Genomic DNA, 72,089 nt, shown 5'->3' with positions numbered 1-72,089 from the left:
CAGAAAATTCGATAGAAAAAATAAAATGAAGAGCATGTACATGGTTTATCTCCTCTAAAATAGGAAGCATTACTAACATCCATCAAACAAGTTAGCCTTTCACATGTTCTTCGAAGTGTAGTAAGCTTTCTTGTGGCACCAAATGCTAAACCACTACATATATGTTTCATGTAAAGATTATGAATTGGTCTTATATCTTCTATTTCCATTAGTTCCATCCAAGTAATTTATCATCATGAAATATGTTAAGACGGTCGAGTCAAAAACCACAAAAAAAGGGAAAACATTTGCTAAAGACTTAGCAAGACCTTCGAGCAGCCATTAAGCATGTATTGAATTAAGCAACCAGAAGGTAAAAGATGAACTGGACTGTGAGAGTTAGAAAAAGGTTCTTGGGAAAGTTATAGGAAACGTCAACTATAGCCCATGCATGTTGCTCAATTTGCTCACAAAAATGAAGAAAATAGAATTCGCGGGTTGGTACTAATGGGAACAACACCTGTAACTCTTCATATATCTACAACAAGAACAAATTCATTTTCAAGATGTTTGTACCATAAATTATATATAGATTATACATAAGCTGAGAAAAATGAATGAATTGAATATATGTATATATGTAAGCAGTTGTAACATGCCACTCTGACTGCCCACCAATCTGGCTGACACAACTTCCAGTGTTGTTGCCCTCGAAACAATATTAGGAAAAAATTCCCCCACTTGTTCTGCAAAGCAGAAATAATTTACATCCCCATACCAAAATATTATATAGCATTTTGGTGTTTAATTAGGTGTTAACCAAATATAGTAATAGAAAAAATACAAAAACTAACTGCATCCATGAACATATCAGATAATTCTAGATCATCACAACACTAGAATCTTTTGATGATTCACTGCGAACATTAGGACTTTTAGCAACTCCGGGAAAAATGCTCTCATAAGCTTCAGGATTTAAAACTTCGCGCCTTTCAGCTAATGATCTTATCCAGAAAGGTGAATCACTTTTTAGAAGCTTGATGAGTTCATCCATAGCATTACGAGAAACATCCACCATGGATGAACAGGATCAGTGCTCCTTTGAAGCATTGCACGTACTTCCAAATCGTTCATCCCAGAGATCATCACTTGTTGTCCATTAACTGTGTTGATGCTAGAACAAAAAGTCTTAACCATCCTCTGGGATAGTTTCATCAAACTTCTTTTGCCATGAGTGGATGTAATTACTGGAAATCAGGTGTTAAATCAATTTCAAATACTTGTGTCACAACGGCACCACTAAATATAGAAAAAGGGTTTATCTAGTGTGTGCCCATGGGTGTTGGCATTTTATTTTAATCTGAACTTGTTTGAAAGTTTGAATTTTAAATACCAGTCGTTTGAGTCTGGATGCCTTACTAGCGTAGTTATAGCTGCATGAATAAGCCAGCTATTAGGTTAGAGCATTTTTAGGCATGGAGAAATAAGTGGAGTAGTAGATACTGATCAGGAGTCTTAGTTTTAGTAGTTACTAGTTTATCGCTACCACTCTGTTGGTAAGTCTATTATGTACCTTGTACTGCATTTTCTAATATTATCAGACTTTTCACGTATTTGTTATCTTCATTCTTTTCATATACATATATATAGTTGCAGGTATTCAGTTTATTTTCATCATCTGGTATCAGAGCTTACCCTGTGAATGCCCAAATACATGCCTAAATCTACCACCATGGAAACAAACAATGTGAAGGAGAATTCTGTTGGACTCATCTACCCGATGTTGCCAAAAGCAACCTACACTGCTTGAGCTCTAAAAATGAAAGTCTATATGCAAGCTCATGGCATTTGGGAAGCAATTGAACTAAAGGATCCAAAGACCACAACAGTTGAAGAAAGGATGGATAAAATGGCTTTGGTTGTAGTGTATCAAGGGATCCCTGAAGATATGTTGTTGTTTATTGCAGAAAAAAAACACGGCAGAGGAGGCTTGGGATGCGATAAAAATAGTGTGTTTGGGGGCTGACAGAGTAAAGAAGGGAAGGGTCCAGACACTAAGGCTAATTTCGAGATGTTGAGCATGAAAGACACTAAAAAACTGGACGAATTCTTAACAAGGCTTAACGAGATTATGACAAACATACGTGCTCTTGGAGAGAAAGTCGAGGAGGCATACGTGGTAAAGAAATTGCTTCCAGCAGTTCCGTTTAAATTCATTCAAATTGTCTCAACACTTGAATAATTTGGAAATTTAGATGAGATGTTGGTTGAGGAAGCAATAGGATCCTTGAAGGCACACGAAGAAAGGCTTCGCGGGCAGAATGAAAGTAGTGGAGGACAACAGCTCTTACTCATGGAGGAAGAGTGGATGAAAAAGGAGAATGGCGAGGGACAACTTTTGCTCACAAGAGAGGAGTGGATGAAATGAAGAACAAGGGGAACAGATGTATATCAGGGCTCAAAATTATGGGGAAAAGTGAGAGCAAGAGGTGGACGAGACAGGAGTAAGGTTAAATGTTGGAACCGTAACATTTATGGACATTACTCAGCAGAGTGACGTAAACCCAGACGTGAAAAAGACACAAAACCTGAGATAAATATCACACAAACTCATGACGAGAAGCCAGCCTTGTTGTTGACAGAATGTGAGGACGAACCAATTGATAACTTGTTTATGAATAAAGAACTCAACCTGCAGAAAATGGTGGAATAAAAGATTGTCAAAGGAGATCTCAACATGTGGTATTTAGATAACGGAGTGTCAAATCATATAACGGGGCAACGATTAATGTTTTCGGATTTGACCGAAAATGTAGCAGGAGAGGTAAGGTTGGGAGATGGTTCGTTGGTAAACATTAAAGGAAAAGGCTCTATTATGCCTAAATGTAAAAATGGGGAGGAGAGAATGCTAAGGGGAGTTTATTACATACCAAGTAATTGTAATAATATCATAAGTCTGGGTCAACATTCAGAGGAGGGTAATAAGGTGTTGTTGAGTAGAAACTTTCTATGGGTTCACGACGTGTATGGAAGGTTGAGAGATCTGCAAATCGTTTATACAAGCTGGTCATTGAGGTGAGTAAACCATCATGTGTGATTTCTAAGGTAGAGGAATCATCGTGGCTTTGGCATACACGCCTTGGCCATGTGAATTTTCAGGCCATGCATCTTATGGTAAAGGACGGTATGGAAAATGGAGTTCCAGAGTTAGCTCAGCCAAAGGAACCTTGCAGAGGGTGTCTAATGTCGAAGAAGTCACGCAAAACTTTTCCTCATCATTCAAATTTTAGTGCCACAAAAGTTCTGGTACTCATCCATGGAGATTTATGTGGTCCAATCACTCCACCCACAAAAGGAGGTAACTAATATTTTTTTCTTCTTGTTGATGATTAGAGTCGAATGATGTGGTCTTACATGCTGAAAAATAAAGATGAAACTTATGAGGTGTTTAAGAAATTCAAGGCTATGGTTGAAAATGGAAAGGATGAAAAAATAAAGGTGTTTCGATCGGACAGGGGAGGTGAGTTTTTGTCAAGTGCATTCCTTAATTATTATGAAAATGTTAGTATCATAAGACACTTCACTACACCTTACTCTCCCCAACAGAATGGGGTGGTTGAAAGACATAATAGAACGGTCTTAGCTATGACATGGAGCTTACTGAAAGAAATGAAATTACCAGCCACATTTTGGAGGAAGCTGTGCGCCATTCAATCTACATTCTTAATCGCGTACCTACTAGAGCATTGTCAGGGAAAACACCTTATATGGAAGGAGAAAAAGCCATACTTGGGGCATGTAAAATTATTTGGGTGTGTTGCCCACATAAAAATTTCTAGTGCTCTAACTAGGAAATTGGACGATAGAAGCAGGGTTGTCATTCACCTTGGAAATGAACCATGCACCAAAGCATATCGGATTTACGACCTAGAGACGGGAAAAGTGCATATCAGCAGGAATGTTATTTTTGAAGAGACAAAGCACTGGACTTAAAATGAAAACAACAAAATTTGTTTTCTTCATTTCTCATAGTTTTTAATGTGACAGGTATATGTGCAGCATAGTTTGGAATAGAAGAACAAAGTGATGTGGGAGATGCTCAATCGAGTACTGGAACACCATCACAGTCTGTAACACAGTCACATCCATCAGATGAAGAGAACAATAGCACATCAATCCCAGATGTGTTCAGTAACGAGAGAAATGCAAACTCTGGTGGTTCCAGTAGTGATAGCACACAATCTGGTGGAGCATCCAGGGGTGACAGCACAGAATCAGGTACTTTCAGTGACAGTAGTGTACCGAGAAAACTCAGGCCACTTGCTCAAATCTATTATGAGACCGAGGAAATTGAGCTTGGAGATGAATTATTATTCCTTCGCCTCAATGCACCTGTAAACTATAAACAGGCTGCACAAGATCAAGAGTGGAGAAAAGCAATAACAAGTGAGATGGAATCAATTGAGAAGAACAACATATAGGTTATAACCATACCGCCACCTGGACACAAACCGATAGATTTGAAGTGGGTTTTCAAGCTTAAACGAGACAAAAATGGAGAAGTGATATGTTATTCCCTAACAATACAACAAGAATTACAGAAGGGGGTTGAATGTAATTCTGGCTTCTTTTTCAAGATTTAAAAACAGTTCTTAACTCGGCAAATATATATGTGTTTTGATTTGCAAAGTGTTGAATGAAAGGATTAAATAAATCAAACACAAAGTAATAAAAATACAAGTCTTTAAAACTTTCTGGTGGATTCGAATGTATCCACCAGAGATATATATATATATATATATATATATATATATATATATATATATATATATATATCGATTTGAGAACTTTGTGAAGCTCAAATTGGCTCACAGCTGCTTTACAAGTTGAACAAACAAACTACAGAGAAATTCTTGACAAATATAGTTTTTTTCTATTTTTCTCGTAAAATGTGTTTTCTTAGTTATTTGTTCTACTAGCTACACCTGGTTTATATATTACCAAGTTTACATGGTAAGAAGACAGGATAATAAAACAAAACATATCAAGTTTAACTCCATGATGCTTTATTACTCTATTCCAGCATCTTTGAAAATCTTCATAACTTGCATGGAAATGGTAATGCTTCTTTGTACTCAATTTCCTGCTAAACAGGCTGCCACATTCTTTTTACAAAATACCCAACGCATGTGACTGTGTTGTCACTGTCAACAGATATTTGAATTGATCATCCATCGGGTTAATGCTTATTATCCATCGGGTAGCCTTATTGATCATCCGTCGGGTAGCTTTGTTGATCATCCATCAGGTAGCTATTTGACACTTGACTCCATTTCACTTATGCAGAATTACAAGACATCTCATATTTACAATTAATCAACCTATTCTGCATATCTACTAGTAGTCAACATGACTCATAAGCTCCTACAGAATCTACACAAAGTTGTTTGCAGAAATGTGCTACAATACTTATTATTACATACTCACTCGATGGATGTCAAATCATCATCCATTGGGACTATATTGAAACATCCGTCGGGACTATATTTGATCATCCGTCGAGTGCTATAAAATTCACTAAGTTAAATCTACTAAGGTGTTTTGTATAATATATCATCAAGTTCACAATATATTCCTAACAATCTCCCTCAATTTATGTCTACTGGAATTGTAGCCGTAAATTAAGAGAAACTTGATGATAACAATCTCTAAGAATACAGATTCAAAATTGTAGATAAAACTGATAAGTGCTATAATATTTACTGAATATTAAACAATGCAAAGTATACAAAGAATAGCTCACAATCATTATCAAGGTGCTCCTCTAGTCTGAGCAGATAAGACTATTTCTTTGATTATCTAGGTTTCTTCCCAAGCCTCATGTTGTTCTCTTCTATCCGGTTTTGGAGTTGTCTATGGAATTCAAGTTCATCAGCTTCTGAGAGACCTAGCATTCCTTGCATTTCCAATAGAGTCTCATTGCTAGAGATACTCAATTGGTCCTCCAATCTGAAAAATTTTATAACTCCCTTTTCATCCCTGAATTCTATCAACCAATAAGGCCTCAAGTACTCTATTTCCTGTGAAGGGAATTGACAGAGTTTTTGGAAGTGCATCTTTGGCTCTATTACTCCTCAGCTCATCAATCTTCTTTAGAACTAATCTTCTAGCAGTCATATTGTACCCAAAGTTCTTTTTGAACGATGAGTAGATCTTTATTATAACAGATTGGCTTTTTAGAAGGATCCTGTAAAGTGGCCATATGATCTATTTTCCTCCCTTGTATTTGAATACCACCCTTTCAGAGAGTTGTCTATGAGCATCAATTCCTCTCACTTCTTCCAACTCATCTAAGTAGAGGTTTATGTCAGAGAACTCCTTGATGTCAATGATATATAACATATCTCCCTTGTTGACTGTAGATTGAGGTTTGATTAGGGTCTTGGATCTAAGAGTCACTGGTTTCACTTTCTTTTTTGCTCTAATCTTTGTCTTCTTTGGCTTGAAGATAGGAAAGTTCAGCTCAGGAATTGGCAAACTATCCCAGTCCACTGCCTCATCCTTTGGAATTATGGGCTCACTATGAATATTCCTAGTTGGATCCACCACTTTGAATTCTTCAAATAACACTGAGGGTTTTGATGTTTGAGTTGAAGTTGTGGACTTTTTAAGAGTATAGACTTCCATTTCTTCATCATCAAAGTCCAATTTTCTCTTGGAATGGAGCTTGTATCTAAATCTTCTTTTCTGCTATGGTTCTTCTTGCACTTTCTGATCCTTAGGTTCAATAATTACAGTTGGTTGTGCAGGAATTTCTGTTGTGATTTTTACAGCTTGAAGCTTGGCCAAGATAGCAGCTTGCTTCTTCTTTTGTTTAAGCTTTTTAGCATCCAGAGCAACTTGCTTCTTTTCTTGCCTGTTTCTTTCTTTCTCTTCCTTCTTAGCTTCCACAAACATGGGGTGTCCAGCCACCACACAAATTTCCTTTCCATTTCTGTAAATCTTGGCTAATCTTCTTTTGAGTGCTGAATCAGTTGGATCTTTGTAAAAGGAAATTGACCTAGCCAACAGCTTCTTCTCATCTGGCCTACGTGTCTTATACACAATATCCATAGGATTTTTGTCTGAGAACTTTGAGTAATTCCTTTTAGGCTTCATGATTAGATCTGCTTTTAGAGATTTGATGTAAGATGTTTGGCCTTTTCCAGATAATTCATACTCATTTCATTCACAGAAATGTTCTTGACTTGAGAGTGATGAATGAATGTTTTGTCTGGCTTCTGAATTAGCCCAAACTTTTGTTGAATTTTTGCATCTATTTTCCTCCATTTTTCTTTTAACTCTTTATCAGCTGCTACTACATCAATCTTTAGCAGTTTGTCATCTGTGTTTAGTTTTGCTGCTGCCAGATTTATTATGTCAATGTTGTTCATGACTGGTGGCTTTGTGAAAGCAATTGTTGGCACAATCACTTTGTTGACTTGTATGTTTAGGTGTTTCTCCCCCTCACTTGAGCCTTTCTTCCCCTTTTTTTTAGCATCAAGTTGTTGAGTGGGAGGGAGTTGAGCATCCACCAATTGTTGGAGTAGTGCAGTCTGAGTTTCTTGATTAGATAATCTTGATGTAAAAAGAGAGAGATCATGAGTCCATGGCCTCAACTTTTCTATTGAGATTAGCCTACTTCTTTAGCTTTTGAGCTATTTCGATCATGATGGTTCCGGGAATTCTAGCATCCAACCTTGCTATGAAATTCTGTTTTACTTCAGAAATTTTTTGCCTGATTTCATCCACACTCTGACAGTATTGGAGGGCTTGAATTTTGTGCAGTTGGAGTGCTTCAAGGTGAGCTGTGAGTAGCTTCTTTATACTGGTATTAGTAGATTCTTGAATGGCTGTTTGGGTGTCATGGATCAGCTTGAATAGTGTTGATTGGAGATGTGAGTAGGAACATTCTTTTGTTAGCATCCAGGAAGGATTATCTGCATCTCCCCCTATGCTCATGTTGTCTTCCTCACAATCCCCACCAGCATCCCTAAATGAGTCTTCAGCCAGTTCAAACTCACTACCATTGGTGGAAGGCTTAGCAGTGATTGCATCCTTTGCTCTTTGAAGAGATTGTGTAATGTGCACCAAATTTAGCATCCTTTCAGCCTCCTCATTGCCCTGCACAGCTAGAGTTTGGTAAGCTGTAACAGGATGAGTAAATGTCTCAGCATCCATGGAAATAGAATCTATGACAGCTTGATATTCTTGCTGAAATAGCCTTTCCCTTTCTGCATCATTGTCACTCATTGACTCACTTGCAATGGATTCCATCCTTATCACTCATGTACCTGCTTTTCTCTCACGATCTCTCTCTTTTTACATCAAGGGCTCCCCTTGGCTTCCCACCCTCACACCCTCACATTCATTATCTAAGGTGGGACTCCTCTCACTCACTTTTGCCAGTCCTGAAGAAATGGAGTGCATGGATTCACTCTTATTCTCTCCTTTTTCCTGGGAGCAACCCAGCCTCTCACTCAATTCACTCCCTTCCCTCAGCCCTAAGAGTGATTGTACTACTACTAAGTCTTCTGCACTTGTGAGAATTGAAGAAATATTAAGTTGTGCAGAGATACCGACGAATGAGGAATATCCATCAAGATAGTAGTTTGGTTATCCAACGGATGACTGCTGTTAGGCTTATCCTTCGGGATACAGTCACTACTCGATGGATGATGAATATCCATTGGGATAGAAGAAATTAATGAGTTTGGAGTGGAGACTATTGTAGACTCTGTGCATATTGATGAAAATTTTGGCACAGATGTCTCAACAGACTCAAACAGAAATGGCAAATGAGCCAACAAATCATCTAAACGATGATGCTCACTTGCTTGGATTTTTGGCCTCTCCACAAGAGTTAAAGATGGAGAATTTGGAAGTGATGTATTTATCATGTCAACATCCACTGAGTGCGTGGGAGAATTTGGTGTATCAGGTGCTTCAATTATTAGAGATTTTGGTTGTGACTCCACATTTATTGGAGCCACATCAATCTGACTTTGAGATGGTGTAGTGACTGGGTCTTTAGCACCAGTTTACACTATGTGTGTGCCCTGTACATCCCCAAGAGTTTTTGATTTTTTCTTTCTAGCATAAGTTTTTGGTGAGCTAGTGTCCCTACCCCTCTTGGCCTGTGCTCTTGGTTGAGAGCTTATTTCAATAGTAACATCCTTTTGGGAGGATGAAACTAGTAATGAGCTAACTTCCTTATTAACAACCACGGTTTGTTGGGAAACTGTGGTGTGGCTAGGCTTGGGTACACTCTTCTTACCAGCCTCATTCTTAGGGTTTCTTTGATTTTCACCCTGTCCCTCACCTTTCTCACGCACCTTCACACTCCCCTCTTTTTGTTTAGTGGATTTTGTAACTGGTTTTTTTTGAAAGAAACCAGAGGGGGATTTCTTAGATTTGGATTTTGAAATTGTTGGTTTGGTAGCTTGGGTAGGCATCTATTGGGTCATTGACACAGATGACATACCTACATTAGAAGGCAAAGAAATGTGTGAGGTTGGAAGAGTTGAGATAGTGTTGCTTACCTCACTTACCTGAGGTCCCTCCATGATTGGAAAATAGAATAAGGGCACCTCCTTATGGTGATTTGTACTATTAAGATCTGCAATAATTCTTCTTTTTTGAACCCAACAATTCAGCTTATTGGTTGGGTTCTCAATCACAATGTTCTCAATGAGATGGTTAGCAAGCATTATAAAGAATCTAGCATAATAGACACTTTTACCTCTCTCATTGAGTTCTCCTAACTTAAAGTCTAACTCAAACAAGACCAAGTCATTGAAATTAAAGTAATTATCAGTAACTAGCATGTAAACTATGTTAAGCATAGAAATGTTAACAGAATCAATGTTACTAACCTTACCAGAGAATACCTTAGTTACCACATCACACAAAAAGCTCCATTCATTTCTAAGACCTAACCTCCTAATTTCACTTAACTTTGAGGTAGTAAGTGCATAGCCCATGGAATTTAGCATGTTAACTATGTCAGTGTCTGTGTGTGGAGCAGTAGCAGTATTATCAGGAATTCTAATACATGCTTTGACAATGTCACTATTTATGCAAAACTGCTTACCTTTTAGAGTGAATGTAATGGTCTTGTTAGTAGAGTTGTACACTGCAGTTGTCCATATCTCCTCTACAACCTCACAGTAGATAGTGGGAGATTCCAGCATAGCATAACTGAGTTTGCAGTTCTTCACAAAATCCATCATCTTGTGGAACTCACCAGACTGTTGAATCTCCTTGTTCACAAGAGCTGTGAAGTTGTTCTTTCCATAGATATATCCAGTTTGAGACATGATTTTGACTACTGGTGCCATTGTTAGAGATTGGGAAATTTGCAGAGAAAGTATTTGCTTTTGAGGAAGAAAGAAGTTAGAGCAATTGAATCTTGAGAATGATAAAAGAGAAGAATAAAAATAAATTTTGCTTTTATACCATCTCAGAAACAAACTATCAAAAATAATAAAGTGAAATAAAGTAACCAATAAAAATTTTCCAAAATAGCCGTTTAAAAAAAATAAACTGTAAAAATTCCTTCAATTATCCCTCGTGTTATGCTTATAAACTGTAAGTATACCCGATGGATAATGTTCAGAGTTTTAACGGCTATGATTGAGACAATTCGACAGATGAGGATAAATCAGTTATCCGTCGAGTTGTAAAATACTCCAAAAAAATAATTGATTTTTATTAACAATTAATATTCCAACGGATGATCAAACTCGATGAATAATGAGCATCCGTCGGGATGTAAATTTTGACTTGGCCAAAATTTCATCTAAAACAGAAAAATCAATTAAATTTTTGGCTGCATTAAAACTTGCAAAAATATCTGAAATGATTCAGAAATAATTAAGCATACCTAACTCACTTACCAACCTTGAAAAGGTGGATTCATCAAGTGGCTTAGTAAAGATATCTACAAGCTATTTTTCACTTGGAACAAAATGCAGTTCCACAATACCATTCATCACATGTTCCCTTATGAAGTGGTACTTGATGTCTATGTGCTTTGTTCTTGAATGCTGCATTGGATTTTCAGTGATGGCAATTGCACTTATGTTACCACAGAAAATGGGAATTTTATCCACTTGTAGACCATAGTCCAACAATTGGTTTTTCATCCACAAAATCTGTGCACAGTAACTACCAGCAACATTATATTCAGCTTCAGCTGTAGAAGTAGAAACTGAATTTTGTTTTTTACTGAACCAGGACACAAGCTTGTTCCCTAGAAATTGACAGGTTCCTGTTGTACTTTTTCTGTCTATTCTACAACCTGCATAATCTGCATCTGAATAACCAGTTAGATCAAAACCAGAATCTCTAGTGTACCAAGTGCCAAGTTTTGGTGTTCCCTTGAGATATCTGAAAATTCTCTTAATAGCTACTAGGTGAGATTTTCTAGGATCATCCTGAAATCTAGCACAAAGACAAGTAGCAAACATTATATATGGCCTACTAGCTGTTAAGTACAGAAGTGAGCCAACCATGCCCCTATAACTTGAAATATCCACAGACTTTTCAGTAGTGTTTAATTCAAGCTTAGTTGCAGTGGCCATGGGAGTTTTTATAGACGTGCAATCTATTAGATCAAACTTCTTTAAAATATCATGAATGTATTTAGTTTGACTAATGAATATTCCATCACTAACTTGCTTAACTTGCAAACCAAGAAAGTAAGTTAATTCTCCCATCATGCTCATTTCATACTTACTTTGCATCAATTTAGCAAACTTTTTGCAAAGTTTTTCATCTGTAGAGCCAAATATAATATCATCTACATAAATTTGAACAAGTATACTAGAGCCATTAACATTTTTAAAGAATAAAGTTTTATCAACAATACCTCTTGTGAAGTGATTTTCCAAAATAAAGTGTCATACCAGGCTCTAGGTGTTTGCTTTAGTCCATAAAGTGCTTTCAAAAGATAGTACACATGATTTGGAAAACTTGGATCTTCAAAACCAGGAGGCTGACTTACATAGACTTCCTCTTCAAAATATCCATTTAGAAATGCACTTTTAACATCCATTTGATAGACTTTGAAATTGGCATGAGCTGCATATGCTAAGAAAATTCTGATGGCTTCAAGTCTTGCAACATGAGCAAAAGTTTCATCAAAATCTATATTCCTTCTTGTTGACAATAACCCTTAGCAACCAATCTAGCTTTGTTCCTGACTACTATGTCATTTTCATCCATCTTGTTTCTGAATACCCATTTGGTGTCAATTGGATTCTTTCCTTTAGGCTTGGGTACCAGCTTCCATACTTTATTCCTTTCAAATTGGTTTAGCTCCTCCTGCATAGCTAAAATCTAATCAGGATCCAACAAAGCTTCTTCTACCTTCTTTGATTCTTCCTTAGATAGGAAGCTGCTATATAGACATTCTTCTTGAGTTGCTCTCCTTGTTTGAACTCTAGAAGATGTATCACCAATGATGAGCTCAAAGGGGTGATCCTTAGTCCATTTTCTTTGTTGAGGTAGATTAGCTCTAGATGAAGAGGCCTCATTGTTGTCTTGATGTGTGACTGAGTATTGATTATTAGAAACTCCCCCTGAGTTTGTGAATCTTTGATTTGAGAAAGGGAAACTTTCTGTAGGTGACTTATTCTCACTTTTAGCTTCTCTTAATGACCCGACGGATGATGCACTATGTGTCCCGACGGATGAAGCTGATTTTCTCCCGACGGATGAAGCATTTTGCAACTCGACAGATGTTGAATCATGTGCTTCATTAGTTGTAGATTTTTCTGCATTATCCCCATTCATTATTTCTTGATCACTTTCATCATCACTGTCATCACTAACCACCTCCACATTATCAAACTTGAGGCTTTCATGGAAATCTCCATCTTACAGTCCTTCAATCTTTTTGTCATCAAACACAACATGTATTGATTCCATAACAATGTTGGTTCTTAGATTGTAGACTCTATATGCCTTTCTCATAGCATATCCAACAAAAATTATTTCATCTGCTTTAGCATCAAACTTCCCATGTTGATCAGTTTGATTCCTCGTGATAAAACATTTGCAGCCAAAGACATGAAGAAAATTTAGAGTTGGTTTCTTGTTCTTTAACAATTGGTAGGGTGTCATATACTTTTCTTGATTAATCAAAGAAATATTCTGAGTGTAGCAGGCAGTATTCACAGCTTCAACCCAAAAATATGTTGGTAACTTTGATTCTTCAAGCATTGTCCTTGCAGCTTCAATAAGAGATATGTTCTTTCTTTCCACTACTCCATTTTGTTGTGGAGTTCTTGCTACAGAAAACTCATGCATTATCCCATTCTCTTCATAAAATGATCTCATCACAGAATTCTTGAACTCAGTTCCATTGTCACTCCTGATTCTCCTTACTTTAAAATCAGGATGATTGTTCACTTGCCTTATGTGATTGATGATGATTCCACTAGCCTCATCTTTAGACTTTAGGAAATATGTTCAAGAAAACTTTGATAAATCATCCACAATTACTAGGAAAAATCTTTTACTTGAGATGAACAACACATTGACTGGTCCAAATAAATCCATGTGTAGCAATTGCAAAGGTTCTTCAATTATTGAATCAAGCTTCTTTCTGAATGATGCTTTGATCTATTTTTCTTTTTGGTAGGCATCACACAATCCATCCTTTGAAAACTCCACTTGAGGAATGCTTCTAACCAGTTCTTTCTTGACAAGCTTATTCATGGTCTTGAAGTTTAGATAGGACAGCTTCTTATGCCATAGCCAACTTTCATCTTAACTTGCTTTACTGAGAAGACAAGTGACCGATTCTGCATTAGATGAGTTGAAGTCAGCTAGATACACATTTCCTTTTCTCATACCAGTGAGAACCACTTTGTTGCTTCTTTTGTTTGTCACAACACAGGCTTCTGAATTGCCCTTATCACAAAGCTGGCTGATACTCAACAAATTGTGCTTGAGACCATCCACTAGGGCAACCTCTTCAATGATGACATTGTCTTTTGAAATCAAGCCATATCCCACAGTATAACCCTTGCTAGCATCTCCAAAAGTAATACTTGGGCCAGCTCTTTCCTTGAACTCTGTGAGCAGGGTAGAATCTCCACTCATGTGCCTTGAACAACCACTATCCAGGTACCAAAGATTCTTTCTGTTTCCCTGCACACATCAAAACCAAATCAAGTTGATTTTGGTACCCAAGTTTCATTGGGTCCTGCCTTGTTAGCTTTCTTCTTTGGTTTCTTAGGTTGGCTCTCATTTGACTTGGGAATTTCTGATTCATCCTTAGTAATTTGAGTTGGACCTTTGAAACCAGTCATTAAAACAGAATTATCATGCACATTTTAATTAGCAGGAAGAGCCATGTTGTTTGCAAACACATCATTCCAGTAAGGCATGCTAAATGGAATTTGAGGCATACTAAATACAGCATTATAAGGATTAGGTGCAAATGGCATATTAGTAAATTGTGCATTCATATTCTGAGTAGGCATAACAATCATAGGCATGGTAGGCATAGCAGTCATGTTGGGAAAAGTGGGAGGCACAGACATAGGAGTAGGCATGGCAAGTTTGCAATTAACGGACAGGTGATTAACACTACCACACTTAACACAGATTTTTCTTGGTGCATATTTATCAGGTGTATAGTTGTTATGCTTGTTAATTCCTATTTCCCATTTCTATTGTTTTTCTTTTTAGTTTCTGTTTTAACCTCAATCTTTTCTAATCTTTTATTCAATTTCTTGATGGACAGATGACCAACATTAACTTTCTTCTCCTTCTTCACTTGACTTGATTCTCTTGAAACAAAGTTTTTGGAAACTGATCCATATTTTTCATCTAGCTTGGCAAGCTTAGCTTTGCTCACAGGTTTACTCACAGCCGACGGATGTGGCTCTTTGTCACTCGACGGATAATCCTTTTGGTTATCCGACGGATAATCCTTTTGGTTATCCGACGGATGATTCTCATCATCCGTCGAGTCCACATCTGTCAACAATCCTTCAACCAAGTTGGATTCCAGTTTCTCCTTACTCTTTTTCCAGGCTGCGTCACAAAAGGACTCCATTTGAGCATGGACATCTCTGGATGATTTCCATGCTTTAATCACCTCATGTTCTCGTTCAAGCTGCTTCTTTAAAATCTCTTCTTTCTTCAAGGACTCAGTTAATTCATCATTAGCAATCTTACACTCAATTCTCAATTTTTCAAATTCAATAAACTGAGACTCTAGCACATTATTCCTCAAAAATAAATTATTTTCTTTAATTTTAGCATTTTCCTTAGTGAGGGACTTAAGTGTAACATGCAAGTGATATAATTATGTAGACATGTCATTGATTGCATCATTAGACTTAGCTTTAGATAAATGTGCTAGGTTAGTGGTAATTACCTGATTACTTGAAGAACTTGTTTCTTAATCATCAGACTTGGCCATCAGGGCTAAATTGACATACCTTACATCTTCATCTTCATACAATTCATCAGCTGCCCAGTCATTTTCCTGTATAATGAAAGCCCTTTCCTTTTGCTTGAGCAACTCAAAATATTTATGTTTGTAATCAACATGCTCATACTTCTTTTTGCTGGAATCTGACTTTCTACACTCACTGGCAAAATGCCCTGCCAAGCCACATTTGAAACATTTGAATTTGGTTTTATCCACCATGTTTCTACTTGGCTTGGCTGCTCTAAAGTTCTTTTTGAACTTAAGCTTGGAAAATCTTCTGGACAGGAATGCTAAATGCTCATCAATATTATCCATGTCATCTTGGCTCAAATGATCTTCATTTTCATCTACCAGCTCTTTTCCCTTGTTCTCACAGCCTTTAAAAAAGACTCAACAACTTTTACCTTCATCTCTTTCTCCTTTTCTAACTCAGCAACCAGTGTTATGGACCCTCATTTCTTCCTTCCTTTCTCCATCCTCTCATCTTGCTCTATTTAAAGCTCATAAGTTTTTAGGATGCCATATAGTCTCTCCAAGGTAAACTCCTTGTAATCCTGAGAATTTCTCAATGAGACTGTCATTGGTTTCCACTCCCTTGGAAGAGATCTAAGGAACTTGAGGTTAGAGCCTTTTTTCTGATAGACTCTTCCATCCAACTTCAGAGCATTTAGTATTTTTTGAAATCTACTAAAAATATCAAAGAGAGACTCACTATCTTTAAAATGGAAGTGCTCATATTGCTGAATTAATAGCTGCATCTTATTCTCCCTTACTTGCTCAGTACCATCACAAATAATCCGGATAGTGTCCCAAACCTCCTTGGCTGTTTTGCAGTTACTGATGTTATCAAATATATCACCATCAACTCCATTGAATAATATATTCATGGCCTTCTTGTCTTTCCTGACTTGCTCAATATCAGGATCTGACCATTCATGCATAGGCTTGGGAATAGATGGTTCATTGCCTGTTGCAGCTCTTATTGCTACATGAGGACCTCTCTCTATGCAATCCACGTAGGCCTCATCTTGAGAAAGAAGATGTAGATGCATTTTCACCTTCCAGTGGTGATAATTGTCTTTGTCCAGAAAGGGAATTTTAACTTCAACATCCTTCTTGTTCATCTTGTTGTTTGTTGTGATCTTTACACTCTTTGTACTTCAAGAGCTTGCTCTGATGCCAATTGTTATTCCCTAACAATACAACAAGAATTACAGAAGGGGGGTTGAATGTAATTCTGGCTTCTTTTTTAAGATTTAAAAACAGTTCTTAACTCGACAGATATATATGTGTTTTGATTTGCAAAGTGCAGAATGAAAGGATTAAATAAATCAAACACAAAGTAATAAAAACACAAGTCTTTAAAACTTTCTGGTGGATTTAAATATATCCACCAGATATATATATATATATATATATATATATATATATATATATATATCGATTTGAGAACTCTGTGAAGCTCAAATTGGCTCACAGCTGCTTTACAAGTTGAACAAACAAACTACAGAGAAATTCTTGACAAATACATCTTTTTCTATTTCTCTCCTAAAATGTGTTTTCTTAGTTATTTGTTCTACTAGCTACACTTGGTTTATATATCACCAAGTTTACATGGTAATAAGACAGGATAATAAAACAAAACCTATCAAGTATAACTCCATGCTGCTTCATTACTCTATTCCAGCATATTTGAAAATGTTCATAACTTGCATGGAAATGGTAATGCTTCTTTGTTCTCAATTTCCTGCTAAACAGGCTGCCACATTCCTTTTGCAAAATACCCAACGCATGTGACTGTGTTGTCACTGTCAACAGATATTTGAATTGATCATCCGTCGAGTACATGCTTGTTATCCGTTGGGTAGCTTTATTGATCATCCTTCGGGTAGCTTTGTTGATCATCCGCCGGGTAGCTATTTGACACTTGACTCCATTTTACTTATGCAGAATTACAAGACATCTCATATTTACAATTAATCAACCTATTCTGCATATCTACTAGTAGTCAACATGACTCATAAGCTCCTACAGAATCTACATAAAATTGTTTGCAGAAATGTGCTACAATACTTATTATTACATAAGCTACTCACTCGATGGATGTTGAATCATCATCCTTCGGGACTATATTGAATCATCTGTTGGGACTATATTTGATCATCCATCGAGTGCTACAAAATTCACTAAGTTAAATCAACTAAGGTGTTTTGTATAATATATCATCAAGTTCACAACATATTCCTAACATGATCAAACATAAGGCGAGAATTGTGGCCAAGGGATATGTTCAAAAACACGGGGTGGATTTTCAAGAGATATTTTCTCCTATGACTCGGCTTGAGATAGTCCATTTATTGTTAGCCTTGGCTGCTAAGAATAAGTGGGATGTACATCACCTTTATGTAAAGTCAGCTTTCCTCAATGGTGAAATACAGGAGAAAGTATATATTTGTCAACCAGAGGATTTTATGAAACAGAATCAGAAGCAACTCGTGTATAAGTTGATTAAAGCACTATACGGACTACGCCAGGCTCCACGTGCATGGTATGCAAAATTGAGCAAAAGTCTTGAAGGTCTTGGTTTCATCAGATGCCCATATGAACATGACGTGTATACTAAGAAGGAAGAAGAAGAAGAAGAAGTTCTTATAGTTGGGGTCTACGTGGATGACCTTCTGGTTACTGGTACAAGTGTCTCCAGCATACTGAAATTCAAGAAAGAGATGAACGATAAGTTCGAAATGAGTGACTTAGGAAAGTTAACATACTACTTAGGACTGGAGGTTAATCAAGGTGATGGGTTCATTGAACTGAAATAAACGGCATACGCAAAAAAGGTTTTGGAGAAGGCTCGGATGTCGGAATGCAACTCAACAAAATATCCAATGGAACCCAAGGATCAAATCATGAAGGATGAACAAGGAGAACCAGTTGATGCTACATAGTACAAGAGTATGGTGGGGGGCTACGCTACCTCGTGCACACTCGCCCGGATATAGCCTATGCAGTTGGTATAGTGAGTCGCTTCATGGAAAGGCCAACAACCATTCATTTCAATGTTGTAAAATGAATTTTAAGGTATATAAAGGGCACACTGGACTATGGGTTGGTGTATCAAGTGTGAGTGGGAATAACATGTTGACATGATACTCGGACAGCGATCTGGCTAGGCATATTGATGACAGGAGGAGTATGGGTGGAATGGTGTTCTACCTAAATGAGAGCTTGATAACATGGGTATCACAGAAGCAAAAATGTGTTGCCTTATCATAATGTGAGTCAGAGTTTATGGCTGCAACTGCTGCTGCATGTCAGGGAATTTTGCTACGTAAACTGCTGAGTCAAGTGATAGGTACACAAGTTGGTCAACTGGTAATATATATTGATAACAGGTCTGTTATTGATTTAGCTAAGAACCCAGTATTCCATGGGAGAAACAAACACATTGGCATTCGCTAACACTTCATACGCGAATGTGTAGAACGTGGAGAAGTCATTATTAAACATGTTCGTACATACTTGCAACGAGCTGACATTTTAACAAAGGCATTGTCCACAGTGAAGTTTGAGCGTATGCGAAGGCTTCTGGGAGTAAAGGATCTATGCAAACAAGTTTAGATTATGGGGGAGTAAGTTGGCATTTTATTTTAATCTGAACTTGTTTGAAAATTTGAATTTGAAATACTAGTCGATTGAGTCTGGATGCATTACTAGCGTAGTTATAGTTGCATGAATAAGTCAGCTGTTAGGTTAGAGCATTTTTAGGATCATGGAGAAATAAGTGGAGTAGTAGAGTCTGATCAAGAGTCCTAGTTTCAGTAGTTACTAGTTTATCGCTACCACTATATTGGTAAGTCTAATTATGTACCTTGTACTGTATTTTCTAATATTATCAGACTTTTAACGTATTTTCTATCTTCATTCTTTTCATATACATACATATAGTTGCTGGTATTCAGTTTATTTTCATCAATGGGCACATACTAAGCACTAAAACTTATAAAATTTGGAGTGTTTTGATTGGTGTATTTGTTGTAAATGCACGGGGGTCCACCATTATTAAGAAGTGTTGGCCAATCAAAACAAACTAAAAATATAGAAGTTTGTGCTTAGTGTGTGCCCATTGGTCTCTCATAGAAAAATCGATAGAAAAAAATAAAATGCAGAGAATGTAGATTGTTTACCTCCTCCAAAATAGGAAGTATTACTAACATCCATCAAACAAGTTAGCCTTTCACATGTTCTTCGAAGTGTAGCAAGCTTTCTTGTGGCACCAAATGTTAACCACTACATATATATTTCATGTAAAGATTATGAATTGGTCTTATATCTTCTATTTTCATGTGTTCCATCCAAGTAATTTGTCATCATGAAATATGTTAAGACGGTCCAGTCAAAAAACACAAAAAAGGTGGGGAAACGGTTGCTAAAGACTTAGCAAGACCTTCGAGCAGCCATTAAGCATGTCTTGAATTAAGCAACCAGAAGGTAGAAGAGAAACTGGACTTTGAGAGTTAGAAAAAGGTTCTGGGGAAAGTTATAGGAAACGTTAACTATAGCCCATGCATGTTGCTCAATTTGCTCACAAAAATGAAGAAAATCGAATTTGCGGGTTGGTACTAATGGGAACAACACCTGCAACTCTTCATACATCTACAACAAGAACAAATTCATTTTCAAGATGTTTGTACCATAATATATACATAGATTATACACAGGCTGAGAAAAATGAATGAATTGAATATATGTATATATGTAACCAGTTGTAACAAGCCACTCCGACTGCCCATTAATCCGGCTGATACAACTTCAGTGTTGTTGCCCTCAAAACAATATTAGGAAAAAATTCCCTCCACTTGTTCTGCAAAGCCGAAATAATTCACATCGCCACACCAAAATATTATATAGCATTTTGGTGTCTAATTATGTGTTAACCAAATATAGTAATAGAAAAAATATAAAAACTAACCACATCCATGAACATATCAACTAATTCTAAACTATCGATCATCACAACACTAGAATTTTTTGATGATTCAATGTGAACATTAGGACTTTTAGCAACTCCGGGAAAAATGCTCTCATAAGCTTCAAGATTTAAAACTTCGTGCCCATCAGCTAATGATCTTATCCAGAAAGGTGAATCACTTTGTAAAAGCTTGATGAGTTCATCCATAGCATTACGAGAAACATCCACCATGAGCGGCTTGTAATTGGCAACTATGTTCTCATATCTTTTAAGTTGCAGTGCATACTTAACTAAGTAATTATAGAGCATGAAATTAAGTTTGACTAAATTACAGTAAAGTACACAGGTCCAATGATACAAACCTTTTCTCTTAATAGACCATTCTCTTCCCGCAACTTTTGTTCTTTGAAGTAAGTATCTTCACCAAACTGATCCGGACCTTTACAAAATGGGCACATAGCATTCTTAAGCGCCTCCATGATGGCGATATTTTCATATCGGATCTTATCATTTTTGGCACGAAGAACATTATTTTCAGATTTTTCATGTTTTGCCTAAAACATTTTAGTCAGCACCAAACAAAAACAAGAAAGAACAAAGACTTAAATAAATTAATATCAACGAACCTTTAATTGTGTCCTTTTGTTTTGAAACCAAAATTTGATTTGTCAAGAAGACAATCCCAACTCTTTACTTAGCTTCATCCTCATTTTTTCTTCTGGATGGGGACATTCACGAAACGCCCTTCAATTAAACACACAAAAAATTATTAAAAATAATAAATGGACTCGTCACATTACAACCGAACCAAACATAAAATTTATAAATGAATACTTTTCCTTAAAAAATCATAAAAAATCTACTATTAAATATGTGAAATTAATTAAAACAATTTAAGACTGAGTTTTAATTGTAATGTTCGATTAATTTTAAATGAGTAACAAATTTGTTTTTTTCTTAATAAAGATACTTGATAGTTAATATATGTGGCTCCCCAAAATCCGGGGTCAGGAATCTCGGAGGCCACGCCATATAAACCACTATAAACCACATACCTCACATCACAATATTTAAATACTCACACTTTATGACCCCGCACTTATCACACACACACACACACACTTATAGGTTATTGTCTTGGAAACGAACCATTCATTACTAGAGTAGATCAAACCACAAAGTGATAATTATTACAACCCAAAAGTAATTAAGTCTTACCGGGGAATAACCTTTAAATAAGGCTAGTCCGTCGGCCAAATATACGTTTCTTATTTATTACCTTACATAAGTCATACTTATAAATAAGCCGAACTAAAAATAACTGAAAACCAATCCAGCTTATTCGGACTACCGGCGGTACAGCACCAAACAATCTACGGAACAGCTGGTCATTTCCTATCCGTTTCCTGGCTGTGGTTCTTATGGTAGGCATCTTGATTCACTGTTGTGTTATGTCAATTTAAGAAAACAAGTGTGAGCTATAATGCCCAGCATAATAATGTACAGTATGAAAATGACTATATGATAAACTTACGTAAAACATCATATATGATAATTATGTTTTATTCGAAAATAGTTTCTCTTGGTGATACACACCTTTTTACGAAAACAATCCTTTGGTGGATTTTATTAACCTGCGAATACCTTAATAGTAAACCCAAAACCTAGGCTTAGGTTACGGTATTGCATCACAATTCCAATTGGAAGAATAGAACACTCGTTGGAGCCACCGCATATGATGATCAGTCGTAATACGATAATATTAACCTTTTCTACTAGTAGAAGGACGACACCTTCGTATCCCGGTTATCACCCTGGCCGCATTCGGGCTACGTGTCCCATTTTAGGTATACACATACTTCACAAGTTCCTGAGTACACCGAGTACCTTCGCCTGCGGTACCTTTGATAGTCCATCTAGCACACATAGTACTAGAGTCTACCCCTCCCTTGTCCTTTTAAAAGAATTCTATCATATCTCGAGAACTCCTTCGCCCGCGCTACCTTTGGTAGTCCATCTAGCACACATAGTACCAGAGTCTACCCCTCCCTTGTCCTTTTAAAAGAATTCTATCATATCTCGAGAACTCGAACCACATCAAAGTTCCCCAAGCATTTTTCTTGTTGATAGAAACAACTTATCTCATTAGGGTATATATATATATATATATACGTACTTCCGAAATTTTCGGGGGAAGTACTAAGGATGTGAGTTGACCGTTGTCAACAGATAATTAAATAAGGGGGGGAAGTTTCTCCTTGAAACTATATTCAAAATATTAAAATAAGTCGAGATAATATTCTCTGACGATCTGAAATTATTCGAATGATTCCCGAATATCCGAGAGTATTTTAAATCAGGTTCTATGATCTTTAAATCATAAATAAACCCGTTTTATAAATAACAAATAATTAAATGATAATTGATAAATAATTAAACCTCGAAGGAGTTTACTTTTTAAAAGAAAATAATATTCCTAAACTAATTTATGTTTAATAATTTAATGAACTTTTAATATTTACTCGAGTTCGAAGTAAATATTTACTGGAGAATACTTCTCCATAATAAATGAATAGTAGATAAATATTTCTTGTCCAAATGGTAAAGTATAGTTGAGGGAATACGATCTTTGGAAATCATTTTAATATAAGTTTGAGGTGTTTAATATTTTGTAAGTGGACGTTGGATCCCTTTAAAACGAACTACTATGGACTTGTAATCGTCCTATAATATCACCGGAATGATTTCCGGGTTTTTATCTTGAAATCCCGACCGACTCTCGGTCTTATTGTAATACGTCATGCTTATAGCGGAATAAAACATTTCACGATATATACTTATTGTACAACATCGCTACATTATGCGAAAATTCAATAACTACGTATCATGGCAAGCATGGTATTTATGCAATGATAATAAACAATCCTTTCACAACACAACAATAAATGGAGTTGGGTTCACAAACTTGCCTGGGTATCTCGAGGTGGAGGATGCTCTAGGTTCCGCTCGGAAATCTATAATCATAACACAATTCATTTCGTTAGGTCTCGTTCTAATTTACGGCGACTCGCACTCATGCGCTACTTATTACGCACCCTCTCAACTTATATTACCCTTATTATTCCTTTAAGTCCTTATTCACATTATGGTCGCTTCCTTTTTCAAAGTATCTTAAGTCCATTTTCATTTTCGCTGTCAGCTCCGCTTATAGATTCTACGGTTTCTAATCGTGCGGTCTCGGCTCCGATATTTTTATAAAATTGAAAATCATTATTTCCACTTGAAATTTTTATGGCAGTTAGGAAACTCAATATACTACTCTCTGTAAAATTTTCATGATTTATGAATATTCTTAAGTCGATCCTTTATAATTTCAAAGTTCGTTATTCGTAGCAGCTTTTGTCGCGTAAATCACTTTTAGTAAAACGACCATAACTTTTGATCCGTAAATTAAAATCAAGCGATTCAAGCGCCTAAATGATCCTTATAACATTGTATATCATAATCAAGGGTTAATTTTCAAGAAACTATAGTTTACATCCTCGGGACTTTCTGCAGAAACTTAAAGTTATCTTTTGTTAATTTTAGTGAAATTACATTTACGATCGGAGTTTCGTTTACGCCTTAGATCTTTATACTACCACCAACAATCAACATATCATCATCAACACACTAACTCCTCTCAAGAACATCATGTTCTTGAGGCAACAACAATCAACCTTAAATCTACTTAGCTAAACATCAAGATTTCAACAATACCACTACTAAAACTAGGTTTACAACTACATACTAAAAGGATCTTGAACTTAAAACTTAAATAAAGTTGGGTCAAAGATTTTTACCTTTCTTGAGAGCTTGAGATGTGTTCTTGATGATGGTGAAGTCTTGGGAGTGCTTAGTAGGGTTTTTGGAACCTAAAACAACCATTGAAATTAAGAAATCATAGAAGAGTTACTATTCATACTATTCATTCTCAACTTTCTTGATTTTATTTCACTCATCAAACCTTGATAAAAAGAGCTCAAAGATTTATCTTACCTTAGTTTGGTTGTTAGGAAGCTTGAGAATTAATGGGAGGATTTATCCATGGCTAGAGCTTGAGGTTTTGATTTTGATTTCCTTGGTTTTTGATGAAGGGCCGAATGGAGAGAAGTGGGAGAGAAAGAGAGAGTTTTTGGTGATGCTTCTTGGTTGCTTCTTGGAATGATGCAAGTGATAGCTTGTGATATCTTATATTGATTTTTATTCTCTAGTTATATCCTAGTATTTGATTTATGTTGCCAATCTTGGAGACAAATCTAGCTAGCTTGTGGTAGATTACAAGCTAAGCCACTTGTTTAGCCCCTTTAGCTCACTATTTACTTAGCCTTGGTTGATCATCCTATATCTAGCTCACTATTTGATAAAGTAACCATGGTAACTTTCTTACCATGGTTAGTTAATGCGTTACATTTATTTAATCGTTTACGCGTTCACTCGGTCGCTTAAACGTTTCCGTAATACTTCTTCGTAAATGGTTCGCGACGTAATTCATTTCGTATTAATTCCTTATATTTTGAATTATCATACTCGGATATAAATCCATATGGTTTTAAATTCGTAATTATCATACTTTGAATTATCATACTTGGATATAAATCTGTAGTTGAAAATTAATTTGTGAATGATGAAAATGAGAACCAAAATTCTAATGGTATTGACGATGATATTGGAAGTGAGGAAGAGAATGAAAAATTGGGTGATGTGGATAATTTTTCTTTTGATGTTGATGATCCAGGATATTGGAGTAGAATTCAAAATAATAAGATAGAGTTTTTGGTTGAGAGGGGTCTGAAAAGAGTCAAAGATGTAACTATTCCTAAGGATATTTCTAATAGGAGTTTTTCTTCCAGACATTACATTAGAGATTTTCCAAATGGGGAAAAGTAGGATAGAAAGTGGTTACTATATTCAATTGCTTTAGATAAAGTATTTTGCTTTTGTTGTAAACTATTTGCCCAACACAATTTGGTGGGTCGGTTAGGTGAAGAGTGCATTAATGATTGGCATAACATCTCACAACGTCTTAGAAGTCATGAACAAAATCCACATCGTATTGAATCTATTGAACGTTGGGTAGAATTGGAGAAAAGATTGAAGTTGAGTGTCACAATTGATTCAACTGTACAAGAAAAAATCACTCAAGAGAAGAAGCATTGGAGACAAATTTTAAAGAGAACTCTTGTTATTGTGAAAAGACTTGGGAGAAATAATTTGGCATTTCAGGGTAATAGTGAAAAAATATATGAAAAAAATAATGAATTTTTTTTACAAATGATAGAACTACTTGCTGAGTTTGATCCTATTATGCAAGAACATACTCGTCGTATTTTACAAGTTGAGACACATTATCATTATTTGAGCCACAAAATTCAGAATGAGATGATACAATTACTGGCCCAGGAGGTCAAAGGTTTAATCATTGATAGAGTTAAATATGCAAAATATTTTTCAGTTATTGTAACGACCGAGAAATTACGCTTGTATTATATCATAATAAAGATAAATTGTGTGTATTATTATGTGATTAACTGTGTTGAGTCATTAAACCCTAATCGTTATGTGCTACGTGTTGTCTGTTATGATACGAATGTGTTTTGGATATTTATTGAATGTTTTATCGCAAGTTATATATCTTATATCAAAACCCGTACAGCTCAAACAGTGTTTTAAAAGCCCGTATTTCAAATAAAATTATTGGTCCTATTTTACCAAAAATGCCCTATACCATATCGCTATTTTGAACCCCTAGACGTTTTACAAATTGACCTTTTTCGCGAAAAACGACTTTTCCGGACCCCTTCGGGTACCAAAAACCCCACAAAAATCACATTTTTATTTTTATATGATCATGAAATTATCATATATCATTTTTCTTTGTATTTTTGTATTTTTCACAATTTTTGGGAATTTTTAGTATTTATTTTGTATTTATTGGATATTTAAAAATTCATTATTAATACCCAAAAATTATAAAAATTGGGGCCAAATATTTTTATTAGGAGTGTAATTAGACCCTTAATTTTACTTAGGGGTATTATTTTCATAAATATAAATACACGATTTATTAGTAATTAAATCAGTTAATTATTCAGAAAAATCAGAAAATAAAAAGAAAAAGAAAAAGAAATTAGGGTTAGGGTTTTGTGAAGAACAGAGCAGGAGGATCAAAGGCAATTTTCATCGTGATTCCGGAGTCCAAATCGTTAGTGTAAGTATCCGTTTTGAAGCCCAAGAATCGTAGTTTTTGATTATGTAATTAGTTTTAATGTTTGATTATCTGATTTTACTTTCATATTTTCGGGTTTTAATCGCGAATTCGGGTTTGAATTTCTGTTGATTGTTTAATGATTTCGTTGCCATGAGGTTGTAGATCGTCGAATAGGGAGTAGTTTGGTACCGGATTCGTGGTGTTTGGCTTTGGTTTTGGGTTCGTCGGAAAAACGGCGACGCCGCCGTTGTTCTTCGTCTTCGGCGGTGTTCGACGAGGAAGGAGGACGGGGAAAGGCCAGGAAGCAGAAGGGGAGATGTCGTTGTGTTGTTATGCTTCGAGAAGAACCTGGAATCGAGCGTTTGGTTCGCCGGAAAATCTCCGCCGGCGTCGGATTCTGGGAATGCGGGCGGTGTTCTTCCCGACCCGATCGGGTCGGGGACGACCCGGTTTGCAACCCGGTTTCGACCCGGTTTCAATCCTAAAAACCCTAAATCCTGTTATGTTTTTGTGTTTCTAAATAAATTAATTATTTATTTATATTTTAGTAAGTAAAAATCAGTTTTAATAATTCTAATAATTAATTAAAAATTAGTTTTATATTATGAAAAATAGTATTTATAATTTCTGAATTATTTTATTTAATTATAAATTTGAATTTATTTATTTAATTAATTATTTAATAATTTATCTAATTATTTATTAATTATCTAATTAATTAATAATTGGGTAATTAATTAATAATTAGGTAATTAATTAGTGAATAAAGATTAGAAATAATTAAGTGAGGTAATTAATAATCTAATAATTAGTTAATAGTGCGAATAATGATTCGATAATTAGAATTATTATTGGAGCGTTAGTTATTCGAATAATATTGTAATAATTATTCGTACCGTATAAATAGTTATCGGTAATTATCTGTTTAGCGAATCGGGTTTTAATAATAATAGAATAATTCGATAATTAGGCGAGAATTGCGAGTAGCTCATAATTATACGAGTGATTAATCGTTAAGTGATTTATAATTCGAGTAATTCGTAGTTATTTGATAAATAACGTATCAGTTAATTGTATCGATTGATTATTTGTAAATAATCGATCTGATCGGGTAAGCGTTAATAATTAGTAAATTAGTGTAGTAAATTGTAATTAATCCTAATAATTAGGGATTAATTATTTTAAAATGCAATAATTATTAAATAATTATCTAAAAATATAATTAAGGATTATTTAATTATAATTAATTATTTATAATTAGTTATTAATTAATTAAATCTTGTTTAATTCATAATAATTAAACCGTTAGTCCGATTTGAGCAAAACGAAGACCCCTAGACTCAGAAAAATGAGACGAATCCAATAAAAATAATTGTGAGTCATAAATTCTCCCGGAAGAGAGTGATCTTGTGATAATTAATAGTTCGTAGGCCCTAATAGGGGTATAACTGAGTTGAATAAATCCCGAAAAATTATAATAAAATCAGATACGACTAGTAATGTAGGTATAAGCCCAGAATTGATTCTAAAAATAATTATAAATCTAAAAATTAATTATGTGTCTTACGTGCTACGTGCTTTATGTGATTATGTGAATAGATGTGTTGTATAAATGTATATATATATATATGCGAGTCAGATAGAAACGCATGGGTAGACTGATAAGGTTGCGTGATATCAATTCAAGATACGCGTATATAGTAAATTATCTAAACGCCTATCTTTCCATGATTTGTTCAGTGTTAGCAAGGCAGAGCAAGCTAGGGTCAGAAGACAGTGAGTTAAACCAGGTTAAGTACGCGCAAGGCAAGTTTTTCCCCTATTCTAAATTCAGAATAGTGATTTATATTTCTTTTCTATCGTATCAATTCTCTTTGATAATCATTGTTCATATACACTGTTATCCATTTATTATTACTTGTTCCAGTTTCATTTCAATTCTTGATTTACCCAATTTATTGAATTCACTGTTCATATTTCAATTCTTTTACCCTACATATACTCTGGTATATCCTGGTGTTGGGATATATCAATAGCATACCGATTGTTCCGGATGCTCAGCCTTGGACTGGATGGTTACTATAAAGGCTGGGTTTTTCCCAAACCATTAATTAATAGGCCATAGTTGCCTGAGTACTCCTTATGTTGGTTGGGTCTATGCAGTTAGGTATAGATCCGCGCTATATTCTGACTGATCAGCAGATTATAGTGCATATGTTGGTTCTTGTTTCCAGTCTTGTTCATTTGGCACTCGCCATCATTGGCAAATTATTATCATATACAGATACAGATGGTTGTTCAAACCAGCAGCTTATTGGTTCATTTATTTCTCTCTCTTTATAATATATATATATATATATATTGTTGCAGGCTTGTTGAGCAATTTTGGCTCATTTCTTTTATTGTCACTCCTATTGTTTTACAGTTAAGGTAGAGAATGAAACCCATCAGGACCCGCATAGTCAAGAAGCGAGTCAAGCAGCGGGACCCTCTTATACCAAGAGTGTTCCTTCCTATTCTCGAAGAGAGTTTTGAATTGCCAGATCAGGTGTAGCAGGATAAGTAGTAATGTTGGGTTGAATAAAAGTTTTGTGTAGTTTGAATAAAAGATTGTGTAGTGAAACTGTAGATAGAATAAAGTTTATAATAAAGAGAGTTATTGAGACAGGTTTTATTTAGTTGGGTTTGTAATAAAGTGTAGTGCATGATTCTTGTTTTCAAACTCAACCCTTAAAAGATCCTGAGTAGTGATAGTTCGGGGTAATTATTATATTTATATTCCGCTTGTGCAGGTATAGTTGGTAATTGTTGTTAATAATGCCCCAAATCTATACCCCGGATTTGGAGGGTGTTATAGTTGGTATCAGAGCTTAGGTTTGACCTTTGAAAACAAGAACGTTAGGGCTAAGATAAGATAGGAAAATGAGATAGGATGAGATTAAGAGTGTTAGGATTGTTTGTCTATGTGATTAGAAGTTATGAGTTTAGGATTGTGATTTGATTGTTTTTGTGTTATTATTTTTATGTATATTAGATGGCTTCTTTATCATCGTCTACGGAGAGGACCGAGACAGATCCCGTGGATGCACCGGTAGTAGCCCCAGTGTCAGAGCAGATCTTACCTCCATTGCCACCTGAGCCAGCACCAGAGATACCACTTCCCCCAGAGGTACCAGGTTTTGCAGATTATTTTCCATATTTTGAGCCAGAGATACCAGATTTTCCACCATTAGAGTTCCCGAGGTTCGATATTCCTGATATGGTTGATCTTCCGCAGTGGGAGGATTTAGAGCCTCAGATTCCTATGCCACCAGTCGAGATTCCAGAGTTGCCACATATGGAGCCAGAGGCAGAGCCGCCAGTGTATGCGCCTATGGAGCAGCCTATCTTATTTCCTGCCCCATTAGCCATTTATGCACCTGTTCCAGGAGTTTATCAGTTTCCTCAGCCGAAGTTTATAGATGAGATCGTGGTAGATGGACCATTACCTTCTCGAGGTTCCAGCACTGATCTTCATGAGCATCATACAGTGACTTACCAGCGCTTTCAGGCAGAGAGGGAGGAGAGGATTAGATGGCAGAACCAGTGTAGAGAGATCCTTGGATTGTATGAGACGCAGACAGATGGTCCTGTCAGAGCATTACGACCAGATTATATACTGAGAGAGAGACTACATCAGATTCGTCAGAATAGTTTTCAGCAGCTTACTGATTTGAGACAGCAGGATCTTAGCGCGGAGACAACATATCGCAGAGCATTAGGACTTACCGAGGCAGTGCTAGAGGCATTGCAGGAGGAGTTGAGCCACGTACCACCAGGATTTTGAGATTAGCAGATCGATGAGTGTTGTATTATGTATATTTTGTAGATAGAGGCAGTATAGTATTGTATGAGTGTAGCTACTGACTCTGACTGATAGTAGTAGCAGTACGACTGTTATATCATAGATTTTTGTATCAAGCATTGACACATGTAGCTGGTGTTCTACCTATATATATATGAGATAATCTTTTGCACGTTTTCTTTATTTTATTCCCAGTCATTTAAGCATTTACATTTATTTCAGTACCATTGCATATTTACAAATGTAGTTTTATTCCCGATCATGTTGTAAAAAAAAAAATTATTAATTAAATTTAAAACATATCATACTGTTTTATCTATTCAGTTATTTAATAAGTTATTTTATTTTCTCAAATCGACTGTTTTAACATATGTTTAATATACTGTTATTAAATAAGATCCATTATTTATTTACCAGAAAAATGGCACCTAAGAGAAAAGCGCAGCCCGACTCATCGAATGGAAACACCGATGGCCAAAACAATAATAAACAGATGGATCAGATGTTTAATCTCATGCAACAGCAGATGTTGATGATGCAACAACAAATGCAGCAGCAGCAACAGCAGTTCCAGCAACAGATGTTACAACAAGCCGCTCATCCAGGACATCAAATACCACCAGCAGCACCTACGACTACTTTCAAGCAATTTCAGTCGGTGAAGCCACCGGAATTTATGGGTTCCACAGATCCCACAAAAGCGAGAGCTTGGCTGAAAGAGATGGAAAAGGCTTTTTCGTTGGTAAAGGTTGAGGAAGAGCAGAAGACAGATTTCGCTAGCTATTTTCTAAAAGGCGAAGCTAATTACTGGTGGTAATCAAAGAAAGCTTTGGAAGAAGGTGTGGTGACCTGGAACAGATTCACTAATCTTTTCTTGGAGAAATATTTTCCTCGTTTTATGAAGAACCAGATGGAGATCAAGTTCCTAGAGCTGAAATAAGACAACTTATCGGTTGCGGATTATGAGACCAAGTTTACTGAATTGGCAAGGTTTGTTCCAGAGCAGGTGGATACGGACGAGAAGCGGGCCAAGAGATTTCAGCAAGGACTGAAACCATGGATTCGTAGCAGGGTAGCTGTGTTTGAATTGACAACTTATATGGCTATTGTTCAGAAGGCTATGATTATTGAAGGAGAAAGCGAAGCAGCTCAGAAAGAGAAAGGACCAGGGAATTTTCAGAATCGTTTCAACAAAAGGCCGGGATTTCAAGCTCGGGGAAAAGTAAATTTCAAAAGGCCAGAGCAGAACAATCAGAGGATGGGAAATCGACTTCCAGCCCCAATTCAGCAGAGACTTATCCGACCGCTTATACCTGACTGCAGAACGTGTGGTAGAAAGCATACAGGAGTTTGCAACAAGCTAAATGTTACGTGTTTCAAGTGCAAGCAAAGGGGACACTATTCTGGAGAATGTCCAATGGGAAAGGCAGAAGTTACTTGTTTCCAATGTGGGAGAAAAGGACATATCGCCAAAGACTGCAGAGGAATTGCAATGGCTGCCAGTATTCCAAGAATTTTAGCATTACCTCCACCTCCACTACCACAGCAAAATCAGCCCAGAGCAAGGACTTTCAACATGTCAATGAAGGAAGTGGTACAGAGTCCGAATGTGGTTGCAGGTACACTCCCTGTAAATTCCGTAAATGCTTTGGTATTGATTGATTCAGGAGCTACTAGATCTTTTATTTCTGAAGCTTTTATCTCTAAGATAGATTGTGAGATTCAGTGGTTGGATGAAGTGTTAGTCATAAAATTAGCGAATAATGATCAGATTGCAGTAGATCGAGTATGTCCGAGCTGTGATATTGAGATAGGGAGATGTCATTTTTCAGTTGATTTGATACCTTTTAGGTTAGGGGAGTTTGATATTATTTTAGGAATGGATTGGATGTCTAGTAATAATGCTCAAATTGATTGTGCGAATAAGAGAGTAAAATTGCAAACTGAAGAAAATGAAACGGTAATATTTAAAGGTGAGAAGCAAAAGCAGAAATTCCTATCAATAATGCAGACGAGAAGATTGCTACGTCAAGGATGTCAAGCTTATTTAGCCTATGTATGGGATGTTGAAAAGGGAAATTTGAAGATTGAAGATATTCCTGTAGTTTGTGAATTTCTTGATGTTTTTCCAGACGAATTACCAGGACTTCCACCAGATCGAGAAATCGAATTCACTATTGACTTGACGCCAGGGACTGAACCAATTTCGAAAGCTTCATATCGAATGGCACCTGTTGAAATGAGGGAATTAGCAAAGCAGTTGCAAGAACTTCTTGATAAAGGAATTATAAGGCCAAGTGTATCCCCATGGGGTGCGCCAGTATTGTTCGTGAAAAAGAAGGATGGTAGTATGCGACTGTGTATTGATTATCGTGAGCTGAACAAGTTAACTATCAAGAATAAATATCCTTTACCTCGCATTGATGATTTATTTGATCAACTAAAAGGAGCAGCATGGTTTTCGAAAATCGACTTACGATCAGGCTATCATCAGTTAAAGATCAAGGCCGAAGATATTCCAAAGACAGCGTTTAGAACAAGGTACGGACACTATGAATTTCTTGTTATGGCTTTTGGATTGACGAATGCACCTGCAGCGTTTATGGATTTGATGAATCGAATATTCAAGAAGTATTTGGATAAGTTTATCATTATATTTATTGATGACATCTTGATCTATTCAAAGACGGAAGAAGAGCATGCAGCGCATTTAAGAACGACATTGGAGATATTACGGAAGGAGCAGCTTTATGCAAAATTTTCCAAATGCGAATTTTGGTTAAAAGAAGTGCAGTTTCTAGGGCACATCATCAGCAGAGAAGGCATTCAAGTTGATCCAGCAAAGATTGAAGCTGTGTTGAATTGGGAAAGACCAAAGACGCCGACAGAGGTTCGAAGTTTCTTAGGTTTGGCAGGATATTATCGAAGATTTGTCAAAGATTTTGCGAAGATAGCAACACCGCTGACCAAGTTAACTCGACAAAGTAAAAAGTTCGAATGCAATAGTAAGTGTGAAGAAAGTTTTCAAGAGTTGAAGAATCGGTTGGTGACGGCACCAGTATTAGTACTGCCAGACGAGCAAGGAAATTTTGTTATTTACAGTGACGCTTCATATCGTGGTTTAGGATGTGTGTTGATGCAACATGGTAACGTCATTGCATATGCGTCGAGACAACTTAAACCTCATGAGCAGAAATATCCTACGCATGATCTGGAATTGGCAGCAATTGTATTTGCATTGAAGCTTTGGAGACATTATCTATACGGTGAAAAATGTGAAATTTACACGGATCATAAAAGTCTGAAGTATATCTTCACGCAAAAGGAACTAAACATGCGACAACGTCGATGGCTGGAATTGATTAAAGATTACGATGTTACAATCAGTTATCATCCAGGAAAAGCAAATGTTGTAGCAGATACGCTAAGCAGAAAAGAAAGATTGAATCGGTTAACTTCATGCGAAGAATTGGCCAAGGAATTCGACAAATTGGAAATCGAAATTCGTATTCCCAATGAATCTGCAGAAACTATCTACGCTGTGACTTTCCAACCAGAATTGCTGGAAAAGATTTGTCGTTGTCAAGAAGAAGTGATGAGTCAAGACGACAACTTAACAGGGGAAGAGATTACAACTCAGAAAGATAATGAAGGAATTTTACGTTTTGCGTCAAGAATCTGGATCCCTAACGTGGCAGAATTAAAAGAAGAAATTATGCGAGATGCGCACAATTCGAAGTATTCCATTCATCTAGGAAGCACGAAAATGTATCGCGATTTGAAGGAAAACTTTTGGTGGCCGAATATGAAGAAGGAGATAGCAGAATGGGTGAGTAAATGCTACACATGCCAGCGAGTTAAAGCAGAACACCAACGTCCGAGTGGGTTATTGCAACCATTAGACATTCCAGAATGGAAATGGGAACATCTAGCGATGGATTTTGTGGTAGGACTACCGAGGACTAGGGCAAATCATGATGCGATATGGGTAATCATTGACAGACTTACGAAGTCGGCACATTTTCTACCAATTAATGAAAGATTTTCGCTCGACAAATTAGTGCACATGTATCTCAAAGAAATTGTGATGCGTCATGGAGTACCAGTATCAATTGTATCAGATCGAGATCCTCGTTTCAATTCAAGATTTTGGAGACAATTCCAAGAATGTCTAGGAACGAAGTTGAATATGAGTACAGCCTATCATCCGCAAACTGACGGTCAAAGTGAAAGGACAATTCAAACGATTGAAGACATGTTACGAGTTTGTGCGATCGATTTTAAAGGTAGTTGGGATGAACATTTACCCCTAGTGGAATTTTCTTATAATAACAGCTATCACGCCAGTATTGGAATGCCACCGTATGAAGCATTATATGGAAGGAAATGCAGATCACCAGTGCATTGGGATGAAGTTGGAGAACGCAAGATTTTGGGTCCAGAATTAATTCAGCAGACAAAAGAAAAGATTAAACTCATTCGAAAACGAATCGAGACAGCACAAAACAGGCAAAGCAGATATGCAGACCAAGCAAGGAAGAATGTGGACTATCAGGAGGGAGAACGCGTATTGCTCAAAATATCGCCATGGAAAGGATTGACCAGATTTGGCAATAAAGGAAAATTGAAGCCACGATACATTGGACCATTTGAGATTTTGAAGAAAATTGGGAAGGTTGCGTACGAGTTAGCTCTACCACCCCATATGCAGCATGTTCATAACGTATTTCATGTATCTATGCTTAAGAAGTATAATCCTGATACAAGGCATGTAATATAGTATGAGCCAATAGAACTTCAGGCAGATTTATCATATGTAGAGCAGCCGATAAGAATTCTAGATAGACAAGAGAGGGTATTAAGGAATAAGTCTGTGTCATTAGTGAGAGTTTTATGGAGAAACCCAGTGGTTGAAGAATCAACCTGGGAGCTTGAGAGTGAAATGTTAGAAAGGTATCCTCAGTTATTTGCATAATGTGATTTTGAGGACAGAATCCTGTTAAGGGGGGGAAAATGTAACGACCGAGAAATTACGCTTGTATTATATCATAATAAAGATAAATTGTGTGTATTATTATGTGATTAACTGTGTTGAGTCATTAAACCCTAATCGTTATGTGCTACGTGTTGTCTGTTATGATCCGAATGTGTTTTGGATATTTATTGAATGTTTTATCGCAAGTTATATATCTTATATCAAAACCCGTACAGCTCAAACAGTGTTTTAAAAGCCCGTATTTCAAATAAAATTATTGGTCCTATTTTACCAAAAATGCCCTATACCATATCGCTATTTTGAACCCCTAGACGTTTTACAAATTGACCTTTTTCGCGAAAAACGACTTTTCTGGACCCCTTCGGGTACCAAAAACCCCACAAAAATCACATTTTTATTTTTATATGATCATGAAATTATCATATATCATTTTTCTTTGTATTTTTGTATTTTTCACAATTTTTGGGAATTTTTAGTATTTATTTTGTATTTATTGGATATTTAAAAATTCATTATTAATACCCAAAAATTATAAAAATTGGGGCCAAATATTTTTATTAGGAGTGTAATTAGACCCTTAATTTTACTTAGGGGTATTATTTTCATAAATATAAATACACGATTTATTAGTAATTAAATCAGTTAATTATTCAGAAAAATCAGAAAATAAAAAGAAAAAGAAAAAGAAATTAGGGTTAGGGTTTTGTGAAGAACAGAGCAGGAGGATCAAAGGCAATTTTCATCGTGATTCCGGAGTCCAAATCGTTAGTGTAAGTATCCGTTTTGAAGCCCAAGAATCGTAGTTTTTGATTATGTAATTAGTTTTAATGTTTGATTATCTGATTTTACTTTCATATTTTCGGGTTTTAATCGCGAATTCGGGTTTGAATTTCTGTTGATTGTTTAATGATTTCGTTGCCATGAGGTTGTAGATCGTCGAATAGGGAGTAGTTTGGTACCGGATTCGTGGTGTTTGGCTTTGGTTTTGGGTTCGTCGGAAAAACGGCGACGCCGCCGTTGTTCTTCGTCTTCGGCGGTGTTCGACGAGGAAGGAGGACGGGGAAAGGCCAGGAAGCAGAAGGGGAGATGTCGTTGTGTTGTTATGCTTCGAGAAGAACCTGGAATCGAGCGTTTGGTTCGCCGGAAAATCTCCGCCGGCGTCGGATTCTGGGAATGCGGGCGGTGTTCTTCCCGACCCGATCGGGTCGGGGACGACCCGGTTTGCAACCCGGTTTCGACCCGGTTTCAATCCTAAAAACCCTAAATCCTGTTATGTTTTTGTGTTTCTAAATAAATTAATTATTTATTTATATTTTAGTAAGTAAAAATCAGTTTTAATAATTCTAATAATTAATTAAAAATTAGTTTTATATTATGAAAAATAGTATTTATAATTTCTGAATTATTTTATTTAATTATAAATTTGAATTTATTTATTTAATTAATTATTTAATAATTTATCTAATTATTTATTAATTATCTAATTAATTAATAATTGGGTAATTAATTAATAATTAGGTAATTAATTAGTGAATAAAGATTAGAAATAATTAAGTGAGGTAATTAATAATCTAATAATTAGTTAATAGTGCGAATAATGATTCGATAATTAGAATTATTATTGGAGCGTTAGTTATTCGAATAATATTGTAATAATTATTCGTACCGTATAAATAGTTATCGGTAATTATCTGTTTAGCGAATCGTACAGGTTTTAATAATAATAGAATAATTCGATAATTAGGCGAGAATTGCGAGTAGCTCATAATTATACGAGTGATTAATCGTTAAGTGATTTATAATTCGAGTAATTCGTAGTTATTTGATAAATAACGTATCAGTTAATTGTATCGATTGATTATTTGTAAATAATCGATCTGATCGGGTAAGCGTTAATAATTAGTAAATTAGTGTAGTAAATTGTAATTAATCCTAATAATTAGGGATTAATTATTTTAAAATGCAATAATTATTAAATAATTATCTAAAAATATAATTAAAGATTATTTAATTATAATTAATTATTTATAATTAGTTATTAATTAATTAAATCTTGTTTAATTCATAATAATTAAACCGTTAGTCCGATTTGAGCAAAACGAAGACCCCTAGACTCAGAAAAATGAGACGAATCCAATAAAAATAATTGTGAGTCATAAATTCTCCCGGAAGAGAGTGATCTTGTGATAATTAATAGTTCGTAGGCCCTAATAGGGGTATAACTGAGTTGAATAAATCCCGAAAAATTATAATAAAATCAGATACGACTAGTAATGTAGGTATAAGCCCAGAATTGATTCTAAAAATAATTATAATTCTAAAAATTAATTTGTGCCTTACGTGCTACGTGCTTTATGTGATTATGTGAATAGATGTGTTGTATAAATGTATATATATATATATGCGAGTCAGATAGAAACGCATGGGTAGACTGATAAGGTTGCGTGATATCAATTCAAGATACGCGTATATAGTAAATTATCTAAACGCCTATCTTTCCATGATTTGTTCAGTGTTAGCAAGGCAGAGCAAGCTAGGGTCAGAAGACAGTGAGTTAAACCAGGTTAAGTACGCGCAAGGCAAGTTTTTCCCCTATTCTAAATTCAGAATAGTGATTTATATTTCTTTTCTATTGTATCAATTCTCTTTGATAATCATTGTTCATATACACTGTTATCCATTTATTATTACTTGTTCCAGTTTCATTTCAATTCTTGATTTACCCAATTTATTGAATTCCCTGTTCATATTTCAATTCTTTTACCCTACATATACTCTGGTATATCCTGGTGTTGGGATATATCAATAGCATACCGATTGTTCCGGATGCTCAGCCTTGGACTGGATGGTTACTATAAAGGCTGGGTTTTTCCCAGACCATTAATTAATAGGCCATAGTTGCCTGAGTACTCCTTATGTTGGTTGGGTCTATGCAGTTGGGTATAGATCCGCGCTATATTCTGACTGATCAGCAGATTATAGTGCATATGTTGGTTCTTGTTTCCAGTCTTGTTCATTTGGCACTCGCCATCATTGGCAAATTATTATCATATACAGATACAGATGGTTGTTCAAACCAGCAGCTTATTGGTTCATTTATTTCTCTCTCTTTATAATATATATATATATATATATATATTGTTGCAGGCTTGTTGAGCAATTTTGGCTCATTTCTTTTATTGTCACTCCTATTGTTTTACAGTTAAGGTAGAGAATGAAACCCATCAGGACCCGCATAGTCAAGAAGCGAGTCAAGCAGCGGGACCCTCTTATACCAAGAGTGTTCCTTCCTATTCTCGAAGAGAGTTTTGAATTGCCAGATCAGGTGTAGCAGGATAAGTAGTAATGTTGGGTTGAATAAAAGTTTTGTGTAGTTTGAATAAAAGATTGTGTAGTGAAACTGTAAATAGAATAAAGTTTGTAATAAAGAGAGTTATTGAGACAGGTTTTATTTAGTTGGGTTTGTAATAAAGTGTAGTGCATGATTCTTGTTTTCAAACTCAACCCTTAAAAGATCCTGAGTAGTGATAGTTCGGGGTAATTATTATATTTATATTCCGCTTGTGCAGGTATAGTTGGTAATTGTTGTTAATAATGCCCCAAATCTATACCCCGGATTTGGAGGGTGTTATAGTTATATTAGATTGTACCCCGGATGCAAGTAATGATTAACAAATGTCTCTTATCTTAAGATGTGTGAATGTCTCAGAAAGTCCAATCAGAGTTCAAGAATTTTTTATTGATTTTTTAAAGGTCTATGATACATCAGGATTTGGATTGTATAATGAACTCGTAGAGACGTTAAATGTTCATGGGCTTGATATTGATAATATTAGAGGGCAGGGGTATGACAACGGGTCTAATATGAAGGGAAAGAATAAAGGTGTGCAAACTAGACTACTCGAGAAAAATCTGAGAGCCTTTTACACTCCTTATGCTTATCACTCTTTAAATCTAATACTATCTGATATGGCTCATTGTTGTTCCAAGGCTGTGTCATTTTTAGGGTGTTGCAGCGAATATACTCATTATTTTCAGCATCTACAAAGAGATGGAAAATTTTTACTGATCATGTGCAAGGCCTAACTGTTAAGCCATTATCAGAAACACGTTGGGAAAGTCGTGTTGAGAGTGTTAAAGCAATAAGATATCAAGCTCCGCAAATTAAAGAAACTTTAAACTACTTGGTGAATAGTAGTGAAGATACCAAAACAAGAAGTGATGCTGAAATTTTGGCAACCTATAATCTTCAAAATTTTGAATTCTTGTTAGGCATGGTGATTTGGTATCAATTGTTATATACAGTTAATCATGTTAGCAAAATTCTTCAAAGTGAAGACATGCAAATTGATGTTGCTAATAGAGAATTAAAAGGTCGCCTTTCATTTCTTCAAAATTATAGAGAAATTGGATTTCCGGAAACTATGGTTGAAGCTACTGAGATTGCCAATAAGATGGAAGTTGAACCGATATTTGTGGAAAAGCGTTTGGTTCACAGAAAAAGGCAATTTGATGAGAGCACGGGTGAATATGTGACACAATCAGATAAGGAGAATTTTAAGAATAATTATTTTCTGTACATTATTGATCAAGCTATTTCATCATTTGGTACCAGGTACATATATATGATTTATTTTAAAATTATGAGATATATTAGTCATACATTTTTAATATATGTATTTTTCTAATTAGGTTTCAACAATTCCAAAGTTTTGAAGGAAAATTTGGAATTTTATGAAATTTTGAGAAGTTAAAGTCCATTGAGCCTGAAAAGTTAAGGACCTTTTGTGATTATCTTGCAGACTTACAAATTATGGTGAGAATTCAAATCTTAATGGTGATGATTTGTATGAAGTCTTGTGTATGTTGCACCGAAATTTGCCAGAAGATACAAAGAATGCTATAGACATGTTGACATACATCAAAGAGATGGAAGGTAGCTACTCAAATTCCTGGATTGCTTATAGGATTCTTCTAACTATACCGGTTACTGTTGCTTATGCAGAACGAAGATTTTCAAAGTTGAAGCTGATAAAATCCTATCTCCGTCCAATTATGTCTCAAAAAATGTTAAGTGACTTAGCTATATTATCAATTGAAAAGGATATGGTTGAAATTTTTGATTATGTAAATTTGATTGATATTTTTGCATCAAAAAATACAAGACGTGTTATATTTTAGTAATATAATAAGATTAGTTTACATAATGTTTTGTTTTTCCTCTTATTAGTATATTTGTAGCTTTCGATATATATTTTATACTTGATTTATTAATTTATATTCGCCTAGGGCCCCTCAATTCTCAGGGCCGGCCCTGATCAATCACAATCTGCTCTCCATCAATATTGAACGACCATATTTCTTCGTACTATGATAAAAAAGGGAGAGGAGATGAAAGTTGGGTTTTGTTATAAAGAAACTTGTTATGGATTATAATGAAATATAGGTTTATATAGCTAACAACGATATAATAATAAAGGAAAAAAATCATAACAATAAAACTATTTTAACAATGGAACTATATATTGAAAATAAAATTATATTGAAAATAAAATTATATATTTTGACACTAATAAATTGTATCCTTCTTTAAAAATATTATGTTATTCAATTTTTTTAATATTACTTTTAAATTATTAACTTATATAATAAAATTAAAAACAAATATAAATATGTGTTTCGATAATTAAATTTTACGATTTCACGAAATATGACAGCAGGTTTTTGCCTTTTGTAACATGATTGCTTGCTTTTATATTAGATTTTATTCCGTCTTGTCACATTTCCTTTTACAAAAATTAAACTTACTAATTTTTGATCAAAATTCAAACATTACTCATATATTATTTAAAAATTATAAACTATATATTAAAATAAATTAAATCTACTTCCCGTTAGTATAATTATTTTATTTTATTCAATTATAAAATATTAATAAATTTTGGTCAAATTTTAGTAAATTTTGCACGCAGACGCAACTCCATATCACACAGATTCGAGTGAAGGCGGGAAACGAGAAGAAACGGCGGTAGTTGGGAGCGGGAGATGAGCTGGACAAAAAATAGGGAGTTTGGTTTTGGTTTCTCAGAAAGTTGGGGCTGAGTTTTATTTCCCCTAATCGGAGGTTAGGGTTTCAGACAACTAGAAACAAAAAAATTATCTAATTAAGCTCAAAATGGAATCTCCGGCGGAGAAGAAAGCGAGAATCATACCTGAATACCAAGGTGAAGACAGAATCAGCGGATTGCCTGATGAACTGATTCATAGAATCTACTCATTTTTGGATGCCAAAGAAGCTGTTCAATCCAGTGCTCTCTCAAAACGATGGAAGCTTATTTGGACTACTCTCCCTTTTCTCCGTTTAGGTTTGTATGATCATTCTTATCCTAAAACTGATATTTCCCGATTTACTATGTTTATTCGCCATGTTTTGTCTAACCGAAACCATCAGTCCTCTATCTCTAAATTGAAAATGTATGTTTCCCGCAAATTGACCGTCAAGCAGAGTGTTTCCAGGAAGAGGTTTCGTGGATGTGTCATCGAAAAGTTTATTCAGTATGCTATCTCTCATAATGTTCAAGAGTTAGATATTAGCTTTGGCACAAGTTTTAAGCATAAACCATATAAATTATCCACCTTCAGCTCTAACTTCTTAAAAAAACTCACATTGGGGATGCAACTTGAACAAAGTATATCAGAATCAGATTTTTGGGTTTTACCCGCTTTAACAACTTTACAATTGGACTACACATATACATATGGTGTAAATTATAAGTTACATGAATCTTGGTTGACGTCCTTGCCTGCCTTAAGAACGTTGACTCTTTACTTTTGGGATTTATCAGAAACGTCTTTCTCTTTGCCTAATTTAACAACTCTCCATCTGGATTACTGTAAATTACCCCGAAAAGCATGGAATCTCCCAGCTTTATTAACTCTACATCTGGGTACTTGGAAGTTTTCTTTTGATATGCCCAAGAAAATGAGTGACTTGTTCTTTACCCTTGTCAATCTTCAAAGTCTCACATTAAATTTAGGCGACGAGTCCATGAAAGGAGAATATTTCTTAACATGTCCACAATTGCTGAATCTGGATATCTGGACCCAATACCGTGCTCCTCCTTATGGTAACATTGTGGTTTCGGCTCCTCGACTCCGTAGTTTTAGTTCTTTGGGTATATTTTCAATCAAGTTGGAAGTTACTGAGTTGGAGAATGTCAATATGAAGTTAGAGGGTTGGTTTAACTATGTAGGCCCTGTAGATACGAAAAAATATTATCAGCGCTTTACATGTATGTTTTCAGGACTTGGTACTGCCAAAAATCTTTCCTTTGACCTGGAGAGCATCGAGGTAACTTATATATATTTCTCATATAAAATATATCAACAATATCTTCGTTTGTTTTTCTGCTTGAAGATAGTATTGCTAGTTCAGTTCTTGATTGTGAAAGTTTGGCCTTGGTAAAATTTGTTTTTGAGCATGCCTTTATGTCATTAACAAAATTAATGAATCATAGCTTTAGTCATGGATCTGACCATCCAATACACATTTAATCTGATCCATTATTACAAACTTTGATTCAATCTATATTTTTTTAAAAGCAAGGAGTTTTAAGTTATATTCCCGTGATAATTACAAACTTGTTTTACTCATCAGCAGCTAGTTTTTTTTCTTTTTGCTAATTAATTACACATGCATACACCAGGAGTCTAACTCTTGACCTACCGCAAGGGAGATAAGAGCTCAATAGCTGCACCAACCCTTTGTTGGTGCTGCTAGTACTTTTGGTAGTTATAGTGCATGCTATGCATCTTTTTAGGTTTCAACCTTGAGCGTTAATAACTCAGTTCAAGTTTAGTACCAAACTTCACCAAATTATAAGGTAACAGCTGTTCTCACTGTTCATCTCAAACTTCGTGGTGGACAGTTGTTGCAATTTAGATGTTTTTCCAACAGAAACTAATTATGTCACTTCTCTTTAGCTTCTCGAATGATCCAGCCTCCCGCAAAATCAAATATTTTGAAAAAGAAAGACATGAAGTACTGGGCTTATTAATATCTGCACCAGAACTATGTAAATATGTAATATCTGAGTTTCGATACCAGAAAGTAATTATGTCACCAGCAGAATCGGATACTTTAAAAAAAGACACAAGTGGGGTTTATTTATTTCTTTGGAGCATTTAAAATGTTCGTCCAAATTACATTTCAATTTATTTTCGTCTACGTATTGTTTTCTTATTGTAGGCTCTTTCTGAGATTTCCGACTTTCTTGCAAGTCTTTCTTCTCCATTCCTTAACTTGAAGTACTTGAAGCTACCGGAGGATTACAAAGAATCAAATATATCTAGTGCTCTTAGAAGTTACTTACTTGGTGGCTCTCCTAGGGCCACCATTGTCAAATCATTGCCTCAGGTATTTAATGAATGTATAAATTTTCTCGATAACTCCATGATTTTTTTTTATTGACTTTTTTTAGTGCTTGAAACCATGTAGCATTTATTAGGTATATCCCCTTCAAACTATGGTACTGTGATCTAGGGGATCGGGTGGGGAATCAATGGGTATTAAATAATGTATCAAGATTGATGCTAGTGTTGTTGATAGTATGCTTTGCAAAACTGCTATAGTGAATCTTTAGGGTCCATGTTATTTTTGGTAAACTAGAAATATTATATAAAGTTATCCTTTTCTTATGTCAGCTAGAGATATAATATAAGAGTTTTTTCTCCCAGAAGAACAGGATTCTTCAGGCACCAGTTTCAGTGGTGGCTGAAAATGCGGTGGTAGTGGTACAAGAGCCTTTGGCTTCTCCAGAAAAGGAGCTAGGTGATTGTCAATATATAAATGAAACAATATGTGTTGACGCCGTGGACACTGGATTGCAAGAACAGCATGTGATAGAAAATTCTCGAGTTGATGCCGACGGAGCCAGAAAAACTGATACTGTAGATGAAGGGACAAACAAAGATCCAGTGAGCTCTTTTAAGGGGAATAGCGTACTGGGGTTATGGCAGGGTCACGAGGTTAACTTGGAGTTTGTATGCTTACTGGATCGCATTATGCACAAGTACCCGGAAACCTTTGAGCACTTTACACCAAAAAATAAGAACTTATGTACAATGAATTTGAACATGCTGTGCATATCGCTGAATGACTTCACTAAGATATCTATGACTGATGTTAATTCTGATATTATTCTTGAGTACAAGGATGTATTTGCTTACTTGAAGAGTCAGGGGTTCAATGTTAATTGGTTGGTGAATGGCCTGATTCCCGAGCTTCATAAAATTGACAGTCATATCGATGATGCTAGTAGTAAACTACAAGATTTGCAGGCTCTCCGTATGAAGATGACAGAGCTTCAAAATGTTTTTGGAAATCGGACATGATTTACTCTCTGATCCCTAACCTGCAGGTTGGCTGTAGGTTTTCTTTGGATGTGTTAAGTTTTAAATGAGTTTGTATTGGATTGTTGTTTTGTTTATTTGCCAGCTGATTGTTATAGAAGGGTTTGAATGCTTGGAACTTATTGTTCTTTGTATTAATACCATTATTATAATATTATTGATATTTTAAGAAAAATATAACAATTTTCTCCTTCAGTGCACTTCGATTACTTATACTATTATGTTTTCAGCAAATGAATAATTAGCATTGAGTTTTGTTTAAATAAAAACATGCATCTTGTTTGGTTTGCCAGAATAAAACAGATTATTTATCGTATGTTTCCCTCCTATATCTAAACTTCAAGCCATTGAACTCATTTTTATTTATCATTATTATTCGTATTTTTGCAAAGGTTTAATTATACATTAAATCTTGAAGCACCATGTTCTGTACACATGAAATTTTAAAGGTAAAAGTACGTAAGCATGTTGAGTCTCATTAAATTATCCTTTTTTGATATTTATACGAAAGATGCGGTTGTGAGAATCGAACTCAATATATTTCATTAACCTATACAACCTCATATAACTACACCATAGTGTAACATGTACTTTTTATCATACACATAATATGTAAATGAATATTTTATTCAACTTTAAATATAGTTATTTGAATTTCGCAAAAAAATAGTTACTTGAATATTTGTACAATTAATTTTAAAGAATTGAATTTCAGATATAAAGTTAGGCATAATACATAAATGAATTATTATCTTATTTATTAATCATTTTTTAGTTTGAAAATATATCTCATATATTTTTAACATATTATTTATTATAAAAAGTAATTAAAATGTACATATAAAATTTTTAAAGAAAATATTGAAAATAGAATCGCTTATATCTAAATAATCTATATTAGTATTACATATTTAGATTAGTTCGAACTGTAATGAGTCAATACATTTTAGTTTATTTCGAATTTGAAATCAGAACCTGACCCATTATTCAAAAAATACTCGAAATTCGACTACATGACCTGGCCGAAAAACATCATCACATTCTATGTTTACTAAATTTAAATTACAAGTTCGGCAAGAATATATTACCAATAATGTGAAATTTTTTAATATCTTATTTTAATATAAATTAATGTGTTTGAGGAATCTATAGTATCAAGTCAATTGATTAATTGCATTAAAATTAGTAACTTCACTGCAAACGCATTATTATTTTTTGGACTTGTCCCGATTTTAAAAATATTCGAAATTTGATATGAGATCTCAGGATATTTGTTAAAACTATGATCATGTATTAAATTGATTTATTTTTCATTTTTCGCTTTAAAAAAATTAGTTTTTTAAAAAAGAATTCTTTTAGATAAGCAATATTCATTGATTAAGATAATATTGTACAAATATTTTTAATTATTTTACTATTTTGAATTATTCAAATAAAAGTTATATCTATACTATATTGTAACATTTGATTTAATGCATTTTATAGTATTTAAAGTTTGAAGAAATTAACCAGTTCAACTGATATTTATGAAAATTTTATCGAATTGAAAAATATTTAATTATAGGAGAACAGTATACAATGTTATCAAATTATTATATGAAGAAATATTAGAGTCGTAATGAAAAAAATTTAAAAACGGTTTAGATAACAATATAATTATAATTTTTGCTTCAAATTCTTGGAAAAAAAATCATGAATATCAATAATAAGTCTTTACAATATATAATTTATTTTCATGTTACAACCATGATTGATACTCAGTTGCGTAAAAAATAGATATGGATTGTTTGTCGGTGATAATGTGAATACCATATATAAATTATTTAAATTTATCTATTACATAATTTTAATTTTTGAATAATTATAAATACATGTTATTTAAGTAATCAATTGTCTCGCTAGATGTTAATAATGATTATACATGTACAATAAATTAGATATTTAACATATAAATAATTGAAATCATCATAATTTACTAAAAAAATGTAACATACGATAATTTACATGCTGACACACACACACATATATATATATATCACTTAATCTTACTTTGTTAACTGTCTAAATAAAAAACTAACATTTTTCCATACATACATACGTTGAATTTCAAAACCTAAAATTTTTCATTAAAATTAACTTTAATATTAACAATAGTGTAAATTTTACATTATTGTATATTATGATTGCAAGTCATTCTGACTTCAGTTATGCATTTTTTATCTTTTTAAATTGAGTAAATTAATTGTAAGTTAGTAGTGAACTTAGTAATAATATAGATCAGTATATATAGTTTATTTAAATAAAATTAAAAAAATTTGGTCAATAACATATGTTAATTTTTAGCTTTTTCTTTGTAAATATACTAACGGCATTCTACAGATTAAGTTTAATCGTTTCGTTTTAAATGTACACTGACTACCATGTTTATATTCATTCATTAAATATAAATTATACAACACAAATAAGAATATATATATATATATATTGTTTAATGGCTATATTAGAAACGTTGTGTAATTTGGTAATGTCATGTATGAAAATAATACATATTGATTAAAAATCAACTTGTATTTGATATACGTTAGACATTATACACCATTTACAAATAAGAAAATAACTAAGAACATTATAATTGCATGATGTATAAAAAAACTCTAGAAAATGACTTGTGTCTCGCACATGTTATTATGCTAGTAGATTTCTTATATATCAAATATGTATATCCCTATCTTTACTTCAACAAATACTCTTATATTGTTAAAAGAGTCAAGGGGTCATTTGGTTCAATCTGGTATTAGTATAATTTTCATTCATTCCAAATCCATATCACGTTAAAAGTGATATTCATTCCTTAAACCCGTCTAAAATAAGATTTGATACCCTAGAAGGGAGGTGGGTTTGAGAGAGGGTAAATTTCGTTATTTCATTTTTATTCATAAAGTTAAATACAATCTTAAAACATACATCTTAAATATCATGATATTTATCTTAAATAAGTTGTGCTTATTTATATTAAATACGAATTAGTAATATTTTATTTTTAATTGTTTTAAATATTTTAAATTAATATTGTAATTTTAAATTTTAATTTTTTAATCACTTATATAACAAAATTTGTTTGTAAGTTGTATAACAACTTAAATTTGACATATGCAATATATTAAAATTTGATTCAATCAATGAATCAAAAATATTTAAATTAAACAGATTTCATTCCAGCACCGAATCAAATACATATCATGAATGATTCCTTAACCTCATTCCATCTTAATCAGATTCCTTATTACAGACACATAACGTCTTATGAAACAAACGACCCTTAAGTAGTATCGGGTAAAGTTAACATGTAAAATAAATTAAATAGATATATATTATGTGATATATATAATTGAGACTTTATATGTGACTTAAAGGAAAATGAACTTACAAAATTAATGGGAGAAAATAATGTTTTTTTCTAATTATATCCTGTCCTCATAATGTGTCCTCAAAGTGTGACATTTTGTAATTCAGACTTTTTGGAAGCTTCCCGCATCAAATATTTTATTTTGAACTTGATACTCCTAAGTATATATAGATTAGGTGGGTACGAAGAAGAAGTACATCTATAATTACACACTTTAATTAAAAAATTACTAAATTTATCATTAAAGTACACTGTCTACGCGGATATTATTAATAATAAAGGTGACAATCTATGCAACGTTCTCTTATACAGAATTCAATCGAAATCAATTATTTAAAAAATAGAAAATAGAAAATTATTTCATTTTCATCATATACAATTACAAATTTTAATTACCAAAATAAAAATGAAATTGCACAATTTTTTATTAAAAAAATTATTAAAATTTAATAAAATAGTTTGAAATGATTCTGTAGCAGAATCACAGTAAAATCAAATTTATCCAAAATTATTCTATTAAAAAATCAAACTTGAAATCATTATTTTTTCAAATTTCAATTGTTAAATATTTTATTATATTTAAATATAATTATTATTCTGCATTAGCAACAAATTTTATAATTTTTAAAATAAAATTTATATTTTTTTATTAAAATTTTATAATAAATTAAGAGGTCTCTATGATTTTTCTTATAAAAAGTTTCTCACGTGAAAAAAGGCCTTAATAATAATGTATTTTAATGTCATAACACGTTTACCCATGTTCGTAATCATTTTTGATATTCAGTTTGATACCACTGATTTAAATAAATTTTATAAAGTAAGAAAATAGTTGATCACTCATTTAAATATATAGGTTTGATTATATAAAACAAGAAAGTACTTAGAAATGAGAAAACACGGACATGAGTTAAAAATGAAAGGACCTATTGTTTGAAGAGTTAGGGTTTTGGACAAAGTATCTAACTAGTAAATGGAATCTCGGGCCAATAATGATAGGTCATAATATAATTAGGTCCAAAAATTATCACGAAATCCCAATAAAATGTGACCCCAGGCCCAGTTCGAGTGGTCTTCGGACATGTGGCGGCAGCTCGAGAAGGTAACGGCAGCAAAATGTTCAAAATAGCATGGCAACATCTTAAGCGTCCATGTGTCAAATTGTCAGGATATTCGAACAACTAGGGGACAGCGGGATACGTCCTCCCATGAGCAGCGTCCAGATGTCCACCTTCCAAAAACCATCAATGGCCGAGATGAAAAGGTACACACCCCTAAAACCCTAAACTGGAAGCCTATAAAAAGACCCCAAAAGGGTTTTGAGGGTTACTTCTTCTATTATATTGCACACACCACACAAATTCAAATAATTCATATTCTATCCTTCTTTTCCACAAAACCCTTTTCCCATCCTCACGCTAGAGGTGCCGCGGGGACGTCACCCCCTCCGGTTCTGTTTTGCAGAACCCTAACTGAAAGGATATCTTCGATATATAATTTATTTTGGTATATGTACGATTAAACATAAAATTAAGAACACGTAGATTCTCTCCATTTGAACATGAATTTAATTAATCCAAATCAGAGTCAAAAAGTCAAACTAGCAAAATTATGTCTTTTAAACAGATAAAAGAGATCTTCCATTTTTGTAAAACATCAAAACTATATTTTTATGGAATATATCTCTAAGGCAATATGATCAAAGAAGAAATATCAAGATATGATATTTCTTAGATCTGTGTTGCAACAGGAATATAGCAACAAGCTCGAATAAGGAATATTGCAGAAATATTTTTTAGAGGTCTCGTGCTATATCAAAAATATTTAACTCTTCACTCCAAAATATATATCTACATATATTAAAAGAGTTTTTATTCAAAAATTATTAATATTCAAGGTTGGAATATTAATATCCAATTCTGCAACTTATTTATGAATATTTATAGTAATTTTCTCCCTTTTCGTAAATCAGCATTTCTCGGCGAAAATATTTCAAAAATACTCAAACACATTTCCTATCATCCAAATATATTTTATATATTAGGAAATATATTTTAAAGTATTTATACAAGTCAAAACTTTGGTCAAAAGATTCATCTCCTTTATTTCAAGACCAACGATATTTTTATTTGGAAGAAAGGATGACAGAACAGTTTCATTTTTATATAAAATACATCCACATGCTAGAATGACTTGAAATTTCGTATGGATAATTTAAATGGTATTTTCTAAGTATGGTAAAAATTTCATAGCATTCAGAGAATTTTTGTCCAGGCACAAAAATCGAGCCAGTCGGTCCCACAGTTGACCACGTTTGACCTAGTTACCATTAACTAAAGTTGACCAAAACTTTCAGGACATCATTTAATAATATTTAGGTAATTATCATATTTTTTATGATATTTATTTAAGAGTTTTTGGGTGGTCATAATTAATGGTTCTTAATCCTTAATTAAAGTAATTAAAGAATGATTAAAAGAAAAGAAAAATATATATTTAATATATGTATATATATGGGTCCCCTTCCACAGCCAAGGTTGGCTAGGATTCACTCCTGAACCAACCAATCAAGACCGTGCATTTCAAATATTAAATGGCTGGGATTAGTTCCTTCCGCAATGAATCATTGCGGAAGTAAACAAAATGACCCTTGTACCCTTTCTTCCGCATTGATTCATTGCGTAAGGTTTTAAATTACCGTTTTACCCTTAATCCTTCCGCAATAATTCATTGCGGAAGTCATGAACAGATAAACCCCTGCTAACCAACTGTAAACAGTTTTATCGATTGAAAACTGTTCTTGAGCGTTTTTTGGGCGATTACGTGCGATCCTAGGGCGATTTCGAGCTTTTCTAAGGCAATTGCAACTGATTCTTTTGTGTTCTTCTTCCTTGATTCAAAGGTTCGTTATTCTTCTTCCATTTTTTTTCTTGTATACGCACAAACACACACGAGATGTATGTATATATACACACATACACAGTACATACACAAGATGTTCTTGATTATACACACATGATAATCTTGATTATTTGTGTTGATTTTATTCTTTTGACTAGGACAGACGGTGTGATTTGACTAGGCCAATTAAGAACCAAAAGATCGACTGGATTTTTACACATTGGTGGGCTGGTGATCTGCCATATGTTTTTGAAAGGCACACAGATATTACCATGTTCCTTAGTAAGAAGCAAGTGCAGACCCTGGCACCCGGGAATGAATTGGAGGATGATGTTGTCAATGCTTACATGGAGTTGGTAAGGCTTCAAGAGAGGTATATGTGGCAAAATGGGGATCTATATTTTCCGGCAAAAAGGTTTTTCATTGCTCCTAGTTTCCTCATGTACCAGTCAAAGAGATTAAGCACAAATCTGAATGTACTAACATCTAATACCTACCTCTCTTTAATTACAAATGTCTATTATTTCTTGAATTGTGTTGTTACTGACGTCTATTTTACAGATGGATCCATACAAGAAGACAGGAGCGGAGCTTGCTGATCAGATTAACTTCTTTAAGACCTACCATAGGCAATTTCAAGGGGCAGATATCCAGTTATGTGATTATTCTTTATTTCCTACATGCACTGGAGGTCATTGGATCTTGTTTATTGTGGACCTGAACAAGATGAAAGTTCTATTAGTTGATCCACTTCGTGAGGATGGGCCCTCGGTAATTTCAAGATGCTTTACTCCATCCAGTATTACTTCATGATAACCTCTAATCTTTGCATATTTAGACTTATAAAAAGAGTTTATGCTTAATAAAGAGTTATGCAAATAATTCATGTCTTTTAGCCCTTATTTTGATTTATTATTTGCATATTTAGGATAAAATGCTTAATAAAGACTTATAGAAAATAATTCATGTCTTTTAGCCCTGAATTTGATTTATTATTTGCATATTTAGGATATAATGCATAATAAAGACTTATAAAAAAGAATTCATGTCTTTTAGCCCTTAATTTGATTTATTATTTGCATATTTAGGATAAAATGCTTAATAAAGACTTATAAAAAATAATTTATGTCTTTTAGCCCTAAATTTGATTTATTATTCGCATATTTAGGATAAAATGCTTAATAAAGACTTATAAAAAGAATTCATGCTTAATTATTTCATATTTGTTACTAATTATTTAAAATTGTAGGAGAAAGTCCTCCCGTGCTGGCTAAATTACTTAGACCCCCAGAGATTTAGAAAGAAATTCATGAAGATGGCTATAGTTACGGCTCGGCCGAAGCAAGATACTAGAGTTGACTGTGGCGTCTATGTATGCAAGTATGTGGATGCCATTCTTAATGGGATTAGATTGGAGCACGCTGTCTGGCATCCATATGATGATGTAGAGACATTCTGTTATCGCATTACTTGGGAACTGCGTAGGGGGCGTGCTCGTCATCTTTCAGCATGGGGATTGACCCAAAAAAATTTGGGTTTATGATTTATTTCTTGAATTTATATTAGAAGATTTATTGGACTTGTATTTGTATACTTATGTTGGTTTTTGTGGTAGTTTTTCGATTTTTCATGTTGGTATGAACTTATTTAGAATGGTTAAATTGTTCGAATGGATTTGGTTTGGATTTTTGATTTGGTTAGCTTTTGAATATTAGAATAATTGGTTAGAATGTTTATCATTTTTGATGAGGATTGATGTTTGATTTGTTGGATTGGTTAATTTGGATTGGTGTTTGATTTGTTGGAATGGTTATGTCTTTTTATTGTTGAGTTTGTAGCGTAAAAACAGGGACAGGAAAACTAGGAATTGCAGGAAACTGCAGGCTGCAGAAACAGCAAACCCTGCAGTTTGCAGGTTTCAGTACCCTTCCACAATGAATCATTGCGGAAGCAAGTCATATCTGCAATGAATCATTGCAGAAGCATGAAACTTCTGTAAAAATCACACGTTGATCACCCTGTTTCATCTTTTTATAATTTGGTCACTGCATATGAATATATTCGAATTAAATAATAAAAACTCTTACAATTATTGAAAAAAATGCCTGGAACACTGAAAATTTTAAAAAATAATTTTTGTATTTTTTTCACCATTTCTCATTTTTTTCCTTTTTTTGATTTTTTTCCTTGAATAATATGTAATAATTTGAATTAAATAATAAAAACTCTTACAATTATTGCAAAAAATGTCTGGAACACTGAAAATTTTAAAAAATAATTTCTGTATTTTTTTTCACCATTTCTCTTTTTTTTTTCCTTTTTTTGATTTTTTTCCTTGAATAATATGTAATAATTCGAATTAAAAATAAAGAAAAAATAAAAAAAGGACTTTTCTTAAAAAATAATTAAAAATTAGAGGAGAGACTGAAATTATCAAAAATAGTGTCACTAATTTTTTTTCACCATTTCCCATTTTTATTCCATTTTATTTTGATATTTCTCCTTGAATAATATGTATTAATTCGAATTAAAAATAAAGAAAAAAATAAAAAAACGGACTTTTCTTAAAAATTAATCAAAAATTAGAGGAGACACTGAAATTATCAAAAAATAGTGTCACTAATTGTTTTTCACCATTTCTGACTTTTTTCCTTTTTTTTGATTTTTTCCTTTTAATAATATGTATTAATTCGAATTAAAAATAAAGAAAAAATAAAAAAATGGACTTTTCTTAAAAATTAATCAAAAATTAGAGGAGACACTGAAATTATCAAAAAATAGTGTCACTAATTTTTTTCACCATTTCTGACTTTTTTCCTTTTTTTTGATTTTTTTCCTATAATAATATGTTTTAATTCGAATTAAAAATAAAGAAAAAAAATAAAAAAATGGACTTTTCTTAAAAATTAATCAAAAATTAGAGGAGACACTGAAATTATCAAAAAATAGTGTCACTAATTTTTTTCACCATTTCTGACTTTTTTCCATTTAATATTGAATTTTTAAAAAATTTAAAATTGAGTTATTTATCAAAAATTCGAAGCTAAGCAAAAACAGGGAAAAACAGGGGAGAAACATGGGACCTTCCGTAATGAATCATTGGGGAAGAAAAACACTTCCTCAATGAATCATTGCGGAAGTGGGCCCTTGGACCAGGTTTTAGCAGTTTACTTTCTGCCGCTCCCCTATTTTTTCCCTATTTTTATCAGCTTCGAATTTTTTAAAATTTGTACTTATAAGAAAAGTAAATAATAGCTCAAATACATACCAAATAATATTTAAAATCCAAATTCAAATATTACATTACAAATTCAAATATTACATTCCAAATTTAAATTTCCACATTCAAATAAATTATGAATTAAATCATTTAAAATTTCTATTTGGGTTTTTTAGACAACGCCTCCTATCATGTCCGGCCACACCACAAAAGGCGCAATAACGGATTTTTTTCAGTTGACGTCTCAATACCACTTTTAGACCTTCCCGAATTCTTCTTTGTTGTTGACGTCTCAATGCCACTTTTATACCTTGCCGAATCCTTCTTTCTTCCCTTTGTTTGTGACATTGGAGGATTGAATATTGGATCATGTTCATCGTAAGCTTGGAACTCCTCCTCCATTCTTGAATTATTTTCTTCTTCATGAAACTTTTCAATCACGTAACACTTTCCTTTCTCAATCAAATCCATCACGTAATTGTATCGTGGTTTTGAACAACTTTCAAGAGCACCCAAACCTTGGAAAGATTTACACAAAGCATTATACCTTGCCGTTGTTGAATCACCAACATCAACGAGAACGGGAGGATTATAAGGCGAAAAACCATCAATTTTATTTGCGCTCGCCGTCCATCTTGATTTGATAAAAATTGTTGGTAACATAGTTTTTTGTTTCTTGTCAAGATAGTGTAGGATATGTTTGCAAAGCATCCCAGAATGTTCAAATTTTTTACATTCACAATCAATATTTCCTTCCAAAGAAACCATTACCCGATACCTTCTTCTAAGATTCTCCGGCACATTATACTTCTCAACTAAATACAACTTCCACATGTAATTGGAACCATCTTTGCAACTATTTACCATATAAGATGTGCTTTTTCTAAGCTCATTTTGAAATTGCCTAAACATTTCTTTTGTGTAAATAGAAGAAGCATCATTTTCCAAGGCGGAATTAAATATCAATCTCCTTTCCTTATACTCGGTCTCGTAGTCGGCTTTAACCTCATTAAGAATTTGTGTTTCCAAAGCCTTTTGTGAATTCTCAATGAATTCTTTCAACCCGGTTGAAGCTTTCACATACTCGTCAAAAATTGAATTCATGGAATCGCTTCTTGAGGTGGTGGTCATACCGGCGGAGAAATGTTGTTTTTTGTAAGCACGAATCCATTTATCTTTTATGGCATACATATCGTTTAGCTAAACATGATCCTCGAGTCCATACTTATCAACCAAAACCTTCCACTTACCAACAAATTCCGTGGGTGACAAGGACTTGTACAAACAATTAATAAAATCCCCTTTAAATTCCGGATATTGTGTGTACAAAGCCGACAATTTTTCGGGAAATTTATTACTTATGTGCCACGAACATAATATGTGCTTGGTATCCGGAAAAATCTCGGCAATAGCATTTCCCAATGCTAATAGTGAGGGGAGGTTTGTTTCCGACGGCTTCCAACCATGTCTTCAAAACCCATTTATATGAAATCTCCGTCTCATCCCGCATGAGTGCAAACCCGAACAAGATATTTTGGTAATGGTGATTGACCCCAGTTATTGGTATAAACGGCATACAATACCTATTGGTCATATATATGGAGTCAAATGAAACAACATCTCCAAAATTCGTGTATGCTTTCAATGATCGATGATCAACCCAAACCAAACCTCTAACTCTATTTTCTTCATTCAAATCAACTTGATAGAAAAAGTTTCCAAAACTTTTTTCTTTTAATTGTCGTAGCAATGCCATCCCACTCTCCGCATCACCGGAATCGAACACCCGTCGTCGAATATCACGAATTACGTTACGAACATCTTGATTTGAAAATCCAAGTTTTTCCACACCACCCCATGTTTCACCAAGAAATCTCATCGTTTTAGCGGTTTCAATGCCCGATTTATCAAATAACTCAAGCAATGCTCGGGTAACCGGATCTATATTTTTGGACCTTTGCATGAATTGTACTTTATCCGAGGTGACCATATCATGATCATGCTCTAATTTAACCAAAAATACTTCCCATTTATCATTTTTAACTCTATGAGTGACACACATTCGAGCACTACAATTTGTTCTCAGAATTACATCTCTAATCCTTCTTTTTTCCTTTCTTTCATCATCAGCATCCAATTTCGTACTAGAACCTAGTCTTCCACCCTTACGACAAATATAAAAACGAGAGGAGATACCATTACCCCGTGAATGTCTATGAGTACTCCTAATAATAATCTCAAATCCAACACTTCCACCATAATCTCTATAAAAAATTTCGGCTTCATCCAAAGTGTTAAAAAATATACCAACGCAAGGCACAACACTGTTCATATTTGATTTTGAAAAACCGTAACCTTTTTTTGTCAAAACTCATATCATCATCTCCATCGTCAACATCATCATCACTTATATTCATTTTCTCTTCTCTACAAAAATCATCATCATTCATTTTTCCTTTTCCCTTACAATCTCCCTCTTCTTTTTTATAATATTTCTCTTTTTCCATATACTCAATATCATCATCATCCATATTCTTTTTTTCCATATACTCAGTATCATCATCATCCATATCCAATTTTTTCTTACATTTATAATTATCAACATCTATCAATTCATTAACATCATCTACAATAAGCTTACGATAAACCGTATTTTTCCCAACGGGTGTAAAATAATCAAAATCGTCATGCTCACTAGATGAACTTGAATAATTAAATAATTGAGATGCCATTAAAAATAGTAAAGAAAAACTAACCTCTTTTTGGCTCCAAATTGAAAAATGATAGAGAAAAATGGTGAAATTGGGTTTACAAAGCAAAAAAACGAAGCTGGTAAGGCAAAATTAATGCACACTTCCGCAATGAATTATTGCGGAAGGTGTATTTATTGCTTCAACCAACCCACGCGCTAAAACGTGCAGAAACTGTCAAAACTTTAATTCCTTCCGCAATACATCATTGCGGAAGCAACAGCTTACGCTATGGTTCATTGCGGAAGCAGTTTGGATAATTGTTTATTTTTTGATTTTTTTTGGTGAAGAAAATAATTAGTAAAAAAAATTTAAAATTCATAATAACATTCATGTTACTTGTCAATATTACATAAATTTTTTATATCAAAATTTTAATTTTTTTTGTAATTATTATTGTATATTTTGCCATTTTTTGATGAAAAAAATACATTAAATATTTAAAAAATGTCTAAACATATAATACTTAATTTTAATTTATTTTTTATAATATATAGGTATGTGAAAAAATAATTAAATATTATTTTGTTGAGAAAATATATTAAGCACTTGATAAGTATGAATGTAGTACAATGTCTATAAGTAAGTTATATCATTTCATTTGAAATTTCTAATATTAAATGTTTAATGTTATCTTCAACACTTAAATCTTCATTATTAAATTTGATGATAAATAAATTTAAATTTATAGTCTTATGTTTGATTTTTATTTTTTTTTAAATAAAGTACTTAATAAAATTTAAGAAAGAGATTTATATTGAATTAAACATTGAATAAAATTTTAAAAAAAAAAGAACCACTTCCCTTACTTACCATCATATTAGTTCGAGGAACGTATACCCGGTACTCCTTAAATTATAAATATATTTAAATCAGAAACACATTTAAAGCACATATTATTTAAATAAAAAAAATTTAAAAAAAAGCAAAACGCTTCCGCATTGTATTACTGCGGCTTCCGCAATGTATCATAGCGGATGTCTTCCATAATGATACATAGCGGATGACTTCCGCAATGATACATAGCGGATGTCTTCCGCAATGATACATAGCGGATGTCTTCCGCATTGTTTCATTGTGGACGCCTTTAACGGCTGTGATTTGTTGGCTCCTAGCCACGTGGAGCCAACCGTGGCTGTGGAATTTTTGCCTATATATATATCAGCTGAGATTTGAATGAATACTAGCTTGTGCTTCCTTTCCACTTGCAAAGAAACACAACCTACTTGCCATGTCATCAATCCATGTGATACACTCCATCCACCATTCATTCCTTCTCAAATCTCCACCATTCAATCCACCCAACTTCTCCTATAAATAAACCCCCACCCCAACCCATTTTCTTCAAGCTAAAGAGCCACAAAGTTGATGGGATTTTTTCAAGAAGTGCTTCTCTTCATCTCTTTCAAATTCTATACACACACTTCTTCTCAAAAACCTTCTCTCTCTTCTATATACTTACATATATACAAGGTTTTTGAAACCCAAGCTTAGCTTCACCCAACCAAGCTTTATCCCACCAAGTGAGCTCATCCACTACCACTTCCCGGCCTCCCGAAGGGCTGCCCAAATTCGACCAAAGTGCCAAAATCCGGCCGAACCTCCGGCGAATATTTCCGGCGAACTTTTCCGACCGTTTTTTAAAAGAGGTTAGTTTTAACTTCTTATTTGAGTTATTTGTATTTAATCTTTGTACTTAACTTCTCTACTTCATCTTAAGCTCTAATACAAGTTCTCTTATAAAGGAAGTTCTCGGGGAGAACTTAGATTCGAACTCGGAATTCGAATAAGTACTTGATCTTCATAAAAATCATTCCAACGAGAAGATCTAAAAAGAAAAGCACTTTATCTCCAAGGGGAGATTATATTTGACACAAGTACGAGTTAGCCAATTATTTCTTGCACTTTAATTAGATCTTGGCTAACACTCATTCGTGCTCATAAAATAATTATGAAGTTTAAATGTAATCCCTTCTAGCATCTTTAGTGCTCTTCGGGGGATTATTACTTGTCTCATATAAACACTTCGTACTTTGTCAAATCTTAAAACGGATCGTACGAGTTAGAAAATTACTTAACGCTCTTTAATTGGATCTTGTCTAACTAATAACGTACATATAAAATATTACGAAGTAAAATTGTAATCCCTTCTAACATCTTTAGTGTTCCTGGGGATTATAGCTTGTTTCACATAAACTACTTCGTAATCATCCGTTATTTAAAGACGAATCAAATCCACGAGTTAGCCAATTATTTTCACGCTCTTTAATTGCATCTTGGCTAACACATATCGTGTATATAAACAATTACGAGATATATCATATAAGCCCCTTCTAACATCTTTCAGTGTTCCGCGGGGTTATTATTCGATATATATAAACTACTCGTAATTATTCATCTAAACTTTAAAAGCACGATCTTACGCCAATTACTTGCACTTCTATTATTTGGATCTTGGCTAAGAATCATAAAACTTATACAAGTGTTAAAAGTATACTTTGACCACAAAAGTGTCAAAACATAAGTATACTAAAATCCTTAAGCCTACGAGCGTAGAGGATAAGTTACAATTCCAAGATTGTAACTAAAGTATTCTTCGATTTATAAATACGTAATCGAAAGAAGAAGAATACTAAAGAAGTCATAAGCCATAGTGCTTAACATAAAAAGGGACTTCTCATATCACTCCACAACTTTAAAGGAGTAATTATAAATATACTTGACCATCTTGTATTATTCTTAAGTCAAGTGTTGTTTTTTAGTTTAAATATTCTTATTGGAATATTATACTACTTGTGGGCTAGTACAGTAACATACTAGTTCAAACCATCTTTTCTATACTTGGTTTGTTTCGTGGATTGTCTTATTAGTTTTGTAGTGAGGTGAAGTGACGTGAGGTGATTCTCGTTCTAATACCCAAGTCCTAGACGTACTAATGGGGAGTTAGTAGTCTTCGCACCGTGAAGAAGAGGAAAGACCCAAGACCGGATCACTAAGATCCAAAACCGACAAAAGCTAAGGAAGCCAAGTCCACACAAAGGCTCTACAACAACTTTGAAGAAATAGCGGGAAGTTATTGTCTAAGATAAGTTGTGTAGGTAATATATTTATTTTGAGGTGGTGACCCTTGTGTTACTCACCAAGACAGATACTTGTAAAGGGTGTAAAGGCTTCTCCGCCTACTAAAGGAGCGAGTTTATTATAAGGAAAAATCCCGAGTCCGGGAGAGGAGCTCGGGGACTGGAGTAGGGGTGAGCGAATCTATTAGAGGTTGCGCCATCGCGAACCAGGATAAAATCACCGTGTGGTATTTTCTTTCCTTGCACTTTATCTTCTGCAAATATAAACTGCATAACCACTCGGTAAAGTTTTAAAAAGGGATAAAATATTTTTATTACGCCACAATAATTTTTAAATTGGTAATTAAGCTATTCAACCCCCCTTCTAGCTTAAAATAGCCCTCTTACGGGACCTTAGACCAACCAATAGCTCAACCACTCATACCTTCATTTCTGCACAAATGGAAACCAAATCAGGATAGGGAAAGGAAATGAGCCTGGGGAAGGATTGGATTTATCATTGGTACTGGAAGGAGGGGACTAAACCTCCGTTCAGTGGTGTTGTTGATTTCAATCACGATACTCTGCCCAGGAGACCAGAATCTCGTCCCTCATTAAGATTATTGCTTCGAATTTCCCAAATCTACTTTATTTAGTGTTCATACTCTAAAGGCTTAGTACTGTGATTACCATAAATTTAAATTTATTCTTATTTGATGTTGATCTTAATGACTACAAGAAAAAGCAAGGTTACCGCCTCTGGACCAGTTTTGGTCGCCACCGTCCCGCCCAGGGACGGAGATGTCGAGGAGACTGAAGATGGGCTCCTCATAACCCATACTTCATCTCAAGCCATCCAACCAGGAGATCAAAGATTGACTATTGAAAAGACAGCTCACAAATATGCTGAAACCTTCAGAAATTATTGGGGAAACATGACCCCATAACAGATCCAAGCTGCTATGAGCCTGTGGAAGGAGAAAAACCACCCAGAACCAGAAACCCGTCCTGGGGATCAAGAAGAGTATTCTGGAAAAACCCGTGGCTCGGCCCTAGATCGAATTTCTAAGAACCTGAAAAGGCTAGCTGATGACGCCTGGGAAGAGATTCGAAGGGCAACACTCTAGGTACGAATCTGAAGAGAAGAAGAGGCAAAAGCTAAGGCAGTAATTGAGAAAAGAATCCTAGAAAAAAAAAAGCAAAGTTAAAGAGAAAAGCCCACAAAATCCATGTCTCTTCTTCAGACTCTGAACCCGAAAAGGAAACAAAGCAGGAGCAGTTGACCCGGGCCCTATCTGATTTGAAGAGAAAAGTTGAAGGTGAAATTGAAGTAGGGGTGGGGTGGCAGCCACCCCTTTCATTAGAAATCTGGAATCCACTCCCCAGGAATCAGGACTCAAACATTTTAACTTTGACTCCTTTGATGGGTTGGCTGACTCCAAAAATCACCTTAACTACTTCGAGAAAATATCAAACATCTACGAGTACAGTGACCTTACAAGGTGCCATTTATTCACGTCGACACTTCCTAAAGAGATTCCGGGCTAATTGCACGAACGAATTGCAGATCTGCCATCAGGAAACAATTCAAGTGAAGAGCAAAGAATCGCTTCCCGAATTCATTAAGGGATTACAAGAAGCTGTTAATCAAATCTCCAACCTGGAAGAAAAAGAGGTTGTAAACATCTTCCGGAAAAACTTTTCAACAACAACCACAGGTTAACTAACATGCCTAAAAACCTGTTACATAAAGGGACCATAAGAACTCGTATCTCCGAGATTGGAGCCCGTCTTAGTATATGTCCTCTTCCTACCTTTCCCTGAATCCAATTGTTGTGACCCCCCCGATCTTCTTGAATCTCCCAGCCAAATCCTTAAATTGGTTCGATATTTCTTGATGAAATGGATTCAACACAAGAATACCTTCAGAATTAGTGAACAATTTAAGAGGAAGTTCATATAATTCTAATAAGGAAAATAGTATGCGAGTAAATTGAAAAACTCTCCAAGATTGTAAAACTTACATCTAGAATTGTATAAAGTGGGGTTACACAAAAAATTATCCAGGGTCCACTGCTGGCCGAGAGCCCCGCAGAAGTCATACATCTTCGCAAGAGCATCACCCCCGAGCCGCTGGACAGGGAACCTGTCGGTTTTAAGTGCATCCTTATATAATAGCATAAACTCATGGTCTCCCCCTCCTGGAAAAAGATAAATTCTTGATGCAACCCCTGGAGAGAGTTCATCATCATAACCGGGGATATTTTAGCATCAGTAGGGAACCCACATTCATTCATGTTAAATGTGAACTCAAAAATGGGGAAGGTAATTGGCTTCTTAATTTTAAATAAGTGGTGGAAAATTTTAAAGGTCGGAAAATACTCCTTTACTTGGAAGCAACCTAAAAACCACGAAATTCATTTCATGAAATTCAAGGCCAGCTGAGTGAAGGGGATTCCATACACATCCCGGCAAAGGGATTTCATGAATTGATGCTAATTGGGTCTCATACTATAGAGATGCTCCAGAGGATTCCTAACATAACCCCCTCCGGTCTATGATATACACGCTCATGGGGTTGAGGCCACCTCCACTCTAACCCGTCCCCGAAATGAAAAATAGTTTTTAAAAAGTCATCAATTTGCCTATCGGTATACCTATGGAGGTCAGGATGAACCTGGGCACAAGCATATCCCGTGCCCGTAATATTAAAGAAAAGAGCATCCATAATGGCCTGATTATAATGCTCCATTCCCACGGTTTGAAAAGCACCAAAAAGATCTCGGAAATAATAGTCCAAATGAGGAGACTTCTTTCGGGACTAAACAAAGTAGTGGTCAATATCTATCCAAAACCCATCTCCCCGAGCCAAAGTATGTCCAGGATTCATCAAAAATGTTGGCGCAATAGTAACTACAGGTCTCTGGCCATGTGGAGGCATTCTATCAAGATCAATAGAAAAATCAGAAGAGTAAAGTTCAGGTAAACCTATACACTCAGGGCGCTTGGGGTGAATACTAAAGTTAGCAAGTTGTTTCCACCTTCTACCAAACATAAACCTACCTGGAGTCTATGCCATATTTTGGATACAAACAAAAAACAAAAACCAAAAAAACCCAATCAGAAACACCAAACACAAATCAAAACAACCAAAATAGGACATACAGCCTATGTATACACATATATTCTAATAAAAACATGATAAATTACAAGTAAAAACCCAGATTTCCAAAAAACAAACACGAGATGTTTAACCAAAACCCATTCCCCAAAATCAAATACACAAAAAGAAAAACTAGTAATCAAATCCAGTTTCATCCAATAAACCCCAAAAAAAAACAAAAAAAAGTACAATGAGAGCTCCACTTCGACTATCAAGATTTACATGCATCTGCGAAGCAATAGAGTGAAACTCTACAAATAAAAAACAAGTACAGAAATGAGAAGTAAAGAAGAGATCAGGAACTTACAGATTAGCAGAAGAAGAACTAAAGCTTCAAGGAGGAAGATCGACAACAAGAAGCTTCGACAGTTCTTGAAGAAACTAAAGAAAATATGGTGAAACTTTATATTTGCGTAAAAAACAAAGAAAGTGTTATTCCCTAACATTACAACAAGAATTACAGAAGGGGGGGGTTGAATGTAATTCTGGCTTCTTTTCTGGATTTTAAAATGTTCTAACTTAATATATATAACAGTGCTTGATTTGCTAAAGTGTGGAATAGAAAGATAATTGAAATCAACACACTAAGTAATAAAACACAAGGCTTTAAAATTTTTTGGTGGATTTGAATGTATCCACCATATATATATATATATATATATATATATCAGAATGAGAACTCTGTGAAGCTTTGAATAGCTCACAGTTGCTTTACAAGTAGAACAAACAAACTACAGAGAAATTATTACAGAATACAGCTTGATATGTTTCTCTGAAAAATGTATTTGCTTAGTTAAGTTATTCTACTTGCTACACTTGGTTTATATATCACCAAGTTTACATGACAGTAAGACAAGATAATAAAATAAAACATATCTAGTCTAACTCCATGCTACTTCACTACTTCATTCCAGCATCTTTGAATATCTTCACATTTGCATGGAAATGGTAATGCTTATTTGTTCTCAAAATCCTGCTTAATAGGCTGCCACATTCCTTTTGTAAACACCCAACGCATGTGACTGTGTTGTTACTATCAATAACTATTTTGCATTTGATCATCCGTCGGGACTATGTTTATCATCCGTCAGGAGTCTTGATGATTATACATAGAGAGCTTTGTTGATCATCCGTCGGGAGCCTTGTAGATCATCCGTCGGAGTCTTGTAGATCATCCATCAGGAGTCTATCTCTCACTTGACTCTATTTCACTTATACAGAATTACAAGACATCTGATATTCACAATTGGTCAAGCTATTCTGAATATCAGTCTAGTAGTCAACATGACTTAGATAACCCTACACAATCTACTAAAACATGTTGTTTACAGAAATGTGCTACATTACTTATTTGTTATATAAGCTACGCTCTAGATGGATGTCGAATTGTCATCCTTCGGAACTATAAAGTTCATATGTCGGGACTATATTAAATCATTCGTCCAGAGCTACAAATTTCACTAAGTTAAATCTACTAAGTTATTTTGTTTAACTTATCATCAAGTTCACAACATATTCCTAATAATCTCCCCCAATTTATGTCTACTGGAATTGTAGCCATAAATTAAGAGAAACTTGATGATAACAAAACACCCTAAACATACAGATTAAAAAGTAGTAGATAAAACTGATAAGTGCTACAAAATTTATTGAAAATTGAACAAAGAAAAGTGTACAAAAAGTTCTCACAATCATTTTGAAGGTGCTCCTCAAGTCTAAGCAGATGATTATATTTCCTTGATTGTCTGGATTTCTTCCCAAACTTCCTGTTGTTTTCTTCTATTTGATTCTGGAGTTGTCTGTGGAATTCAAGTTCATCAGCTTCAGATAGATCCAGCATTTCTTGTATTTCCAATAGAGTCTCATTGCTAGAGATACTCAATTGGTCATCCAGTCTGAAGAATCTTCTAATTCCCTTGTCATCCATGAATTTCATCAGCCAATAAGGCCTCAAATGCACTCTCTTTCCTATGAAGGGAATTGTTAGAGTTCTTGGAAGTGCATTTTTAGCTTTATTACTCCTTAGATCTTCTATCTTCTTTAGAAACAATTTCCTTGCAGTTATATTGAACCCAAAGTTTTTCTTGAAGGATGAGAAGACTTTTATCATAACATACCAACTTTCTTGAAGAATCCTGTAAAGTGGTCATGTGATTTCTTTCCCTCCCTTATACTTGAATACCAGCCTTTCAGAAAGATGTCTGTGAGCATCAATTCCTCTTACTTCTTCCAATTCATCCAAGTAGAGGTTTATTTCAGAAAACTCCTTGATGTCACAGATATATAAGAGATCCTCCTTGTTGACTGTGGGTTGATATTTGGTTAGGGTCTTGGATCTAAGAGTCACAGGCTTCACTTTCTTGGTTGCTCTAATCTTTGTCTTCTTTGGCTTGTTGAAGATAGGTAAGTTGAATTCAGGAATTGACAGACTTTCCCAGTCTAATGGCTCATCCTTGGGAACAATAGGCTCACCATGAAAATTCTTTGTTGGATCCACCTTGAATTCCTCATGCACCACTGAGGGCATGGATGTTTGAGTTGATGTTGTAAACTTTTTGGGAGTGTAGTCCTCCATTTCCTCATCACTAAAGTCCAATTTTCTTTTGGAGTGAAGCTTGTATCTGAACTTTCTTTTCTATGGAGCTTTATTTTGCATTTGTTGATCTTGAGCTTCAGTAATCACATGTGGTTTTTCAGCAATCTCATTAGTAGATTTGACAGCTTGAAGTTTGGCCAAGATAGCAGCTTGATCCTTCTTTTGTTTGAGCTTTTTAGCATCTAAAGCAACCTGCTTCTTTTCTTGCCTGATCCTTTCTTTTTCTTCCTTCTTAGCTTCTACAATCAGAGGGTGTCCAGCCACCACACAGATTTCTTTTCCATTCCTGTAAATTTTGGCAATTCTCTTCTTTTGAGCTGAATCAGATGGATCTTTGTAAAATGCAATTGACCTTGCCAACAGCTTCTTTTCATCTGGCCTAGGTGTCTCAAACATAAGATCCACAGGATTTTTGTCTGAGAACTTTGAATAGTTCCTTTTTGGCTTCAGAATTAGATTGGCTTTTGGAGATTTGATGCATGAGGTTTGGCTGTTTTCCAAGCTACCTAGACTCATTTCATTCACAGAGATTTGTTTGACTTGAGAATGGTGATGAAAAGTCTTGTCTGGTTTCTGTAGCTGACCAAATTTCTTCTAAATATTTGCATCAATCTTCTTCCATTTTTCATCTAGCTCCTTCTCATTTGCTGCTATATCAATCTTTGTCAGTTTGTCATTTAATTCCAGTTTTGTTGCTGCTAGATTGATAAGATCAATGTTATCCATAGTTGGTGGCTTAGTGAGAGCAATTTCTGGCACAATTACTTTGCTTACTTAAATGTTGAGCTGTTTCTCCCCCTCACTTGATGAACCTTTCTCCCCCCTTTTTGTTAGCATCAAGTTGTTGAGAAGAAGGGAGTTGTGCAGCCACCAACTATTAGAGCAGAGCAGTCTGAGCTTCTTTATTTGCAAGTATGTTGGCCACTCACTTCTCCACATTAGAAAATCTAGAGTCCATGGCCTCAACTTTTCTATTTAAATCAGCTTCTTTTCTCAATTTCTGAGCTATCTCGGTCATGGTGGTTTCAGGAAGTCTAGCATTCAACCTTGCTATAATATCATGTTTGACCTCAGAAATTTCTTGCTTCATTTCATCCACACTTTGAATTTTTTGGAGAGCTTGAATCTTGTGCAGCCGTAGAGCTTCAAGATGTGCTGTAAGTAACCTTTTAGTGCTGGCACTTGTTGATGCTTGAATGGTTGATTAGGTGTCATGAATAAGATTGAATAATGTGGATTGGAGATGTGAATATGAACACTCTTTGGTTAGCATCCAGGAAGGAATTGTCTGCATCTCCCCTTATGTTCATGCTATCATCCTCATCATCCCCACCATCATCCCCAAAAGAGTCTTCAGCCAGTTCAAATTCACTGCTAGTTGTAGATGGTATAGCAGTGATTGCATCATTTTCCATTTGTAGAGAAGCAGTTGTATGCAATAGGTTCAGCATCTTCTAAGCATCTTCATTGCCCTGTCCAGCTAGAGTTTGATAAGCTAGAACGGGATGAGTAAATGTCTCAACATCCATGAAGATAGAATCTATGACAGCTTGATATTCTTGCTGAAGTAGTCTCTTCCTTTCTACATCACTGACATTCATTGACTCACTAGCAATGGTTTCCACCCTTATAACTCCTTTACCTACATTTCTCTCATAATCTCTCTTTTGTTGCATCAAGGGATCCCCTTGGCTCACCACCCTCACACCCTCAGCTTCACCTTCTAAGGTGGGGCTCCTCTCACTCTCTTTTGTCAAGTTGGAAGAAATAGCCTGCATGAGTTCACTCTTTTCCTCTCCTTTTGCATGGGAGCAACCCAGCCTCTCACTCATTTCACTCCCTTTTCTCAGTCCTAAGAGTGATTGTACAACTACTAACTCATCTACACTTGTCACAATTGTTAAATTTTTAGTGTGTGTAGAGAGGATAGTAGTTAGGCTAGCTGACAGATGACTGCTGTTAGGCACATCCGTCGGGATACAATCACTAACCGACGGATGAACAATATCCATCGGAATAGAAGAAATGAATGAGTTTGGAGTGGAGACTATTGTAGACTCTATGCAGATTGATGAAAATATAGGCATATACGTCTCAATAGATCCTGAAAGAATTGGCAAGTGAGCCAACAAATCATCTAAAAGACGACGCTCACTTGCACTAGATTTTGGCTTCACAACAAAGTTAAAGAAGGGGAATCAGGAATTGATGTGTTAATCATATCCACATCCAGAGAATTTGTGGGAGAGTTTGGTGTTTGAGGTGCTTCTATTACTAAAGATTTTGGTTGTGACTCCACATTTATTGGAGCCACATCAAGCTGAATTTGAGACGGTGCAGTGACTGAGTCTTTTGCTCCAGTTTGCACTGTGTGTGTTCCCTGTGCCTCCCCAAGGGTTTTGGATCTCTTCTTTCTGGCATAGGTTTGAGGTAAACTTGTGTCCCTTACCCTCTTGGCCTGTGCTCCTGTTTGGGAGCTTGTTTCAATAGAAACATCATTTTGGGAGGATGAAGCTAGAATTGTGCTAATTTCCTTATTAACTACCACAGTTTGTTGGGAAATTGTGGTGTGGCTAGCCTTGGGTACACTTTCCTCACCAACCTTATCCTTAGAGTTTCTTTGATTTTCACCCTGTCCCTCACTGTTGAGTGGCATTTATGACACTTTATTATGCTCTAATAAGCTTTAAATTGGTGTATTTGTACTCAAGTTGTTATGTGTTTTAATGTATTTTCTAGTGTTTTTGGATTTCAGGCACTATTCAGGTAATCAGGTGAATTAGCATTGTTTTGGTGCTAATTTGGTGTCCAGGTGGTGTTGGAATAATATCTCAAGTAAAGCCAGCTCGAAGCAGCAAGATTTAAGAAGAAATATGAGTTTTTCCCAGAAGGACGGCGCGCCCGCGCTGTGATAGCGCGCGGCCGCGCCGGGGTTCCAGAAATGCAGCCCCCCGCGCTGTGATAGCGCGCGCCCGCGCCGAGGCCGAATTTTAGAATCATGTTTCTCTTAAAATTCTAAAAGGGAAGGCTTCTAGATTATTGAGGACTGCATTATATATTCATATTAGGTCATTTTTAATAGATATCAAGTCAGAGATGGACCAGAGTGCAAGGAGAAGACGGCAAGAGACCTTTAGCACAATTCAACAAAGGCGAAGACGATCTAGTTTATTCTTGTGAAACTTTGTTTTGAGTTGTAACTTGGATACTTGTTTCTTGTTTTGCTGAACCTATACTCTTATTTGTACTTGGTTTTATTTATTCGTATAAAGACTACGTTTGTTATATCATGTTTTCATCGGAACCCACGTTGATGATGAGTCTGATTATGGGCTAATCGTTATCATGGGGTTTTAGCGGATTTATTCGTCTTATGAGCGTCGTGAACTTATTAGATAGTGTGTTAATTCTTAATGAAGCAAAAGTGAATTTAAGGATTTAGAACTTTCCATGCTAGCATAAGTTCATGTATGTGATGCATGATTCATAGGTAATTTTAACCATCTTACTTGCCCTATGTAATCAAGATAGATAACTTGTGCTTAAACGTTATATTGTCAAATTCTATAGACATATAGGGTCTCAATATAATTGGTGCCTATTCGGCTTCTATCTCTTTTGTGGATGTCTGGTAGAATGGTACTCGTGCAATGAAAGTTGGCGTTTATCAGTTTCGTGTTATCTGATTAGTGTCATCACCATTGCATGCTAAGGTTAAGAATAATAAGGCTATTGAATGAAGTATTTAATGAAGTTAAAATCCTATGTTTGTCATATATATTAATTCAGTTAATCTTATTCTCGTAGTTATAATTGTTATCATAATTCTTAGTTATAAAATATCTCAATTTGTTATAGTCTTAGCAATGGATAATAACCGTACATTGTTGCTTAGGTGCATAAATTAGATAGTTAACCAATACAGTCTCTGTGCGAACGAACTAGAAAAGATTCTATACTACTTGCGAACTCGTATACTTGCGTGTATTATTAGCGCGTGTTTAGCGACTAACATTCACCGAGCTCACTACCATGTACACTCCCCTCTTTAGGTTTGGTAGATTTTGCAACTGGTTTCTTTTGAGAGAAATCGAAGGGGGCTTTCTTTGATTTGGATTTTGAAGATTTTGTTATGGTAGCTTGGGTAGGCATCAGTTGGGTCATTGACACAGATGCCATAGCTACACTTAAAGGCAAAGAAATTTGTGAGGTTGGAAGAGTAGTGACAGTGGTGCTTACCTCACTTACCTGAGGGCCCTCCATGATTGGAAAGTAGAAGAGGGGCACCTCCTTGTGGTGACTTGCTCTGTTGAGATCTGCAATGATTCTTCTTTCTTGAACCCAACAATTCAGTTTGTTGGTTGGGTTCTCAATAGCAATGTCTTTCATAAGATGGTTAGCAAGCATCATAAAGAATCTAGCATAATAGACACTTTTACCTCTCTTATTAACTTCCCCTAACTTATAGCCTAATTCAAACATAACCATGTCACTGAAATTATGATAATCATCAGTAACTAACATATATAGCATGTTAAGCATGGCAGTATTGACAGAATCAAAATTACTTATCTTGCCAAAAAAATACTTTGGTAACTACATCACACAGATAACTCCATTCTTTTCTAAGACATAGCCTCCTAATCTCACTTAACTTAGAGGTAGAGAGTGCATAGCCAATAGAATTAATCATGGTAACTAAATTAGCATCTGTGTATGGAACAGTAGTAGTGTTTTCAGGAATCTTGAAGCATGCTTGAATTATGTCACCTTTAATGCATAATTGCTTACCTTTGAGAGTGAAACATATAGTTTTATCTGTAGACTGGTACACATCAGTGGTCCACATCTCTTCCACAACTTCACAGTAGATTGTGGGTGATTCCAGCATAGCGTAACTGAGTTTACATCCCTTCACAAAGTCCATCATTTTGTGAAAATCTTCATATTGTGGAATTTCCTTGTTCACAAGAGCTACGAAGTTGTTCTTTTCATAGATAAATCCAGAATGAGACATGATTTTGTCTACTGGTGCAATTTTTAAAGTACGGGATTTTGCAGAGAGAAAGAGAGTATTTGCTTTGGAGAAGAAGAGAGTTAGAGCAATTGATTTGAGAATGATAAAAGAAAAGAAAGAAAATGAATTTTGCCTTTATACTATCTCAAAAATAAACTGTTAAAAGTAATAAAGTAAAATAAAGTAACCAAACAAAATAGCCCAAAATAGCCGTTTAAAATAAATAAACTGTCAAAATTCTGTCAATTATCCGTCGTGTTATACTTACAGACTGTAAGTATATCCGATGGATAATGTTCAGAGTTTCAACGGCTAAATTTGAGATAATTCGACGGATGAGAATAAAACAATTATCCGTAGGGTTTAAAATAATCCAGAAAGATAATTGATTTTTATTAAGATTTTCTATTCAGACGGATGATCAAACTCGATGGATAATAAGCATCCGTCGGGATGTAAATTTTGACTTAGCCAAAATTTCGTCTAAAACAGAAAAATTAATTAAGTTTCTGGCTGCATTATAACTTGCAAAAATATCTGAAATGATTTAAGAAAAATTTAGCATATCTAACTCACTTACCAACATAGAAAAGGTGGATTCATCAGATGGCTTGGTAAAGATATCTGCAAACTGCTTTTCACTTGGAACAAAATGAAGTTCCACAGTACCATTCATCACATGTTCCCTAATGAAGTGGTACTTGATGTCTATGTTCTTTGTTCTTGAATGTTGTACTGGATTTTCAGTGATGGCAATTGCACTTGTGTTATCATAGAAAATAGGAATTTTGTCCACTTGTAGACCATAGTCCAACAATTGGTTTTTCATCCACAAAATTTGTGCACAGCAACTACCAGCAAAAATATATTCAGCTTCAGCTGTACAAGTAGAAACTGAATTTTACTTTTTACTGAACCAGGACACAAACTTGTTCCCTAGAAATTGACAGGTTCATGTTGTACTTTTTCTATCAATTTTACAACCTGCATAATCTATATTTGAATAACCAGTTAGATCAAAACCAGAATCTC

General features: G+C 34.7%; 4 protein-coding genes across 6 annotated transcripts; 3 read left to right on the top strand and 1 right to left on the bottom strand.

Moving 5' to 3' along the window:
• Positions 1-25,359: 25,359 nt before the first annotated feature.
• Positions 25,360-40,715, top strand: LOC141709162 (uncharacterized). The gene is made up of 8 exons (XM_074513005.1): positions 25,360-25,384; positions 25,468-25,710; positions 25,765-25,896; positions 26,857-27,054; positions 36,467-36,669; positions 39,288-39,417; positions 39,525-40,149; positions 40,337-40,715. The coding sequence occupies exons 1-8, from the start codon at positions 25,360-25,362 to the stop codon at positions 40,713-40,715; spliced, it is 1,935 nt and encodes a 644-aa protein (XP_074369106.1).
• A 798-nt stretch (positions 40,716-41,513) lies between these two features.
• On the top strand, positions 41,514-45,115 carry LOC141669480 (uncharacterized). Of its 3 annotated transcripts, XM_074476103.1 has the most exons (4): positions 41,514-41,899; positions 42,839-42,885; positions 43,783-43,950; positions 44,271-45,115. In XM_074476103.1, the coding sequence occupies exons 1-4, from the start codon at positions 41,710-41,712 to the stop codon at positions 44,925-44,927; spliced, it is 1,062 nt and encodes a 353-aa protein (XP_074332204.1). In that variant the 5' UTR covers positions 41,514-41,709; the 3' UTR covers positions 44,928-45,115. The 3 variants fall into 3 exon arrangements, with proteins under 3 accessions (XP_074332204.1, XP_074332203.1, XP_074332202.1); XM_074476102.1 differs by having other exon boundaries at positions 41,514-42,885; positions 44,274-45,115; XM_074476101.1 differs by having other exon boundaries at positions 41,514-42,885.
• Positions 45,116-49,432: 4,317 nt separating this feature from the next.
• On the top strand, positions 49,433-52,795 carry LOC141709146 (ubiquitin-like-specific protease ESD4). The gene is made up of 5 exons (XM_074513004.1): positions 49,433-49,453; positions 49,520-49,615; positions 51,411-51,728; positions 51,814-52,023; positions 52,502-52,795. The coding sequence occupies exons 1-5, from the start codon at positions 49,433-49,435 to the stop codon at positions 52,793-52,795; spliced, it is 939 nt and encodes a 312-aa protein (XP_074369105.1).
• Positions 52,796-54,661: 1,866 nt separating this feature from the next.
• LOC141709130 (protein FAR1-RELATED SEQUENCE 5-like) lies at positions 54,662-55,663 on the bottom strand. The gene has a single exon (XM_074513003.1). It carries the CDS (start codon positions 55,661-55,663, stop codon positions 54,662-54,664), a length of 1,002 nt encoding a protein of 333 aa, XP_074369104.1.
• Positions 55,664-72,089: the final 16,426 nt, after the last annotated feature.

The sequence above is a fragment of the Apium graveolens genome, chromosome 1, assembly GCF_009905375.1.
Source record: "Apium graveolens cultivar Ventura chromosome 1, ASM990537v1, whole genome shotgun sequence".
NCBI lineage: Eukaryota > Viridiplantae > Streptophyta > Magnoliopsida > Apiales > Apiaceae > Apium > Apium graveolens.
Note: the sequence above shows the minus strand (reverse complement) of the source record. Positions and strands in the feature narration are given on the sequence as shown.

What these genes read in the sequence shown, in the direction of transcription:
- LOC141709130 (XM_074513003.1), bottom strand. Translation starts at nt 55,663, where the DNA reads ATGTATGCCATAAAAGATAAATGGATTCGTGCTTACAAAAAACAACAT.
- LOC141669480 (XM_074476101.1), top strand. Translation starts at nt 41,710, where the DNA reads ATGGAATCTCCGGCGGAGAAGAAAGCGAGAATCATACCTGAATACCAA. An exon ending in TTGACCTGGAGAGCATCGAG is followed by an intron (nt 42,886 to 43,782) that starts GTAACTTATATA and finishes TTCTTATTGTAG; the next exon opens with GCTCTTTCTGAGATTTCCGA. An exon ending in TTGTCAAATCATTGCCTCAG is followed by an intron (nt 43,951 to 44,270) that starts GTATTTAATGAA and finishes TTTTTCTCCCAG; the next exon opens with AAGAACAGGATTCTTCAGGC.
- LOC141709146 (XM_074513004.1), top strand. Translation starts at nt 49,433, where the DNA reads ATGTGGCGGCAGCTCGAGAAG. An exon ending in TCAATGGCCGAGATGAAAAG is followed by an intron (nt 49,616 to 51,410) that starts GTACACACCCCT and finishes TCTTTTGACTAG; the next exon opens with GACAGACGGTGTGATTTGAC. An exon ending in TTCGTGAGGATGGGCCCTCG is followed by an intron (nt 52,024 to 52,501) that starts GTAATTTCAAGA and finishes TTAAAATTGTAG; the next exon opens with GAGAAAGTCCTCCCGTGCTG.
- LOC141709162 (XM_074513005.1), top strand. Translation starts at nt 25,360, where the DNA reads ATGGGGAAAAGTAGGATAGAAAGTG. An exon ending in GAAAAGTAGGATAGAAAGTG is followed by an intron (nt 25,385 to 25,467) that starts GTTACTATATTC and finishes TGGGTCGGTTAG; the next exon opens with GTGAAGAGTGCATTAATGAT. An exon ending in ACTGGCCCAGGAGGTCAAAG is followed by an intron (nt 25,897 to 26,856) that starts GTTTAATCATTG and finishes ATGAGGTTGTAG; the next exon opens with ATCGTCGAATAGGGAGTAGT.